This window comes from Hypanus sabinus, chromosome 5, assembly GCF_030144855.1.
Source record: "Hypanus sabinus isolate sHypSab1 chromosome 5, sHypSab1.hap1, whole genome shotgun sequence".
Lineage (NCBI taxonomy): Eukaryota > Metazoa > Chordata > Chondrichthyes > Myliobatiformes > Dasyatidae > Hypanus > Hypanus sabinus.
In genome coordinates, this window is record NC_082710.1 from 176,916,357 (window position 1) to 176,988,445 (window position 72,089).

A 72,089-nucleotide genomic window follows, 5' to 3' on the forward strand; every position below is an offset into this window, starting at 1 on the left:
CCTGGCCTGCTGTGTTCCACCAGCATTTTGTGTGTGTTGTTTGTTAAATGTGAGTTCATCCACTTTGGAAGAAATTATAGAAGAGCAGATTATTATTAAATAGTGAAAGACTGCAGCATGCTGTGGTGTAGAGGGATTTGGGGTGCTTGTGCATTAATCACAAAATGTTGGCTTGAGGGTGCAACAGGTTAACAAGAAGGCAAATGGAATGTTGGCCTTCATTGCTAGAGGGATTGAATTCAAGAGCAGTAAGGTCTTGCTGCAACTATACAGGATACTGGTGAGACTGCACCTGAAGTACTATGTGCAGTTCTGGTCTCCGTACTTGAGCAAGAATATACTGGCTCGAGGAGGTTCACCAGGTTGATTCCAGAGATGACGGGATTGAGCCACCTGGGACTAATCTCTCTGGAATTCAGAAGAATGAGAGGGGATCTTATAGAAACATACAAAATTTTGGAAGGGATAGATAAGATAGAAGTACAAAAGTTGTTTCCATTGGTAGATGAGTCTGGAACCGGGGGACATTGCCTCAAGATTCAGGGGAGAAGATTTAGGATGGAAAGAAGGAGAAACCATTTTTCCCAGAGAGTGGTGAATCTGTGCAATTCTCTGTCCAGGGAAGCAGTCGAGGCTTCTTCACTAAATATACAGTTGGATAGATTTTTATAGTTGTGGAATTAAGGGTAATGGGGAAAAGGCAGGTAGATGGAGCTGAGATACGGACAGAGCAGCCGTGATCGTATTGAATGTCGGAGCAGGCTCGATGGGCTGGATGGCCTACTTCTGCTCCTGTTTCTTCTGCTCTTATGTTCTTATCTCCGTCCACTCCACCGATGGTCATTCCAACAATGGCCGCTCCACTTGCCGCTGTCTTACTTTAGTTTCTTTCTGTCAATCAATCCCACTGATTGGGCACTGTGCTGCTCAAAGCTTCAATCTGTCACAAGCCGCTGTCTTTTCTACTCAATTGGTGAACCTGAGTGAACCACCCCTTCTCAGGCTTCGACCTCTGTGATGGAGACTGCTCAAAGTTCCAGGAGGCAGGTAGGGAGGTGACTGTCAGGAGAGGGAAAGGGAGTAGACAGACAGTGCAGAGTAACCCTGTGGCTATTCCCCTCAATAACTAGTATACCACTCTGAGTGGTGCTGGGGGAATGACCTACTGGGAGGCATGGGTTATGGGTGAAAGGTGAAAAGTTTAATGGGCTTATGAGGGGAAAATTCTTCACTTGGAGGTTTGTGAGAGTGTGGAACAAGCTGCCAACATGCAAGGTCAATTTCAGTGTTTAAGAGAAGTTTGGTTAGGGACTGTACATGGTTGGCAGGGGTGTGGAGGGCCATGGTCCCAGTGCAAATCAATGGGGGTAGGCAATTTAAAAAATCCAGCATGGACTAGATGGGCCAAAGGGCCTGTTTCTGTGTTGTACTTTTCTATGACTCTGTAACTAAGGTTTGAGAAGAAACTGATGAGTTGTGAACAAAGCCTGGTCCTTGCAAACCAGGTTCTCTCCACACTTCCCAGTGGCTTGGGAAAGTGGCTGATATAATCACAGATCCAACCCACCCTGGTAATTCTCTCTTTTCCCCTCTCCCATTGAGTAGGAGATACAAAGCCCCGAGAGAACGAAACACCAGACTCAAGGACAGTTTCTATGACATGGTTATCAAACTCCTGAATAGACCTCTCACACTCTAAAATATGAACACGTACCCCCCATTCTAACACAATGCAGCCCTCACACATTATTGTGTAATTGTGTAAATACTTGCACTGTAATTTCTCTGCAACAACAGCACCATATTCCACATTGTTTTCTTTTTACTACCTCAATATACTTGTGTATGAAGTGATCTATCAGGATGGCATGCAAAACAAAAGCTTCCCACTATACCTTGGTACAAATGGCAATAATACTCACCAAGAACACGCAGTTCAACTGCAGATTGCTTGAAGTCAGTTCTGTCTTCAAATGAACAGGAATATCACCCTTCATCATCCTGCCTTACATTCTGAGGGAAACATTTCCTTTGGTAATTTCATCTTCAAACAGTTCTGTCCTTCCTCTGTAATCCAGGTGTTGAGCGAAGGGTCATCTTGTCCATGTCTGTACACGTGGATGGGTGAGCTGAGACCGGACTTAGCCACTGCACTGCCATGTTGCTGGCAGAGGTTGGTGGGAACAGCTCACATTCCAGTACAACATCTTCACCTGCAATGGCTACAAAAGGCTCCTCGGGTGTAAGTAGGATAGAATCACCTGGAGAGAAATAATTGGAAAGACAAGGAAACCATATCGAACATTTATGAGGAACTTGTTACCCAATATACAGTTCAACTACAACACAACCAGGACAGTGAACTGAAATGAAAAAAAATCTCAGCAAGTATTACGATTTTGATTACATACCGTGAAATAGAAATGGGTAAGTTGGTAGCTGGTTATAACAGAAGTTTGTATATAAATTTACTACGGATTATAATAACAATATTAAAAAAAATATTGGTTCTGCCCCTGCTTCTACCCCATCCCCTTGAACCATCAAAATAGTTTTGGCATCCCACAGAGCACCGGGGTGGAAAATAACATCCCACAGCTACTCCACCGCAACCCACCCAACAGGCATGAAGAAAGGGATGGTTTGGGTCTGAGGGTGGGTAATGGTGTGGGTGGAACTCAGCACGGAAATCTCTATGTGAAATCCAGCCAGGTGGCAGCTGGACAGAAAAGCCCAAATTACAAACAAGACAATTGATGAGAAAAGTTTATTGCATTCCAAGTGCTTAAAGTCCAACTTTTGACGGTTGAAGTAACGTCTTTATATTGACATTGTCCAGTCATCATTTACTTTTTAATATAAACTGCAAAAAAGCTGAAGCTCTATCTCTACCCCCAATCAAACATCACTCCTGGCATCATGCCAAACAGAAATAAAACCCCGATGCCCAGTGTTTGCCATCTGATCCAGATCCTCTACCCCACTCTTCCACAGTCACATCTTCCTGTCCCTGATCATTCACCAATTCAACTATGGGAATTGAAGGGTGTGACTGCCTCCTGGAATATCATGTCAACCCTCCCTGCTGTATTGAAGTGTTTGGAGCTCATCACCCTGAGCCAAGTATTTCAACCAGATAACACTTGCAGACGGTTACAGTTTGATCAGTTTGGATCAAATTGTAGGCTGAAGGGGTGGGCTGGGAACTGTGGCTCCAAACTCATTTCTATAAATCAGGGTTTCTCAGCCAGGTTTCAACAGATCCCTAGTGTTCCATTAGAGGTCCTTAGGGGATCCGTGAGAGATCATGATACTAGTGCCCACCGTGGAGCAGCCCCATTAGCAACCTCAGTCCAGTATGGCAGTGGGCAGTAGGACTGTGTTTATTTGGAAGAGTCCATCTCAGTTTTTGACGTGAGATGGGGAGGCCGTTAATATCTGGAGAACGCACGAGGTGAGGAGCATGATGTATTTCTTCGGAGCATTGAATGGACCTGCCCAACGGGCTGTGATGTCAGCCTCTCCCTCCCGAATTACCTCTCCTGATTTTCCCTTACGTGCTGCCAACTCACTTTTGGGAGCGAACAAACTACTGGTGTGGTGGAAACTTGAAATAAATTTTCATTCTGAAGTTGGTGCAGTGTGGCGATTTTTGAGATGATGTGTGAGATGGAAGAGGATACTTGGCCTCGGCCTATGATCATTTCTGATAAGGTTAATGATGCGGAATTACAATCTTCTGAGTCATTTCACTGCGGTAGTGCAACAGTGGACAGACAAAAGTCCGTTTATACAATGAGAGCTGCTCATCAGTGGGTTTTACATGGACTGGTGATCCACGTTGTCCGATTCCATTGAGCCCAGTCTGTAACAAACAACTTACAAATGCAGCAATGGCTCCAGAAACATTGAAAAGACACTTAACTACAGATCACAGCCATTTGACACATAATTGTGCTGATTATTTTAAAAAACCATTTGGAATCTCAAGAAAAAAAGATTAAAGCTTTTGAAAATAAAGTCACAGTCACTTACAGCGTTCAGGAAGCACGTCACTTAGTAGCTTTAAGACCAGTTCACTGGAGAATGTTTAAAGAACTGTGAGAAACCCTGGACAAAGAGCACACCAATCTCCTGCTACATACAGAAATCTGGTGGCTGAGCAGAGGAAGAGAGCACAACAAGGTGTTTGAGTGAAAGGCGAATTGCAGGTGTACTTTCTAGAAAATAGTAGGCCAGATTTTGCTGAGTGCTCTGCAGATGAAGAATGTCTGCAGAAACTAACCTACTGAACAGACATTTTCCATCAAATGAACCAGTTGAACGTCTGCAATGTCCTGAAGGAAATGTTTTGACTTCAAGTGACAAGATTCTTGGATTTAAAAGGAAACTGAATCTTTGGAAAAATCACGTTGCAAAAGCAGATCTTGAAATGTTTCCATTGCTGTTTGGATTTGAGAGTGAGGAAAGATATCAGGAAGTCTTGAATCTTGTTGAAAACCACCTGGAAGAACTGCAGAACCAAATTGAACAGTCATTTCTCTCCATTTCAACACAAGAGTATGACTGGTTGAGGGATCCTTTCTCTGAATCTTCTGCTCAGCCTGTGAACCTGACTTTGAGAGAAGAGGATGAACTTTGTGAGCTGCACTCTGATCATGCACTGAAGATTAGATTTACTGACCTGACCCTGGACAAGTTCTGGATTTCTGTAGAACAGTATCCTGCCGTTCATCTGAAAGCAATGAACATTTTGCTTCGGCTTTTAACTTTTTACATGTGTGAGCAAGCCTTTTCTTGTTTAATAAGCAACAAAAGCAAGGATAGAAATACTCTTATTTCAGTTGAAGGTGTGCTTATCTCAAGTTCGACTAAAAATTGAGAACTTTATTATGTTTGCCTTATGGGTTTTTAAAATTTATGAAATGGAAGGAAAGATTAATTTCAAGAAAGGTAAGCTAAGCTTAATAATCTGTTATATTTTCAAGAAAGGTCAGCTGAACATTCATTCCCTGCTCAAAAGAGCATTGACAATTATTTTTGATTTATTATATCAACAAATTACTGATTACACTAACGTACACTAGCTGTAGATATAATTTTTATGCAGGGGTTCACTGAGAACTAAAAATTATTTCAATGTTGCCTCCATGACCAAAAGTTTGAGAAAGGCTGCTCTAAGTATTTGTGTGACATTTTCTTCTATGACTGATTGTTTGGAGATAAATAGCAGAATTAGACAGTTGCAAGTTCCTGATGAATTTAGCACAGATGGTGCCTCTCACCACAGAGGGTCCCCACACCCCAGTAGCCTAAGTGAGCTGTCTCAGCTCTTCTTAAAAGCTGGTCTCAGGGCCTCCCTGACCGATGGATGTTGGCAATGAAACATAGAAAACCTATAGCGCAATACAAGCCATTCAGCCCACAAAGCTGTGCCGAACATATAACTACTTTAGAAATTACCTAGGGTTACCCATAGCCCTCTATTTTTCTAAGCTCTTCGTACCTATCATATCCGCCTCCACCAGTAGCCTATTCCATGCACTTACCACTTTCTGAGTAACAAAAATTACCCCGACATCTCCTCTGTACCTACTTCCAAGCTCCTTAAAAAATACCGTCTCACGTTAGCCATTTCAGCCCTGGGAAAAAGCCTCTGGCTATCCACACAATCAATGCCTCTTATCATCTTGTACACCTTTATCCGGTCACCTCTCATTCTCTGCCGCTCCAAGGAGAAAAGGCCAACTTTGCTCAACCTATTCTCATAAGGCATGTTCCCCAATCCAGGCAACATCCTTGTAAATCTCCTCTGCACCCTTTCCATAGTTTCCACATCCTTCCTGAAGTGAGGTGACCAGAACTGAGCACAGTACTCCAAGTGGGGTCTGACCAGGGTCCTATATAGCTGCAACATTACCTCTTGGCTCTTAAACTCAATCCCACAGTTTATGAAGGCAATGCACTGTATGCCTTCTAAACCACAGAGTCAACCTGCGCAGCAGCTTTGAGTGTCCTATGGACTTGGACCCTGATCCCTCTGATCCTCCACACTGCCAAGAGTTTTACCATTAATACCATATTCTATACTATGTATTATACTATACTATAGTATAGTAATAGTTTAGTAATATACAATATAGTATGTGAATATACTATACTATATTATCTCGTGGGTATGATCATCTGCGGGGCTCAGAACAGCTCTGAAATAGGGCCTGCTGTCACCCATGGCTGTTGGAATAAGGGCAACCGTTACGAGACCCAGGAGATTTCATTCCTGACACCACAACTGCCTTGTCGGCCATTCAAAGCGTTCCAGCCTCCTCAGTAAATTCAATTCCTTTCCACCTATTCCTACCTCCCATCATGGTGTACAGCATTCTTGGATTCCTGTTGACCTACGTTCCACCTCATTTGTTTTAGCCTGCCATGATGCACACCAACATCCCCTTAGACCCCTTATGATGGCCCATTTTGAATGGGGAGAAGACACTTTTTATCATAAAGAAGAGGGGTAAACCTGAATGTACTTCCATAGATTGCCTTAAACAGACCCACCAAGAATTCCACTAGCATGGCCTGCATCACATGACTCCTCTGGAGGAGCCGAGGCACCTGCTGTTCCTCCTCCCATGGAACACAGAACCTGAGCTGGGAGGCTCGTCCAAACTCCGGACAGGTTCACAATGCCGGTTTTAGTGAACTATGTGGAGGGGGAAGGCTGTGTAGTGTAATGTAATTAATGGAAACGTATATAATTCACAACCACTGATATTGAGTTGTCATTTCACTTTAAGAGGCTGGTCTGATATAATTATGTAATTTTTTTTTAAACCACACTTTGTGTTCAGGGTTTGGAGTATAATAAATGAGTTGTTATGGCTTTTCTTAAACATAAAATGGCTCCTTCACTATTTTTATTTGTGGAAACCTACAGTGTTCTCTAATAGATTTGTATGGAAGGTCGACTTTCGGAGGCACGGAACCCAAACTGCAGATTTTGCAGTAAAGGGCCTTTGTACAAGATGTTCCTGAATTGCTGTTCACACCCTGTTTAACATTCCTTTTCAGGATCATATCATTTATACATCATAATTTGGCATACAGCTTAATGATGACCTGGACTCACAAATATTGCTGGATGCAAAACAAACTTTGCTTTCTCAATTTACAAGACTGGTACATCAATTATTCTTGAGGACGTGCTGATGTTTTGCTTCCTTGAACTTCTGGTGAATGCCAGACGTGAAGGAAATAACAGCTGAAGAGTCGAGAGGCTGAGAAGCTGGGAGAAGGGGAGGAGTGATGGCAGCAGTGAGGGGGAGTAAAAGGCGTGAAAGGGAGAGGGAGGGGGGGAGAGAGGAGGGGGAGGGAGGGAGGGAGGGAGGGAGAGGGAGGGAGAGAGAGAGAGAGAGAGAGAGAGAGAGAGAGAGAGAGAGAGAGAGAGAGAGAGAGAGAGAGAGAGAGAGAGAGAGAGAGAGAGAGAGAGAGAGAGAGAGAGAGAGAGGGGGGGGGAGAGAGAGAGAGAATGAGAATGAGAATGAATGAGAATATATGAATTGTCCTGTCAGTGGTGGGAAGTTGTGAGCATCCCCTCCTCCACTGTCCTCAGCACCAATGTTCACCAACCCCACTCTCAATAACCTGAGAAAAAATGTCCTTGGCCTCTCCACACAAGGTGGGAACAAGTTACTGGGCAAAGCAGCACTACGTTCAGCATGGAGCCCCCACCTCACTTTAGAAATGTAGGGAACATTTCTAACCAACAAACTTGGATTAAAAAAGTGAAATTATTCTCAAGATTTCCATAATTAGATTAGTAATGTTTATTACATACTCCAAAACAGTATAGTGTTCAATAAAATAAAGGTACTAGCTTTACAGTATCATATTAGTAAAAATATTGTTCCTGTGTGGGTTTATTGCAGTTCTTCTGGAAGATTCCCCAGTGAAACTGCTGAGAAACTTCAACAACACTGACCATCGCTGGGTAAGTCCAATGGAAATTGTAGCTGGGAAATGTTGGTTAGTCACAGTCAGAATGTCAGAACATAAGAAATAGGCACAGGAGTAGGCCATCTGGCCGCTCGAGCTTGCCCCAACATCCCATAATATTATGGCTGATTCTCCACCTACCTGCCTTTTCCCCATAACCCGTAATTCCCAACTATGCAAAAATCTATCCAACCCTGTACGAAATATACTTACTGATGTGGCATCCACTGCTTCCTGAGGCAGAGAATTCCACAGACTCACCACTCTCTGGGAAAAGCAGTTCCTCCTCATCTCCACCTAAATCTGCTCCCTCGAATCTTGAGGCTATGTCCCTGAGTTCTAGTCTCACCTACCAGTGGAAACAACTTTCCTGCCTTTATCTTATCTTGCCTTTTCATAATTTTGTATGTTTTGAGATCTGCTCTCATTCTTCTAAACTCCACTCATCTCTGGAATCAACCTGATGAGCCTCCTCTGCACCGACTCCAAAGCCAGTATATCCTTCCTCAAGTAAGGAGACCAGAACTGCACACAGTACTCCAGGTGCAGCCTCAGCAGTACCCTGTACATTTGCAGCATTACCTCCCAGCTCCTAGAATCCATCCCTCCAGCAATAAAGGCCAGCATTCCATTTGCCTTCTCGATAGCCTGCTGCACCTGTAAACCAACCTCCAGTGATTCTTACACAGGCAGTCCCAAGTCCCTCTGCAGAGCAGCATGCTGCAACTTTTTACCATTTAAATGATAATCAGCTCTTCCATTGTTCCTTCCAAAGTGGATGACCTCACATTTACCAACATTGTACTCCGTCTACCAGACCCTTGCCCACTCACTTAACCTATATATATCTTCTCCAGACCCTCAGAACCTTCTGCACAATTTGCTTTCCCACTCAATTTAGTATCATCAGCAAATGTAGATACTCTACACCCAGCGCTCTCTTCCTTGCAGCCAATTACCACTCATCACAGACTGAAAGCTAAGTCATAGAAGAGGCTAAAGAACACAACTTAGGTGTATAAGGTGATGAGAGGCATTCAATCATTCATGATAGTCAGAGGCTTTTTCCCAGGCTGAAATGGCTATCATGAGAGGATACAGGTTTAAGGTGCTTGGAAGTAGGTGCAGAGGAGATGTCAGGGGTACATTTTTTACACAAAGTGGTGAGTGTGTGGAATGGGCTGCCGACAATGATGGTGGAGGCAGATACGTTAGGGTCTCTGGATAGGTACATGGAGCTTAGAAAAATAGAGGGTAACCCTGGGTAATTTCTGAAGTAAGTACATGTTCAGCACAGCATTGTGGGCCGAAGGGCCTGTATTGTGCTGTAGTTTTTCTATGTTTCTAACTTCAGAGATTAGGGCAACATCAATGTGGTAAATTTAATTTAAATTAAATTGAATTAAAAAACTAAATTAAAGTAGCACCAGATCTGAAAGGCCGCTGCTGCCATGTGCCGTGCTGCCTACAAGCTGATGTATGCATCTCAGCTGTCCAGATGTTCCAGGGTTGAGTGAAGTGCCAATAAGATGGCATGTACTGTGGATCAGCGCTATGGAAGGGAAATTGGAGCGGATCTAAGCTGCTTCTCAGGCGGGAGCTAATATGCTTCATCACTGTGGATGTAAGCACAAGAGGACTCCCCATGTCTTCTTGGCCACCAGTATAATTGAAACCTGCTTGAATTAGGTGACAATAAACAATAGGTGCAGGAGTAGGCCATTCAGCCCTTTGAGCCAGCACCACCATTCAATGTGATCATGGCTGATCATCCACAATCAGTACCCCATTCCTGCCTTCTCCCCAAATCCCTTGACTCGCTATCTTTAAGAGCTCTATCTAACTCTTTCTTGAAAGCATCCAGAGAATTGGCCTCCACTGCCTTCTGATGCAGAGCATTCCACAGATCCACAACTCTCTGGGTGATAAAGTTTTTCCTCAACTCTGTTCTAAATGGCCTACCCCTTATTCTTAAACTGTGGCCTCTGGTTCTGGACTCCCCCAACATCAGGAACATGTTTCCTGCCTCTAGCGCATCCAATCCCTTAATAATCTTACATGTTTCAATCAGATCCCCTCTCATCCTTCTAAATTCCACTGTATACAAACCCAGTTTCTCCAATCTTTCGACATATGCCATCCTGGGAATCAACCTTGTGAACCTACGCTGCACTCCCTCAATAGCAAGAATGTCCTTCATCAAATTTGGAGACCAAAACTGAACACAATAGTCCAGCTGTAGTCTCACCAGGGCCCTGTACAACTGCAGAAGGACCTCTTTGCTCCTATACTCAACTCCCCTTGTTATGAAGGCCAACATGCCATTAGCTTTCTTCACTGCTTGCTGTACCTGCATGCTTACTTTCAATGACTGATGAACAAGGACACCCAGATCTCGTTGTACTTCCCCTTTTCCTAACTTGACACCATTTAGATAGTAATCTGCCTTCCTGTTCTTGCCACCAAAGTGGATAACCTCACATTTATCCACATCTGCCCACTCACCCAACCTGTCCAAGTCACCCTGCATTCTCAGAACATCCTCCTCATATTTCACACTGCTACCCAGTTTTGTGCCATCTGCAAATTTCCTAATATTACTTTTAGTCCCTTCATCTAAATCATTAATGTATATTGTAAATAGCTGTGGTCCCAGCACCGAGTCTTGCGGTACCCCACTAGTCACTGCCTGCCATTCTGAAAAGGACCCGTTAGTCCCTACTCTTTGTTTCCTGTCTGCCAACCAATTTTCTATCCACGTGAGTACCCTACCCCCAATACCATGTGCTCTAATTTTGCCCACTAATCTCCTATGTGGGACCTTATCAAAGGCTTTCTGAAAGTCCAGGTACACGACATCCACTGGGTCTCCCTTGTCCATTTTCATAGTTACATCCTCACAAAATTCCAGAAGATTAGTCAAGCATGATTTTCCCTTCGTAAATCCATGCTGACTCGGACCAATCCTGTTACTGCTATCCAAATATGCTGTTATTTCATCTTCTATAATTGACTCCAGCATCTTCCCCACCACTGATGACAGGCTAACTGCTCTATAATTCCCTGTTTTCTCTCTCCCTCCTTTCTTAAAAAGTGGAGAACATTAGCTACCCTCCAATCAGGAACTGATCTTGAATCTATAGAACATTGGAAAATGATTACCAATGCATCCACGATTTCTAGAGCCACCTCCTTAAGTACTCTGGGATGCAGACCATCAGGCCCTGGAAATTTATCAGCCTTCAGTCCCATCAGTCTACCCAACACCATTTTCTGCTTAATGTGAATTTCCTTCAGTTCCTCCATTACCCTAGGTCCTCTGGCCACTATTATATTTGGGAGATTGTCTGTGTCCTCCCTGGTGAAGACAGATCCAAAGTACCTGATCATCTCATCTGCCATTTCCTTGTTCCCCATAATAAATTCACCCCTTTCTGCCTTCAAGGGCCCAACTTTGGTCTTAACTATTTTTTTTCCTCTTCACATACCTAAAAAAGCTTTTACTATCCTCCTTTATATTCTTGGCTAGCTTACCTTCATACCTCATCTTTTCTCCTCATATTGCCTTTTTAGTTATCTTCTGTTACTCTTTAAAAGGTTCCCAATCCTTTGGCTTCCCGGTCATCTTTGTTATATTATACTTCTCTTTTATTTTTATACTGTCCTTGACTTCCCTTGTCAGCCACGGTTGCCCCCTACTCCCCTTAGAATCATTCTTCCTCTTTGGAATGAACTGACCCTGAACATTCTGAATTGTTCCCAGAAATACCTGCCATTGTCATTCCACTGTCGTTGCAGCTAGGGTATCATTCCAGTCAACTTTGGCCAGCTCCTCCCTCATGGCTCTATGGTCCCCTTTGTTCAACTGTAATACTGATTACAGGTGGGTACCACATACCGCTGAAGCGAGAGGTTAAAGATTGTAGTGAATACCGTAGTCAGTTGATCAGCACAGGTCATTATTACCTGGCCAAGTAACCCATCTTCCCAGTACATGACATCACCATCTTCTGTTCAGATCCAAGGTTAGTTCACAAATTGATCAGCATCTGCGATTGGTTTGAGTTGGCATCGGAGGCCAGGGTTAACTGAATGAAGAGTGAGGCCGTGCTCTTTGGCAACTGGACCAATACAAGAAGTACTGGCTGGAGTGGATTGGGAAGGTAGATGAGAAATTGGGACTGTGGGAGGGTGTTCCTTGTCGATAACTGGGAAGGACACCCATCAGGAGTGAGGTGCTCTCAGCGCTGCTGTACTTGATGCAACTGTGAAACATCCTCCAATCCTCCTGCTGGGAATCCCCAGAACTGCCTTGGGATGCAAAATGGAGTGAGTCAGATGGGTCACAGTGGGGAAGTCCTTGAACAACAGGGGCAAAAACACATCTGATGTTGCCCTCAACATGGTACCATATAGAGTTCTTCCCCTACTGGACAGGACAAGTCTGGGTTGGATGAGAAAGCTCTTCAATTATTGTAGCAGTTAACAGCCCACTCCTAATGGTTGTAAGGAATGCAATAAACAATGTGTAATGCATTGACTATGAATGTAAGAATTTAAAGACATTGCATGGTTTATTTTTCTAACTATTTTTATTATTAATAAAGTTTATTTTGATTTATAAAATAGGATCTTACTGTTGCTTGCACAGGAGGCAGTAAACTTTGTGAAACAGAATAATAAAATAAGTGATAGTTTCGATGAAGCAACACACACAAAATGCTGGAGGAATTCAGCAGGCCAGACAACATCTATGGAAAAGAGTAAACATTCGACGTTTTGGGCTAAGACGCTTCATCAGTCTTGATACAGTTCCCTACCTCATTCCAGAGATGTATGGGATGGGGTTAGTAGCATGTGTTGCTGCCGCCACAGCAGTTGGTCCGTGATTCAAACAACGCATCACTGAGTACAGTGAATATGGTTCAATGTACGTGCACCAAATGAAGCTGATCTTTAATATTTAAAATCTATCATTAATATCACCTCACTGTTTTCTATTGGTTACCTTAATTTTATGATGTGAAGAGAAGAGAAAGGGTAAAAGGGGAGACAATGGGAAATGGAGAAAAAGAAAAGTTGGAGGGGGAAAATATTGGAATTTAGAGTAATTGATGTTCATGTCGTCAGGGTGGAGGCTACCCAGATGGAATATGAGCTCACCTGGTCTCACCGATCACCTGCCAGTTTGTACTCCTCCCCCACCTCATCTTTTATTCTGTCTTCCTCCCTCCTTTCTATTCCTGATGATGATTTAGTCCAAAATGTCACCCATCTACTCCCACCCACAGATGGTGCCAGCATTTTTGTGTGTGTTGCTCAACGAACTCCCATATTTACATATTTATAAGACCATAAGGCTATAAGACATAGGAGCAGAACTAGGCCATTTGGCCCATTGAGTCTACTCCACCATTCAATCAAGGGTGATCCTTGTTTCCCCCTCCTCAGCCCTATTCCCCAGCCTTCTCCCTGTAATCTTTGATGCCATGTCCAGTCAGGAACCTATTAATCTCTGCCTTAAATACACCCATGACCTGGCCTCCACAGATGCATGTGATAACAAATTCCACAAATTCACAAATGTCTCCGCATCTGTATCTTAAATGTGTGTCCTTCTATCATGAGGCTGTGCCCTCTTGTCCTACACTCCTGAATGATGGAAAACATCCTTTCCATATCTACTCTGTCTAGGCCTTTCAACATTCGAAATGTTTCAATGAGATCCCCTTTCATCCTTCAAAATTCCAGCAAGTACAGACTGAGTTCTATCAAATATTCCTTCTATGATAACCCTTTCATTCCTGATATCATCCTTGTGAACATCCTCTGGACCCTCTCCAATTCCAGTACATATTTTCGTTGATGAGGAGCCCAAGGCTGGTCACAATACTCAAGGTGAGGCCTCACCAGTGCCTTATAAAGTCTCAGCAACATATCCCTGCTCTTGTATTCCAGACCTCTTGAAATAAATGATAAAATTGCAATGCCTTCCTCACTACTGACACAACCTGCAAGTTAACCTTTAGGTGATCAGCTCAAGGACTCCCAAGTCCCTCTGCCTCTCAGATTTTTGGATTTTCCTCCCAGTTAGAAAATAGTCTGCACATTTATTTCTACTACCAAAGTGCATGACCATGCATTTTCCAACATTGTATTTCATTTGCCACTTTCTTGCCCATTCTCCTAATCAGACTAAGTCCTCCTGCAGTCTATCGGTTCCCTCAACACAACCTGCTTCACCAGCAATCTTCGTATTATCTGTAAACTTGGCAGCAAAGCCATCCATTCAATCATCTAAATCATTGATATACAGCATAAAAAGAAGTGGCCCTAACACCGACCCCTGTGGAATTCTGCTAGCCTCTGGCAGCCAATCAGAACAGGATCCTTTTATTCCCACTCGCTGCCTCCCACCAATCAGCCAATGCTCTAACCATGTTAGTAACTTTTCGGTAATACCATGGGCTCTTAACTTGGTAAGCAGCCTCAGGTGTGGCAACATGCCAAAGACTTTCTGAAAGTCCAAAAATACAACATCCACTGCATTCCTTTATCCATCCTACTTGCAATCTCCTCCACGAATTCCAACAGGTTCGTCAGGCAAGATTTTTGTCCTATCTTGTCCTGTGTCACAAAGTAGTCCATAAACTCATCCTTAACATTGAGTCCAACATCTTCCCAACCGCTGAGGTCAGGTTTACTGCTGCCTTCCTCCTTTCTTAAAGAGTGGAGTGACATTTGTAATTTTCCAGCTGTCTGGCACCACGCAAGAGTCCAATGATTTATGAAAGGTCATTGCTAATGCCTCCACAATCTCTAACACTACCTCTTTCAGAACCCTAGGGTGCACTTCATCTGCTCCAGGTGACTCATGTACCCTCAGGTATTCCAGAATTTGACCATATTCTTCCTTGTAATAGTAACTGCACTGACTTCTCTTCCTTCACACACTACAACACCTGGCACACTGCTAGTGTCTTCCACAGTGATGATTGATGCAAAATCCTCAATTAGTTCATCTGACATTTCCTTGTCCCCCGTAATTATTTCTATGGCCTCATTTTCCAGCAGTCCTATACCCTCTCTCATTTCTCTTTTATTTTTTTACATACTTGACAAAGCTTTTACTATCAACTTTGATATTGTTTGCTGGCCTGCTTTCACATTTCATCTTTCCACTTCTAATGATTCTTTTAGTTACTCTGTAGGTTTTTAAAAGATTCCCAATCTATCTTCCGGCTAATTTTTGCTTTGTGGTATGCCCCTTCTTTTGATTTTACATTAGCTTTGACTTCCCATGTCAGCCACGGTTGTACAATTTTGCAATTTGTGTATCTCTTTGTTTTTGGAATACATCTGTCCTGCACCTTCCTCATTTTTCCCATAAACTCAAGCTATGCTATGCCGTCATCCCTGCCAGCAGCTCCTTCTAATTTACTTTGGCCAACACCTCACTCATACCACTGGAATTTCCCTTACTCCACAGAAATACTGCTACATCAGACTTTACTTTCTCCCTATCAAATTTCAAGTTGAACTTAATCATATTTTGATCACTGGCTCCTAACGGTTCTTTTACCTTAAGCTCCCTAACTGCCTCTGGTTCATTACATAGCACCCAATCCAGTATGTCTGATCCCTTCATAGGCTCAATGACAAACTGCTCTAAAAAGCCATCTTGTAAGCATTCAACAACCTCACTCTCTTGAGATCCATTACCAACCTAATTTTCCCAGTACACCTGCAGGTTTAAATCTCTCATGACTATCATAATATTGTCATTTTGACATGCCTTTTTTTAATTTCCCGTTGAAATCTGTATTCAACATCCCAGCTACTGTTGGAAGGCCTGCATAAAATTGTCGTCAGGGTCCTTTAACCCTTGCAGTTTCTCAACTCATCCCACAAGGATTCAACATCTTCCAATCCTTTGTCACATCTTTCTTCTGATTTGATGCCATTCTTTACCAGAAGAGCCACTCCATCCCCTCTGCCTACCTTCCTATCCCTCTGATACAGCGTGTAACCTTGGGCATTCAGCTTCCAACTGCAGCCGCCATTCAGTCATGGCCACAACTTCATACCTGACAACTTGTAATAGTGCAACAAGATCATTCACCCTATTTCTTACTCTCGCTTCATTAAGATCTGACACTTTGAGTACCGTATTTGCTACCCTTTTTGATTCTGCTCCCCTAATGCACTGATATTCACCCTGCTGACTGCAGTTTTGTCCTATCATCTGCCTGCCCTTCCTGACAGTCTGACTGCATGTTATCTTTGCTTTCTTACCATCTGTCCTAACCTGAGTCCCTTCATTCTGGTTCCCACCCCCTTGCTAAATCAGTTTAAACCCTCCCCAACAGCTCTAACAAACCCACCCACGAAAATATTGGCCGCACCCTCAGGTTCATGTGCAACCCACCCCTTTTGTACAGATCATACCTCCCCCAGAAGAGATCCCAATGATCCAAGAACCCGAGCCCTGCCCTGCCCCAGCTTCTCAGCCAAACATACTTGATCCATATTGCACAGACCTGCTGTGTTAAATGACATTATTTTTAGAATGATTACTGGGTTTTGTTTCCTGCTTGGAACAGATTTTCAGCCATCTCTTCTGATGTGTTGTGTGAAAGAAAGGGTAAAGCTTCTCAGAGAATTTCTCATTGAATGTGTAGAGGAAAGACTTGGTGTTTGCATCGTAAAATGAAACTACCCCTGTATCATAATCAAGATAAACTCCTATCTTCCTGGGAATCTCTTGATAAGAGATATTCGATTTATCATTATCGTTTGCATGGATTTCTTTCTCATTTTGCCCAATGGACCAGAATTTATTCTTTGGTTTTAATGTAAGGTCACCCTTTCTATTTGCACTCTCTCCAGCAATTCCCAGAGACCACTTGTGATTTCCCGCAACTTCTACCTCCCAATAATGTTTCCCTGACGTGAATTCATCTGATCCCAACACACATTCCCAGGCTGTAAACCTCTCCTCATTTTCAGGAACATCTGTCTGGGAGTTCGTCAGTCTCACACTCTTCTGATCCTTTGATATCTCCAGTTGTCGATGTGCTGTTTCTGTGTCCAGTTTTATAGAGGCTGCAAGAAATAGGAAAAGTTGATAACAGTTATAATGTAGGTTCTAAGCTGAGAGTAACCAGCAGCAACATTCAAGTAAGACATCAAATTCAAAGCAAATTTATTATCAAATTACATATTTGTCACAGTAGTATAGCAATTAGTTCACCACTATGACAGCTCAGGGCATTACGGAGTTCAGCATTCAATTCCAGCGCCGTCTGGGAGCAGTTTGTACGTTCTCCCCATTAACCAGTTAGTAGCTTAATTGGTCGTCTTAAAAGTTGTCCTGTAATTAGGCTAGAGCACTAGATGGATGGGTTGCACCTGAACTGAAATGGGAATATCCTGGCCAGGTTTGCTAATGCTACTCAGGATGGTTTATACCAGTTATGCAGGGGGCTGGGAACCAGAGCACCAGGTCAGTAAGCGAAGGATCAGACAGGAAACTCGATGTCAGGGAAGCAAGAACTTGATAGGTGAAGTCGGTGGGTAGGGGAGTGGCAGGAAATAAGGAGGTGGGAGGTGATAGGTGATAAAGGTAAATGGCTGGAGAAGAAGGAATCTGATAGAGAATAGAGCGGAACTTGTGAGAAAGGGAAGGAAGAGGGAACCCAGGAGGAGTGAAAGGCAGGTGAGGAGAATAAATGAATAATTTAAATCTATTTATGTGGCCAGTATAGGAAATTGACGATGAGGGAAGGGGAATGGGGAACAAGTTACCAGAAGTTGGAGAAATTGATAATCATGCCATCAGGTTGGAGCTAAATCGATGGAATATGAGGTGTTGCTCCTTCAACCTGAGAGCAATTGATCTCATCGTAGCAGAAGAGGAGGCCATGGACTGACATGTGGGAATAGGAATTAAAACAGTTGGCCACCTGGAAATCCCACTTTTGACAGATGGTGTGGACATGCTTGTTGCTTCACCTGAAAGGACTGTTTGCAGTTCCTCATTGTGATACTCAGACTGTGTCAGTCTCCAGCAGAGCAATCCCAATCAGTCCCAGTCCACTTCATACTATTACTTTGTAGTCTTGATACATTTTTGGATTAAAATATACTTTATTCATATTGAAAATGACTTACAAAAATAAAATTTACTGACTTTCTAGGGTTGTTTAGATAGACTTTTGCAAGTGAGGAAAGTGGAAGGATATGGTCATTATGTTGGCTCAGGAGATTCGTTCAGTTGGTCACTCGATCACTAATTTAATTGGCTCTGCACAACATTGTGGTGGAAGCTGGTTCCTGTGCTGTACTGTTCTATGTCCTACGCAATCCTCAGAGATACAAACTACCTACGTGCAAGAGAGTGGGTGGATACTTGCCTGGTCAGCTTGGACCAGGAGAATACCTTTGCCAGGGTACACACATGAATGGGATGGGTAAATTCTCCAAAACAGGCTTGAGGAGGGAATCAGGAATTGGACCCAACTGTTCTAAACTGATAGTCTGAGAAAGAGGAACCTGGAGTGATAGAAAGGCAGCGTTCTAGGATCTCACTTCTCAGGATGAGTGGCCTGACACTGACATAGATGGTCACCAACAGGAAATGATAGGAGAGGTGGGCTTAGACTGATGAGGCATTATGCATTCCTGCTCCTTGCAAGGGAAAAAATGGACACAGTCTGGCAGTTGGAGACAAAGCTCAGTAATAATTTGGAAAGAGGTGACATTTGAAATGTTGCTGAGCAGCTGAGATCCAAAGAGACTGTGCAGCAACATGATCAGTGAATGAGATCAATAGAAACAAGAATGCAATCTGGAAGGAATGGAGGGCAACAAGAGTCGGGCAGAGAGAGGATGACGGATGCTGAGGCACATTTGTGGGTGGGTCTCACTCTCACTGCAGGGGAAATCCCGGAGTTACTAAGAGCTGGTGTTGCAGCTTTTCATTTCTGGCTCCCGGCAATATTACATCCCTGCAGCTGCCATCAACTGGCCATTCATTCCAGCTGGAACATTTAGATGGTGCATATCCTGTTTCCTTTTATACCAACTGTGTCTGAAGCCCCTTCAGCAGCACTAAATCAGAAACTACAAAGTACCCATCATGGGGGTTGAGAGGGATCTTTTCAAATACATCTTCTGGTGCTTATGGATCAAAATGGATCATCAAGATGGTGCCAATATTCAGCGACTCTTTGTGTGCACCTCCAATTGGAATTGTCAAATTTTCCCATTGAAGACAGCTGAAATCCACTGCCAGAGGTACTTCAGTAATCACACCATTTTAAGACACGTAAACATTCTGTCAAGACTCATAATTGGTGGATCCCAGAATGCAGAGCCAGGTCAAGAGTGAATTTCCCCTTTCAGAAAATAGACTGCAGAAGCCGAGCAGGTCTACCCAGATAGGATTAAAATGCAGAGCTTTAGCGCTCCCCTGCTGCCTATCCTGCTGGTGAAAGTACAGTTTCTGGAAAATAAAACTGAAGACCTCAGAGCAAGGTTACTGTACCAGAGGGACATCAGGGAACGACTGCTGTGTACTCTACGTCACAGAAACATGGCTACCACTCTCCATTTTAGATGCAGCTTCACCATTCTCTGCAAAGACAGGACTGTTCTGCCATTTAAAACCAGCGGCGGTGGAATATGCTTTATGATTAACTCATTGTGGTGCACAAAGGTGGAAGTTCTATCCCAGTACTGCTCACCCAACCTGGAACATGTGGCTGTCAAATATCATCATTTTAATCTGCTGAGGGAATTTTCTACGACAATTCTGGTAGTTGTGTACATTCCACTTCAGGCCAATGTCAGGGAATGACTGGAGGAGCTAAGCTCTATATTCCTAGTGTCCAAGAACAGCAGGGTGAACTGGTAATGACAATTTCCAAGTGGCTCTCACACCTACTGTGATGAAGTGCTTTGAGAGATTGATCATAACTGGAATCAACTCCTGCTTAAGCAGGGACCTAGACCCACTGAGAGTTGCCAATTTCCATAATCAGTCTACAGTAGATGCAATCTCACTGGTTCTCCATTCAGCCTTAGGTCATCTGAACAACAGTAGTACTTACGTCAGGCTGCTGTTTATTGATTGCAACAAAAGCATATCCTTCATTCTAATCAACAAGCTCCAAACCCTGGACCTTCCTCTGCAACTACATCCTTGACGAAAAGCCTGTGCAGATTGGAAATAACATTGGCCTCCTCGTGGACAATCAACAGCATTGGTGCACCTTAAGGACGTGTGCTTAGCCCACTGCTCTACTCTCTCTGCATTCATTAATGTGTATCTAGGCACAGCACAAACAACATCTGTAAATTTGTTGATGACACAACTATTTCCTATGGTGATGAGGACAAGTACAGGAGTGAGACAGATCAGCTGGTTGAGTGGTGTTACAACAATAACCTTGCACTCATTGTCAGTAAGGCTAAGGAATTGATTTAGACTTCAGAAAGAGGAAGTTGAGAGAATACCCACCATTGAGGAATCAGTAGGGGGAAGGGTGAGTAGTTTCGAGTTCCTGTGTGTCTATTTTTCGGAAGGTCTAGCCTGGGCCTGACAGCTTGATGTAATTACAAATAAGGCAAATAAGGCCGTGCCTCAGTGGCTCCAATGACTACAGACCGGTGGCATTGAAGACCCTGGAGAGACTTGTTCTGGAGCAGCTCCAGCCTATGGTTAGGCCACACTTAGACCCCTCCAGTTCGCCTACCAGCCCCGACTAGGATTTGAGGATGCCATCGCCTACCTGCTGAACCGTGTCTATGCCCACCTGGACAAACCAGCGAGCACTGTGAGGGTCATGTTTTTTGACTTCTCCAGTGCGTTCAACACCATCCGCCCTGCTCTGCTGGGTGAGAAGCTGACAGTGATGCAGGGGGATGCTTCCCTGGTGTCATGGATTATTGATTACCTGACTGGCAGACCACAGTACGTGCGCTTGCAACACTGTGTCAGACAGAGTGGTCAGCAGCACTGGGGCTCCACAGGGGACTGTCCTGTCTCCCTTTCTCTTCACCATCTACACCTCGGACTTCATCTACTGCACAGAGTCTTGCCATCTTCAGAAGTTTTCTGAAGACTCTGCCATAGTTGGATGCATCAGCAAGGGAGATGAGGCTGAGTACAAGGCTACGGTGGGAAACTTTGTCACATGGTGTGAGCAGAATCATCTGCAGCTTAATATGAAAAAGGCTAAGGAGCTGGTGGTGGATCTGAGGAGGGCTAAGGCAATGGTGACCCCTGTTTCCATCCAAAGTGTCAGTGTGGACATGGTGGAGGATTACAAGTACCTGGGGATACGAATTGACAATAAACTGGACTGGTCAAAGAACACTGAGGCTGTCTGTAAGAAGGGTCAGAGCCGTTTCTATTTCCTGAGGAGATGGAGGTCCTTTAACATCTGCCGGACGATGCTGAGGATGTTCTACTAGTCTGTGGTGGCCAGTGCTATCATGTTTGCTGTTGTGTGCTGGGGCAGCAGGCTGAGGGTAGCAGACATCAACAGAATCAACAAACTCATTCGCAAGGCCAGTGGTGTTGTGGGGGTGGAACTGGACTCTCTAACGGTGGTGTCTGAAAAGAGGATTTTACTTTACAACTTTACAACTCCTCCCTCAGAGAGTCAGACACTCTGAGCCAATAGGCTGCTCCTGGACTAAATTCCACTTGGAATAATTTACTTATAATTATTTAATTACTTCTGGTTTTATTTTGCTATATTTCTTCACCATTCTTGGTTGGTGCAACTATAACGAAATCCAATTTCCCTCGGGATCAATAAAGTATGTCTGTCTGTCTGTCTGACAATGACTATCTTTCTTTTGTTTGATGAGACTTGGTATGTTCCCAAAGACACTGGCAAATTTCAATAGTGGTATTGTGGAAAATATTCAGACTGGTTGCATTACTGTCTGGTAGAGGGGCCACTGCAGAGGATGGGAAAAATGCTGCAGAAATTTGTAAACTCAGTCAGCTCCATCACGGGCACCAGCCTCCTCACCATCACGGAGATATAAAGGTGATGCAGTTGTGCTGCTGAACTGGCTCCGTGGCTGTGGATTCACTTTCGGAGACTCTACCTGTGATTTGTTTACGTTTTTACTGTTTGCAGAATTTGATCTTTTCTCACACATTGGGTGTTTGATGGTCTTTGTTCTGTGCGGTTTCTTTCAGTGGGTTTCATTGTGTTTCTTCGTTTTGTGGCTGCCTGCAAGTAGTTGACTCTCAAGGTTGTATATCATGTACATACTTTGATAATAATGTACTTTGAATTTTGAAAAGGTACCATCCATCATAGGAAGCACAACGTCCCGGGACATTTCCTCTTCTCATTGCTGCCGTCAGAGGAGGAGGAGCAGGAGCCTGAAGACACACACCCAACATTCAGGGACAGCTTCTTCCCCACTGCCATCAGATTTCTGAATGGACAGTGAACCTATGAGCACAACCTCAACTATTTTCCCTCTCTGTTTGCACTACTTATTTAATTTGTCAAAATATATACATATACTTATATATATATATATATATATATATATATATATATATGTATACATATATATATATTTATATGTTCTTTATTATGATGGATTGGAATGTACTGCTGCCACAAGACCACAGTTTCTCAACATACGCCGCAGATGTAGACAAACCTGACTCTGATTCTGATGCGACCTCAGATGGAGCCAAAATACCCATCGAAATCAATCAAAGATCTTACCTGGATTTTTACACATGATCTCCCAATCTGGAAACAAAAACAGCCAGTTAGTATGGAAAAACTTTCCCTGTACATTGAATTACCATGCAATTCTCCTCATAATGTTCAAGCTTCATTTGAATTGGAAGTTTATGATTAGCTTTATTTGTCACATGTACATCGAAACATGAAATCAAAGTGAAATGCACCTCTGCATCAGCGACCAACACAGTCTGATGTACTGGGCACAGCTCGCAAGCATCGTTATGCTCCGGTGCCAGTGTAGCATGCCCACAACTAATTCATCATTTTACATCAAAACATACAGTGAAATACATCATTTGAGTTAAGGGGCAACACTGATTCGATTTGATGTAAAGGACACATTTCATTGTGTTTTTGATGTACATGTGACAAGTAAAGCTAATCTTCATTTTTCTTTGAGAGAGCAACGATCAAATTTGAAATTGGATTTAGCTGGGTCGCCACCGAGGTAGGTCATGTTGTAACTAGGTTGAAGGGTGTAGAACAGACTGCATAATTACACTAACTGGGGGCACGTAAAGTTGAAGTCTCACCCGAAGCTGATTTCCAAAGTAAACAACCCCAGCACAGACACTGTTCTAAAAAATCAGAAGTTGTATGGGTGCACAGGGACTGAAATATAATCTGATTCCAGGAATGAAAGGGTCAACACATGAGGACTGTTTGATGGCTCTGAGGCTGTATTTGCAGGAGTTTGGAAGAATGGGTGTGTTGGAGGGGGTGGGGGAGAAAGAAGCTCAATGAAATCTCTAACATCTCGAAAGGCTCACATAAAGGGCAGAAGGAGAGGATGTTTCCTATAGTGGGGGTGGGGTCTGGGACAAGTGGGCACAGTCTCAGAATAGAAGGACATCCCCCCCAGAAGAGAGACGATGAGGAATTTCTTCAGCAGGATTGTGGTGAATCTGTGGATTTCATTGCCACAGACGACTGTGGAGGCTAGGTCTTTGGGTATTTTTAAATGAAGGATCATAGAATTCCTGATCAGTCAGGGTGAAATGTTGCACAGAGATAGTAGGGTTAAAATGGATAATAAATCATCCATGATGGAGTGGTGGATCAGACCAAAGGGCCAAATGGTCTCTTTATGTTCTTACATCATATTGTTGTTATTTTCAACATTTCAGTTTTATTCACAAACATCCTCCATTACTACATTCAAATTCATTTATTTATCACATGTACATTGACACATACAGTGAAATGCTCCACTTGTGTTAACAACCAGCACTTCCTGGGGATATGTTGGGGGCACCCCACCAGTGTCACTGCACATTCCAGGGCCAACATAATTTGACCAAAATGTTCAGAAGAACACATGCAACAAGAATATTAGCACCAACACCAACTCTAGCAACACCACCTCCACTAACAACAACAACAGTAACACTAAAGCCAGGCCATTGCTCCCTCGTTCCCATTCACCCACTCACTCACAGTCAGTCCTCCAGCCTCAGGACATGTCTGGCCTCCAGCTTCCAGAGGGCTCATTGACTCAGACATCTATCATACGATAACACTGAGATGGTCTTCCTTGGTGATATCCCTCCAATCTACTTCCCACCCTCTCTAACTATGCCCTGCCGCTGTTTGTTCTGACTCTCACCATTCTGCAGCTTAGAGGAGTTTAAACTGATGGTGCACAGGGAATCTACATTCCTCAACTTTTTCATAACATTTCTGTTAAATATTATGACTTACCTGACTCAACAAGAGGTTTCCAGTGGCCTAAAAAAATTAAGAAAAATATACTTTAATAATCTTATTGGTGCAAAGTTATTGGTCATTTTCTATGATAGCCCAAGGTCAGGATGGGTAACCTTACTTCCCTGGCAGAGGAGGTGAACATAAGTGAAAGACTCAGGCTCAACGTTCAGACTCCATTTCAATGCAATGCCGTGGGGTGCTGGGCTGATGGAGAAGTGATCTTTTCATAGAAATGTTAAATGGAGGCCCAGACTGCACTTTCTCAGTTGGAGCGAAACATAACAGGGTCATTCTCTTTGTTTGTTGGTCAGTTGATATCCTGCAGTCGATGTCTCCACAGAGTTCTCTGTGTCTACAGCGTAGAAGCAGGCCCTTCAGCTCATCTAGTCCACAAAACGTCAGTCAGCCTAATCCCATCAACCTGCACTCCATATCCCTCCCATCCGTGTACTTACCTAAACTGCTCTATAAACTGCAATATAAAACCATAAGTAATTATATAATAATAAGTTAATCATGTCAAGCGGGAATAAGTCCAGGACCAGCCTATTGGCTCAGGGTGTCTGACCTACAAAGTTGTGCTGAACATGTCCCAACCTTAGAAATTACTGGGCTCTTTTTTTTTTTAAACACCATGTACCTATCCAAAAGTCTCTTAAAAGACCTTATGATATCCGCCTCCACCACTGTTGCTGGCAGCCCATTCCACACACTCAATACTCTCTAAGTAAAAAACTTACCCCTGACATCTCCTCTATACCTACTCCCCTGCACTTTAAACCTGTGTCCTCTTGTGGCAATCATTTCAGCCCTGGGAAAAGGCCTCTGACTATCCACATGATCAATGCCTCTCATTATCTTATACACTTCTATCAGGTCACCTCTCATCCTCTGTCGCTCCAAGGAGAAAAGGCCGAGTTCACTCAACCTGTTTTCATAAGGCATGCTCCCCAATTCAGGCAACATCCTTGTAAATCTCCTCTGCATCTTTTCTATGGCTTCCCTATCCTTCCTGTAGTGAGGCGACTAGAACTGAGCACAGTATTCCAAGTGGGGTCTTACTAGGGTCCTATATAGCTGCAACATTACCGCTTGCCAATACATCACATGCCTTCTTAACCCCAGAGTCAACCTGTGCAGCTGCTTTGAGCATCCTATGAACTCAGACCCCAAGATCCCTCTGATCCTCCACACTACTAAGAGTCTTACCATTAATACTATATTCTGCCATTATATTTGACCTACCAAAATGAACCAGTTCACACTTATCTGGGTTGAACTCCATCTGCCACTTCTCAGTCAGTTTTGCATCCTATCATTGTCCCTCTGTAAACTCTGACAGCACTCCACACTATCCACAACACCCCCAACCTTTATGTCATCAGCAAACTTACTAACCCCTCCCTACACTTCCTCATCCAGGTCATTTATAAAAAATCATGAAGACTAAGGGTCCCAGAACAGATCCCTGAGGCATTCCACTGGTCACCAACCGCCATGCAGAATGGGACCTGTCTACAACCACTCTTTGCCTTCTGTGGGCAAGTCAATTTCGGATCCACAAAGCAATGTCCCCTTGGATCCCATGCCTCATTACTTTCTCAGTAAACCTTGCATGGGCTACCTTATGAAATGCCTTGCTGAAATCCATATACACTACATCTACAGTTTTTCCTTCATCAATGTGTTTAGTCACATCCTCAAAAAGCTTGTTGAGCTGACGCTATCAATGTCCCGCTGTATCTGTGCTGTAGTACTCTGTGATTCTTTTTATGACTCTGGAGGCATGGGAAATGAACATCAGGTTGTTCTTCCTTTATTCCCCATTTTGAAAAGTTGCAAGTCACTTATATTATGTAAATTCAAGCAAAAACAGTTTGTGTTTGCTGTGTGATTAAATTGAATGTCACATCTTTGTACAGTTGGAAAGAGCCTTTCCCCATGCAATATTTCACAAGGAAACAGATCTTGAAACCAAGGTTGGTACTTACAGATCCACACTGATGTTACAGAGTTGGATTAAATAATAATCAGGCAGCCTACAGAGAAGAAGTCATCAGCCTGACACAGTGGTATCAAGAAAACAACTTCTCCCTCAATGTTGCGGACTGCTTGAAGAATGGAGACAGGGTAAACCCTATAGACGTAAACGGATCTGGAGTTGAGAGCTTGAACAGCTTTAATTTCCTTGGCATACACCTCGGCACTGCCAGGTGTGCTGGTAGGGGCAGACATATTGGAAGCATTAAAGAAACTGTGAGATAGGCACATGGATGAAAGAAAAAAATGAGAGTTAAGTGGGAGAGAAGGGTTGTATTTATCTTGAAATAGGGAAATGGTTGGCACAACATTGTGGGCTGAATGGCCTGTACTGTTCTACCGCAGGTTCTATGTTCTAATCAAATTCAGATGATCAGAGAACTAAACGACTCACCGCTATATTTGAGGTGATGGAGAAATGCATTATTCTGGGATACAGATCTCCTTATCCTTTACAAACAGAGGCTGTGTGTTTAAGTAATCTTACGAATCTCCCTCCACTTTTTAGCTTTTCAGCAAACCTTTTAGCTAACCACCAAGCTTTTTAGCTGGATGTTGTAGGAGAATAGGGCTTTGTCATGTTTTGTTACTGTAAAGAGTTGACATTGCATGTGTGGGATTGGAGTGTAGAGCTGGTATTTTTCTTGTCATTTACCTTTCCTATGCTTGCTTATAATTTTATATAATCACCAATGTGTAATTGGAAGCCACATAATACAACAAAAATTAGTGGGAAGTTAGAGGATTTGGAAACTTTTAAAAACCAAAAGGCGGCAACTAAAAAAATCATAAAGAAGGAAACAATAGAATAAGAAGGTAAGCTAACAGATAATATTGAAGAAGATACTTCAGACAGATAAAGTGTAAAAGAGAAGCAAAAGTAGATATCGAACCGCTGGAAAGTGATGCTGGAGAGGTAGTAATGGGGCAAGGAAATTGTGGATGAACTGATGAAGTATTTTGCATCAGTCTTCTCTGTGGAAGACACCAGCAGTGTGCCAGAAGTTCCAGAAAGTCGGGGAACAGAAGTGTGTGAAGTTGCCATTACTGGGCAGAAGGTTCTTGGGAAACTGAAGGTAGATAAGTCGCTTAAACCGATGGTACACATCCCAGGGTTCTGAAAGGGGTGGCTGAAGATATTGTGAAGGCACATATAATGCTCTTTCAAGAATCAGTAGGTGAGGCCACATTTGGAGTATTGTGAGCACTTTTGAGCCTCATAACTAAGAGATGATGTGCTGCCATTGGAAAGGGTTCAAACAGGTTCACAAAAATGATTCCGGATCGGAAAGGCTTGTCATATGAGAAACATTTGATGGCTCTGGGCCTCTACTCACTGGAATTCAGAAAAATGAGGAAAGACCTTATTGAAACCTATCGAATTTTGAAAGGCCTGGACAGAGTGGATGTGGTGAGGATGTTTCCTATGATGGGGAGCCTAAAGACCAGAGGACACAGCCTCAGAATAGAGGGATATCCATTTAGAACAGAGATGAGGAGAAATTTCTTTAGCCAGAGAGTGGTGAATCTGTGGAATTCATTGCCACAAGTGGCTGAGGAGGCCAAGTCACTGAGAATATTTAAGACAGAGGTTGTTAGATTCCAGATTAGTCAGGGCATGAGAGAATACAGGGAGAAGACAGGAGATTTGGGCTGAGAGGGAAAATGGATCAGCCATGATGAAATGGTGGAGCAGACTTGATGGGCCAAATAGCCTAATTCTTCTCCTATATCTTATGGTCTAAATGCTTTGTCAATTTTCAGTACATCATTTAACAACCCTGTACTGCAGCTTCAGCCGCTGGTGCCTTACTGAAACCTGTCAATATTGCAAGGCTGAGGTAGACCAGATGTGTCCAATAGTGGAGGAGTCTATTTTTTGGAGGGCACAGCCTCAAAAAAATTAAGGACGTCCCTTTAGAACAGAGATGAGGAGGAATTCCTTTAGCCAGGATAGAGGGAGAAGGCAGGAGAATGGGGTTGAGAAGGATAATAAAATAGCCAAGATGGAATGGTGCAGCAGACTCGATGGCCTGAATGGCCTAATGTCTTACTATACCTTATGGTCTCTTTACAAGGCACATCTACAAGAGCTGGGAGTTTATTCATTGTTATAGCGCATTTATTTCGGTTATTATACACTCACCATACTGTTTGACGGATTCGTCATCTTCTAGACCTAGAAAATTCAACAAGGGAATTGTAGTTAATATAAACACCAGCATCTCTCATTAACATCTATTTTTGCATATAATTATGAATGAATAGAGTGAATTCTGCATTTCAAAACTGAACGAGTAATTGCACCAGCGAATGCAAACTCCAGTACTACAGAAGGAATGTCAGGTCCATAACTGTTGCTGTATCCAAAGCTATCAGTCATTATTTGATATCCCATGGAGTGAATCCTATTGGCTGACAACTGACTTTTGGGATGGCGGGAATCCGGGGAGGAACACAAATTAGATTAACGAGCTCTACTCCTGTTAGCCTTTAGTTCACAGGACCAGGCACCGTCTGGCAACACTGAGCATTAACTTGATCTACAGGCTTTGGGGACAGTGGGCAGAGTTTCCAGTGTGAAGGTGTCACCTTATATCCAGAAACACCACACCTGGTCAGTTTTGTAATGTGGCCAGGGACAGATCCATTTGCCATAAGGAGATGTCATTCTTGCCAATCAAGTAAGTTCGTCCCCTCACGATTGTTTGCACATTTCCACTTGCGGATCCAATTTTTTTAAACTTATTTTTATTTACTTAGAGATACAGCACAGAATAGGCTCTTCCTGCCCTTCGAGGAGTGCTGCCAGCAATCCTCAATTTAACCCGAGCCTAATCACAGGATAATTTACAACGACCAATCAATCTACTAATGGGTAATGCAGCACCGAAAGGAAACCCACACATTCCCCAGGGAGGACACAGCACACCGGACTGGACTCCGATGCCCCGAGCTGTAACAGCATTGCGCTAATCACTACCGTCCTAATATGGCATCCTGGTCCTTCGTGCCTTGACCACTTTGATCAGTGACCATGCTGCCAAGTGATTCCTGAAGGGAGAGGCCCTCTACCCAGGGTTTGTTTTGTACAATTACTATTTTCAGTGCTTCTTCCATACATATTGAACATTGAGCAGCGTAGTTCCATTGGCTGAGAAGGTCACTGATGGGTAGTTGGCAGGTGATGTCCATGTCCACATTGAACCCAATGCTACTGGATATTACAGGATCAGTAGTCAATGCTCGGACTCCAGTACTACCTGCTCCCATAAGTATTGGTCTCATTGTTGGGGCAGTTCTGCTAGCAGGACAGTAAGTACCTAAGGACAACAGCAGTCAACTCCAGAATATTGCCTACAAGGGCTGCCTTGGTCAGTATAACAGATTAGCTTTGTTTATCACCTGTACACTAAAACACACAGTGAGATACATTGTCTATATCAATGACCAATACAGTCTGTGAAAAGCTGGGGGCAGCCCGCAAGTGATGCCGTGCTAACACAGCACGACTAGAACTCACTCATCCTGACCCTAACAGCTCATGTTTGGAATGTGGGAAAAAAATCAGAATACTGTATTTCACAGGGAGAATGTACAGAGAGTGGCAGGAACTGTACCCCAACCCTCCAATGGCATGCACTAGAATACAAAGTCGAGGATGTAATGCTGAGGTTTTACACAGCATTGCTCACACCAACCCGGGAATACTGAGAGCAGCTTTGAGCTGCTTTTCTAAGAAAAGATGTGTTGGCATTGAAGAGGGTCAAGAGGATTTTCACGAGTGATTCCAGGAATGAAAGGGTTAATGTGTGGGGATAGTTTGATGGCTCTGGGCCTGTACTGACTGGTGTTTTGAAGAATGAGGCGGGCTCTTATTGAAAGCTATTGAGTATTGCTAGATAGACCGGATGTTTCCAATAGTGGTGGAGACTAGAATGAGAGGACAGCCTCAAAATAGAAGGATGTTCCTTACAACAGAGATGAGGAGGAATTTCTTTAACTGGGAGTAGTGTCTCTGTGGAATTCATTGCCACCAATGGCTGTGGAGACTGTCATTGGGTATATTTACAGGACAGGTTGATAGATTCTTGATTAGTCAGGGCATCAAAGGGTACAGAGAGAAGGCAGGAGAACGTGGTTGAGAGGGATAATAAATTAGACATGATGGCTTGGTAGAAGGGCTATGTGGCCTAAATTTGCTTTAAGTGGCCAATAGAAAATACAAACAACTGCCCTCAAATGCCCTCTGGGAGACCTTTGCAAGGACAACTGGACTGGAACTGACGATGTCAGAATTCAGCGCGTGGGTTGATATCAGGTGGAGTATCTGCTTATATCGTTCTTTTGCTTTAACACTGGATGTAGCACAGCCGAGCAGCTTGCTAGTCCACTTCAGAAACAGAATGGATTTCGATTCAGATTTATTTATCTCATTATGTCGAAACAGACAGTGAAACGTGTCCGCAACACACAAAATGCTGGGGGAGCTCAGCAGGCCAGACAGCATCAAAGGAAAAAAGGAAACAGTCGATGTTTCAGGCTGAGAGTCGTATCAGGACTGGAGAAAAAAGATGAGAAGTCAGAGAGAGGGGAGGAAGAAATACAAGGTAGTAGGTGACAGGTGAAACCGGGAGAAGAGGCGGGTGAGGCAAAGAGCTGGGAAGTTGATTGATGAAACAGATGAAGGGTTGGAGAAGGCAGAATCTGATAGGAGAGGGCAGAAGGCATGGAAGAAAGTGAAGTGCGAGGAGGTGATGGGCAGGTAAGGAGGGAGAGGGAAATGGGAATGGGAAATGATGAAGTGTGAGGAACACCAGAGGGAGGTGATGGGCAGGTAAGGAAGGAGAGGGAAATGGGAATGGGGAATGATGAAGTGCGAGGAACACCAGGGGGGTGATGGGCAGGTAAGGAGGGAGAGGGAAATGGGAATGGGGAATGATGAAGTGTGAGGAACACCAGAGGGAGATGATGGGCAGGTAAGGAAGGAGAGGGAAATGGGAATGGGGAATGATGAAGTGTGAGGAACACCAGAGGGAGGTGATGGGCAGGTAAGGAGGGAGAGGGAAATGGGAATGGGGAATGATGAAGTGTGAGGAACACCAGAGGGAGGTGATGGGCAGGTAAGGAAGGAGAGGGAAATGGGAATGGGGAATGATGAAGTGCGAGGAACACCAGGGGGGTGATGGGCAGGTAAGGAGGGAGAGGGAAATGGGAATGGGGAATGATGAAGTGTGAGGAACACCAGAGGGAGGTGATGGGAAGGTAAGGAGAGAGAGGGAAATGGGAATGGGGAATGATGAAGTGTGAGGAACACCAGAGGGAGGTGATGGGCAGGTAAGGAGGGAGAGGGAAATGGGAATGGGGAATGATGAAGTGTGAGGAACACCAGAGGGAGGTGATGGGAAGGTAAGGAGGGAGAGGGAAATGGGAATGGGGAATGATGAAGGAGGGTTGGAGGTGTGAATGCAAGTTTAAGAAATCAATGTTCATGCCATCAGGTTAGAGGCTACCCAGTCGGAATATAAGATGTTGCTCGTCCAACATGGGTGGCTTTGTTGTGCAGTAGAGGAGGCCATGGGCTGACATGTTGGAATGGGAATGGGAAGTGGAATTAAAACGGGTGGCCATTGGGAGCCCTGCTTTTTCTGGTGGATGGAGCGTAAGTGCTTGGCGAAGTTGTCTCTTAATCTACGTCCGGTCGAACCGATATACAGGAGGCCACACCGGGAGCACCGGATACAGTAGATAAACCCAACAGACTCACGGGTGAAGTGTGGCCTCACCTGGAAGGACTGTTTGGGGTCCTGAATGGTAGTGAGGGAGGAGGTGTAGGGGCAGGTGTAACAATTGTTCTGCTTGCAAGGAGGTGCCAGGAGGGAGAGCAGTGGGGAGGGAAAGATGTGCTTGGTGGTGGGATCCCACTGGAGATGGCAGAAGTCGTGGATAATTAGCTGCTGGACGTGGAGGCTGGTGGAGTGGTAGGTGAAGTCAAGAGGAACCCAATCCCTGGTGGGGTGGCAGAAGGATGGGGTGAGAGCAGATATGTATGAGATGGAATAGATATGGTTGAGAGGAGTGTTAACGGCGGAGGAGGGGAACCCCTTTCTTTGAAAAAGGAGGACATATCCTTAGTTCTGGAATGAACAGCCTCATTCTGAGAGCAGTTGCAGAGGAGATGGAGGAATTGAGAGAACGGGATGGCATTTTTACAAGTAACAGGGTGGGAATAGGTATAGTCCAGGTAGCAGTGGGAATCAGAGAATTTATAACAGACATCAGTAGATAAACTGTCTCCAGACATAGAGGCAGAGAGATTGAGAAAGGGGAGGGAGGTGTCGGAAAGGGATTAGGTAAACTTGAGGGCATCGTGGAAGAAACTTAATAAAGGGCTTTAATAGTGCCATGCTGCATTACCGTGGCATCCATCATGTTTACTTCAAAACATACAGCAAAATGCATCATTTGTGTTAACAACCAACACAACCCAAGGATGTGATGGGGGCAGCCCGCACGTGTTACCACACATTCCATCTCCAACATATCAGACAATGTTCAGCAGAACAACAGAACACAAAAAGCAACAAAGCAAACAGCAAAGAGAGCTGCACTCCTTCCTCCCACAGTCACATTCACCGTCCTTCAACCCCAGGACAAGCATCCAGCCCACATGGATTTGGGCCTGCAGACACCTAACCACTTCGAAGCCAATTGTTACATGGGCCTCTCTGAATCCTCTCCCACAGGAACCCCACCCCCACATCAACCAACCTCAACCCAAAATATCCGGATTTCATGGTTTGCAAAGATCCAAAAGAGTGTCAGACTTTTTCTGCACACATGCCACTTCCCTTACTTATTTCAAGCTACACAATGTGGCCACTTTATTCGGTCCACCTGCTCATTAATGCAAATAACTAATAAAGGCTTGTTATTGAGAAAGATCCGAGGAGAGTGGCCAGAGTTGTTCAAGCTGACTGTAATTCAGATAACCAAGCGAAACAACAGTGGTGTGCAGACGAGCACTTCTGAGCACATGACACATCGAACCTTGAAACAGATGGGCTGCAGCAGCAGAAGACCACACCGGGTTCCACTCCTGTACCAAATAAAGTAGCCACTGGGTGTGTTTAATTTCATTGGTAACATGCGTTAAATTGTGACTCGGTGTTGCCCAATGGCTGCGTGAGACCAAGACCATACCTTTCATGTATTTACGTCTTCTTAAGGTCCAGAAAATGCCAAGACCAAGAGCTATCAACAGAAGACAGAGGAGCAGACACAAAAACACCAGCCAGCCCGAGACAACTGGGAAGAAAACATCTGAAAAGCAAAAGCCAATGATTAGACAACATCGCCTTGAAAATAACCCACAGATATCATTCATTTTCTATTTAAGAAAAATAAGGCTGAAAGTGCACGGCTGCTTTGGGAAGTGCCCTATATTCCTAAAGCCACAAGGGAAGATATAAATAAAATTGCACGGGTGCAGAGAAAGTTTACAAAGATGCTACCAGAAAGTGAGGTCCTGAGTTATACTGAAATGTTAACGAGATTAGGACTTTGTGCCCTTGAACACAGGAAAATAAAGAGGAAATTTGATGAAGATATACACAGTTATGAGGGGTATAGATAGGACAAACAGAAGCTGGCTTTTTCCACTGAAGTTGGGTGAGACTAGAACTAAAGGTCCTGGATTAAGGGTGAAAGGTGAAATATTTTTGGGAAACTTAAGAAGGAGCTCATAGGATGGTGTGAGCTGCCAGCAGAAGCAGCGAATGTGGGTTTGATTTCAACATTTGAGAGAAGTTTTAAGAAATACACAGATGAACAGCATTTAGAGAGCTATGGTCTAGGTGTAGGTTGATGGAACTATGCAGAATATCAGTTTGTTATGGACTGGGTGGATTTAAAGGGCAAACATGGGCAAATGGAACCAGCATAGATTGACATCTTGGTTGGCATGCACCAGTTGGGCAGAAGGGCCTCTGCAGTAGAGCAGAGTGATCTAGGAATAATAGTGCATAGTTTCCTGAAGGTGGAATCTCATGTGGATAGGGTGGTGAAGAAAACTTTTGGTACAATGGCCTTTATAAATCAGAGCATTGAGTATAGGAGTTGGGATGTAATGTTAAAATTGTACAAGGCATTGTTGAAGGCAAATTTGGAGTATTGTGTACAGTTCTGGTCACCAAATTATAGGAAAGATTTCAACAAAATAGGGAGACTACCGAGGAGTTTTACTAGAATGTTACCCGGGTTTCAGCATCTAAGTTACATAGAAAGATTGAACAAATTAGGTCTTTATTCTTTGGAGCATAGAAGGTTGAGGGGGGACTTGATAGAGGTATTTAAAAGGCTTTTTCCATTGAGAGTAGGGGAGATTCAAACAAGAGGAAATGAGCTTACTGTTAAGGGGCAAAAGTTTAGGGGTAACACGAGGGGGAACTTATTTACACCGAGAGTGGTAGCTGTGTGGAACGAGCTTCCAGTAGAAGTGGAAGAGGCAATTTTGGCAATAAAAAAAAATTGGATAGGTATATGGACAGGAATGGAATGGAGGGTTATGGGCTGAGTGCGAGGCAGTGGGACTAGGTGAGAGTAAGCATTTGGCACGGACGAGAAGGGCCGAGATGGCCTGTTTCCAAGCTGTAATTTTTATATGGTTATAATATAGCTTATTTGCAAAGACAGACTGTATGTCCATAAAATGATGCTAGCCATAGGAGTGTCATACAGGCGGTGACACGGTATTAAAGCAGTGGGGCCTGGAGGGGTGGGTTCCTGGGTGCTCAATGTGAATGTTCAGGTGTTTGGTTGGGCAGTTGTGTGTGAGCAGAGTGTACAGTGATGGGCTCAGTGCACAGTGCTGGGGGCTACCCCTCTTGAGGATGATGGGGAGGGAGGGAGTTGCTGTTAAGCATCCTGACTATCCAAGGTCTGTTGGTTTGGAAGTCCAATGCCCAGCTGCACAGTGGTGTAGTTAGACCAAGGAGTAAGAGTTTATGACGATCAAACAAAGGAGTAGTTTCTAAAGAAACATAAATCGAGGGATATGTGGGAGGGAAGAGTTAGATTAGTCACAGAGTGAAATGGTCAGCACAGCAATGTGGGCTGAAGGGCCTTACTGTGCTGTTCTGCTCTATGTTGCATGTTCCGTGTTCGTTGCTCCAAATGGGGAACAGCTTGTTAAAAATATTCATACAATTGCTTCAAGGACTCATCACCCCGGGATTATTCCTGCTCGGTCTGGAATGGGCACAGGAAACATTATAAAAGACACAACTGGCCACTGTCCATGTGTGAACAATCCCTCTTCAATAATCTGGAGGGATCCAAATCAAGAAATCCCACCACACCACATTTCAGCTCTGAGCTGATATCCAGGACCAACCTACTGTGGAAGACAGAACGTGGAACATTATATCACGGTACAGGCCCTTCAGCCCTCTATCAAGTCACCTCTTATCCTCCTTCACTCCAAACAGGAAAGCCCTATTTCACTCAACCTATCCTCATTAGGCATGAGACAAAACCATCAAGATTGTTTGTAGAGTGAGATTATCTTGGCAGTGCAGTTACTTTGTTGTCTCTCGTCGTTCAATTTATTAGCTATACAAATCAATTGTGAATAACTACATTTGGTAGTTTACAAACCTGCTATCTCGATAGTTGCTTCTTGTCCTTTCTTCAGTACTTGATTCTCTAAGATACACCTGGACCTGTTGGTTGAATCTTTTGAGACAAAAATCTTGCTCTTGGCATTTATCAGGCCTTTGGAATCCTGGTTGTAATTTATTTCAGACTTTGAAGTCAAATTCTTTTTATCACCACTAATCCATTGTATTAGTGGTTTAGGATACCATCCATTAGATTCACAGACAAGTTGAATTTCATTTTTTCTATATCCTCCAATGTTGATCCAGTGCTCGTATCCCAAAGCTGCAAGAATCAACAAACAAATTTAGAAATAATATTTGTGATGAATTGCTCTTTGTGTAAAACTTGAGAAACGTTCAGCACGAGGTTGTCAGTTCAGATCCGCTCTGTGCACTCTCTGCTGTGCTTTCTCACTGCCCCAGTTTGCCAAGTTTGAACCCAAAACTATTCTTCTTTGTCTGTCTCTTCTCATTGCTGCCATCAGGAAGGAGGCACAGGAGCCTCAGGATCTACACCACCAAGTTCAGGAACATTAATTACCCCTCAAACAGTAGGCTCTTGAACCAGAAGGGCTAACTTCACTCACCCCAACACTGAACTGCTCCCACAACCAATGGATTCTCTTTCAAGGACTCTTCATCTCATTTATTGCTTACATATTTATTTATTATTGTTTTGTTTGTTTTTACTTATTTTATTATTTGTGTATTGTGTTGTCTTTTGCACGTTGATTGTCTCGGTTGTGTGCAGGTTTCTTTCTACTCATTGTGAATTTCCACAAGAAGATGAATCTCAGGATGGCATATATGTAGTTTGGTAATAAATTTACTTTGAACTTTAAAACGGTCTGTGGAGCTCAGTAATGATTTTCTGTGTCGTGCATGTACCTTCAACAACGTATTAGGGTGAACCTGACGCAGAACTACCAATAAAATCTCCCAGCTTTGCCAACTTTCAAGCCTATTGAATGTTTCCGAATGAATATTAAGTTGGCTGATATAAGAGGGCCTAACTTTAAGTAGCAGGAAAGTATAGGAGAGATATCCTCAGAGGCAGTTTTTTTTTTAAGATAGTGGATGTGTAGAATGCTCTGCTAGGATGGGGGTTGAGACAGATATGTTTGGGTCACCTAAGAGACTATCAGACAGACATGTAGATATTAGAAAAATGGAGGGCTACTTGAGAGGGAAGGGTTAGAGTAGTCGTAAAGAAGGTTAAAGGGTTATCACAATATAGTGGGTCAAAGAGCTTTAGTGTGTTGTAATGTTGTATGTTCTAAAACATGAGAAAAGTTTGTCCCAAGGTTGTCATTTTAGATCCACTCCCATTCTCTCTGGTTTGATTTCTCATTGCCCTGATTTACCAGGTTTGGACCCAAAAGGCTGTCCTTGCTCCCAGAAACAACCTATGCAGCTGAGCAATGATTCTTTTCAAGAAAGTATTAGGGTGTAACAGGAATAACATTATTGACAAATTCCTCTGAAATCTGACAACTAATGAAAAAGCCCTATCCTCAGCTTTGCTGAATTTCACATCAATAAATGCTTCTGAATAAATACTAAAGAATAAATATATTACAAATTAAACTTAAAATCCAATGCTGATCCAATATCTGAAAACAGATGAGGATAGACCGAGATTGATAAATTTTCATTTGCTTGTCCCATCCTCATCCTCATCTCCTTTGGGTCTTCATGCCAGCAAAGATACTGTATCTGTGCCACTGAGAATATCCAGAGTTCTCTGGGTGAGTGAGGAACTACAAAGATTCACTTATGTTTGAGAGAAGAAATTGCTCCTCATCTCAATCTTAAATGGTCAACCCCTTTTTTCTGACAATCTGCACCTTTCCAAGGATCCCCACCTGTAGAAACAACCACTGACTCCAAAAGAAACTTACTTTTTTCAGTTTGCTAACCTCTCAATGGTCTAAACTCCAAAGAGTGTTGCTTCATGCCACTCAAATATTTCTCTCAGGTTAACCCTCTCGTTATGGGTATCAACCCAGTGAATCTTCTTGCCAGCAACAATGAAGGCAAGTGCAAAATCTCTGAAGATCTACACATTGACGCAGTCATGGAGGACACACCAGCAGCTGTACTTCATCAGGAGCTCGATGAGATTTGGTGTGTCACCAAAGATTCCAGCACGTTTTCACAGATGTACTGTGGAGAGCATTCTGACTGGTTGCATCACTGCCTGGTTTGGAAGCTCCGGTGCACAGAACTGGAAAAGAAGGCTGCAGACTCAGCCAGCTCCATTATGGGCACTAGCCTCCCGACCATCGAGGACATCTTCAGGAAGGCAGCATCAACCGTGAGAAGACACTCACCATTCAGGGCATGGCCACTTCTGATTACTACCATCAGAGAGGAGGTACAGGAGCCTGAAGACATGTACGCCATATTTTAGGAATAGCTTCTTCCCCTCCATCTTCAGATTTCTGACTGGTCCATGAAACCATGAACATGACATTATTTTTACTCTCCTTTTGCACTGCTTATTTTTATATTTCTTAATGTAACTGCAAATATTTTTCATGTATTGCACTGTTCTGCAGCTACATAACAACAAATTTCAATAAGACCATAAAAGCAGAATTAGGCCATTCCCCCCACTGAGTCTGCTCTACCATTCTACCAAGGTGAAATTATACCTCTCAACCCTATTCTCCCGGCTTCTCCCCGTAACCTTTGACATCCTGAATAATCAAGAATCTATCAACATCTGATAATGCCCACTATCCCACAAGGTTTTTGCTTCTTTCAGCATCTAATATTATTCCCCCACCTTGTTCAGTTACTTAGGTCTCGCAGAATAATTGAACTTTCATGCTGGTATATCACTGGAGCATGGTCTCTCTCACAGTAAACTCTTGGATATGCCTTGGACTGTTGCAAGGCATTCAAGAAACACTTCCTGATTGTGATGTAGTCTATTTGACTGCAGATCTTCTGGGCTTCTCCAAGTCCACAATCTTCTAACGTGCTGCTTGAGCCACGTGTTTATTATCTGATCATTCACACAACACCAGTCCATGAGTCTCCCACCTTCATCATTCCTGCTTCCCAAACCATATGCGCTGACAATATCTCCTTGTGTCCAGCTTTACCATTCATATCCCCTATCACCATCACGGTATCTTGTGATTTGCAGTGGTTCATTATTTCTGGCCTACGTTATATAACACAGCACATAATGTTGGTGATTATCAATATCCACCTTAAATATACCCAGTGACTTGGGCTGCACAGTCGTCGTGGCAATGAATCTCACAAATTTACTACCCTCTGGCAAAAGAAATTTTTCCTCATCTCTGTTCCAAGTGGACACCCCTCAATTCTGAGGCTGTGCCCTCTGGTCACAGACTTCTCCACCACAGAAAATATCCTTTCCACACCCACTCTCTCTAGGCCTTTCAATATTCAATACACTTCAATGAGATCCTCCCCCTCATTCTTCTGAACTCCATTCTCTGTAGCAAGGTGCAGAAGCTGGAGGTGCCACACCACTAGGTTCAAGAGCAGCTTCTTTCCTTTAGCTGTTCAGTACAGGCCTGTATACCACATGCATTCAAATCTCACACCTTCAGTCCTGAAATTCTTGACATATGTCAGTGATTATAAACCTGATTCTGATTGGTCCTTCAGTAGACAAATAAAATTGTTGGCATCACTTCATGTGTGGTCTCTCCGTGATTGCAGGGAAGGTCCTTGTTCGTGTGTTCCCTACAGTTGGTTTCTTCAGACTTTCTGAATCTTCTGACTACATCAATATAATGAATACTGATGTATAAATATTATAACAGAGAATGAAGAGTAAATTTCAACATACATTAGTTTACCCATACAATGATTATTTTATTTTAACCAGACCGTGGCACAATGTGCAACCCCACAACCAAGCTTGTGTTGTTTTGGGATCAGCCTTAGTCTGCTACAGTAATCGGAATGCATGGGAGCACGTGCGGCTGCAGAGAGAACTGCACTCAGCTCAGTCCATCACCGGCACGTCTCTCCCCTCACTCAATAGTGTCTGCACCAGAAATTCACACCATCCTCCTGGTACAAAACACAAGAAGCCATCTTCTCACAGCTTCCAAACCCTGAAGTCCACACCACGAGGTTCAAGAACAACTACTTCCTTCCAACTGTTCAGCTCTTGAAAGAAGATCAGATTTACAAAAAAAGATTAGCTTTCTTTGCCAAATTTGCATTGAAACATGCAGTGAAATGTGTTCTCTCGATTCAAATAGTGTGACGATTATGATTTGCAGCCCACATAGTGAGTGTACTGTTGTGGCACATAGTATGCCCACAATTCACTAACACTAACCTGCGCTCCTTTGGAACGTGGGTGGAAACCCACACGGTCACAGAGAGAACGTATAAACTCATTTCAGACAGCAACGGACATTGAACCTTTGAACCAGGATCTGATCATCGCGTTACACTAACCACTATGCTACCACACTGCTCTCACCAACCTACAGGTACAACCCAAATCCCACAGTTTTACAATACGGTGAACACTTTGATCACCTTACAGTAAAATGGAGATTTATTTTGACCTAACTGTATTCTTCTTGTAAAAGTTTTGGATAATTTTTGTCCAATTGGTGTGTTACTGACAAATGCTGCTTACGTGATGCTGTGTGTCTGTGATGTTGTGATGCAAGTAAGTTTTTCATTGCTTCTGTACAGATGAGTTTTCACTTTTTAGACATGCCCACTAACCTGCAACTTGCAAGACAATAGAAGTTTCTTCAAAATCAATTCCATTATCAACTGAGCAGATGTATGTCCCTTCGTCGGCTACTCGGATGTTCTTTATTCGAAGGGACACATTTCCTTTATCTATTTGGTCTTTGAACAGCTCAGTCCTTCCTCTGTAAGCAGGATCTTGATTAGCAATTGCATCTCTTTCATTTCGGAACTCGTGAACCGCAGAGTGGAGGTCTGTTTTAAGCCACTGAAGTGCCATGTTGCTACTCGATTCGGTTGGCACAACTTTACAGTCCATCCTCACATCTTCACCCACGATGGCTATGACAGGACGCTCTGGGCCAATAACTTGGAATTTACCTGTTACATATAAAAGAAAGACCAATTTCAGCAAATATCTTATACTGGATAACATATTATTAATTAATTATAATTATCTTTAATTTGGGGGAAAACTAAAATATACCTTTGCTCAAAATGATTCTGGGCTCAAGCTGGTAAATATTTATACTTTAAATGCGTCAAATTTAACCTGAAAGATTCTACAAGCTTGTCTGGTAAATATTTCTCTACCTATCTGAGAGACAAAGGAGGAAAGCAACTATAAACATGAAGTTCTGCAGATATTCGAAATCATGAGCAACATGCATACCATTTTGGAGGAACTCAGCAGGTCAGGCAGCATCTATGGAGGGGCATAAGCAGTTAACATCTTGTACTGAGACATTTCATCAGGAATGGAAAGGAAGGGCGAAAAAGCCAGAATGAGTAGGTGGGGTGAGGGGAAAGGGTTCTGGTAAGCAGGTGATGGGTGAGATTAGGTGGCCGGGTGAGAGGGGATGAAGCAAGATGCTGGGAGAAAATACATGTAAGAGGTAAAGGCTGAAGAAGGATGAATCTGAGAGGAGAGGACAGTGGACCATGGGAGAAAGGACAGGAGAAAGAGCAAGGTATCGAGGGTTATGAGCATGTAAGAAGAAGGGGAATGAAGGGAGTCAGAATGGGGAATGGGAAAGGGAGAAAGTGGAGTGGGGAGAACTTACCAGTCATTGGAGAAATCAATGTTCATACCATCGGGCTGGAGGCTACCCAGGTGGAATATGAGGTGTTGCTAATCCAACCTGTGAGTGGCCGCACTGTGACAGTAGAGGAAGCCACGGACAGGCACGTCGGAATGGGAACAGTAAGACAAATTGCAGTACCCATGTAAAAACTAACAAGATAAAATCTGCAGATGCTGGAAGTCCAAGCAACACATACAAAATGCTGGAGGAACTCAGCAGGCCAGGTACCATCGACTGAAAAGTGTACAGTTGCCGTTTTGGACCGAGACCCTGGCCTGCTGAGTTCCTCCAGCATTTTGTGTGTGTTACACACATAATAATGTAGGAAGTGGTAGTAGTAGGCCATTTGGCCCCTCATATCTGCTCTATCATTCTATAAGGTCCTGGCTGAACCTATGGCATAAATATTCTACCAGAATATTTCCAGAGAGAGGAAAATAATTCTTTTTGCCTTTGCCAAGAATCAACTTTCCTTTAAACTGACCCGTGGGTTTAGACACCCCAGACAGAAAAAATCTGCATTTATAGAAACACAGAAAAACTCCAGCACAATACAGGCCTTTCAGCCCACAAAGCTGTGCTGAACATGTCCTTACCTTAGAAATTACCTAGGGTTACCCACAGCCCTCTGTTTATCATGTGAGTCCTATAATACTATGAGTTTCTTTAGATACATAAAGTATAAAAGAGAGGGGAGAGCAGATACTGGAATACAGGAAATCAATGCTGGGGAGGGAGTAATTGGGGACAATGAAATGGTGGAGAAACTGAATAAATATTTTGAGTCAGTCTTCTCTGTGGAAGACACTAGCAGGTTCATGTAAGTTCCAGGTGGTGGGATGATGAAGTGTAGTAAGTTACCAGAACTACAGAAGATACTCAGGAAACTTTAAGGTCTGGAGGTAGACAAGTCATCTGCTCAGATGGTTCTGAAAGTTGTGGCTGAAGAGATTGTGGGGGCATTAGTAATAACCTTGCAAGAACTAAATGTTTCATTGGAGTAAGGGGAAATAAAGCATTAATTGGAGTAAGGGGTAATATGAGGCTATCAGGCAGGGACTTGGAAGAATAAATTGGAAATAGATGTTCTCGGGGAAATGTACGGAAGAAATGTGGCAAATGTTCAGGGGATATTTGCGAGGAGTTCTGCATAGGAACGTTCCAATGAGACAGGGAAAGGATGGTAACCATGGTGTACAAAGGCTGTTGTAAATCTAGTCAAGAAGAAAAGAAGAGATCAAAAAACTAGGTAATGATAGAGATCTAGAAGATTATAAGGCTAGCAGGAAGGAGCTTAAAAATGATGAAATTAGGCGAGCCAGAAGGGGCCATGGAAAGGCCTTGGTGGGCAGGATTAAGGAAAACCCCAAGACATTCTACAAGTATGTGAAGAGCAAGAGGATAAGACATGAGAGAATAGGACCAATAAAGTATGACAGTGGAAAAGTGTGTAAGGAACTGGAAGAGATAACAGAGGTACTTAATAAATATTTTGCTTCAGTTTTCACTATGGAAAAGGATCTTTGCAATTGTAGGGACGACTTACAGCGGACTGAAATGCTTGAACATGTAGATATTAAGGAAGAGGATGTGCTGGAACTTTTGGAAAGCATCGGGTTGGATAAGTCTCCAGGACCAGATGAGATACACCCCAGGCAGCTCTGAGAGGCAAGGGAGGAGATTGTGAAACTCGAGCTATTATCTTTGCATCATCAATGAGGATGGGAGAGGTTCTGGAGGATTAGAGAGTTACAAATGTTTTTTTCCCTTTTTCAAGAAAGGGATTAGGGATAGCTCAGGAAATTATAGACCAGTGAGTCTTACTTCAGTGGTCAGTGAGTTGAAGGAGAAGATCCTGAGAGGCAGGATTTATGAACATTTGGAGGTATAATATGATTAGGAATAGTCAGCATGGTTTTGTCAAAAGCAGGTCATGCCTTATGAGCCTGACTGAATTTTTTGAGGATGTCACTAAACACATTGATGAAGGTAGGGCAGTAGATGTAGTGTATATGGATTTCAGCAAGGCATTTGATAAGATACCCCATGCAAGGCTTATTGAGAAAGTAGGGATACATGGGATCCAAGGGGACATTGCTTTGTGGATCCAGAAGCTTGCCCACAGAAGGCAAAGAGTGGTTGTAGACAGGTCATATTCTGCATGGAGGTCAGTGACCAGTTGTGTGCTTCAGGGGTCTGTTCTGGGACCCCCTACTCTTCATGATTTTTATAAATGTCCTGGATGAGGAAGTGGAAGGATGGGTTAGTAAATTTGCTGATGACACAAAGGTTGGGGTTGTTGTAAATAGTGTGGAGGGCTGTCAGAGATTGCAGCAGGACATTGATAGGATGCAAAAATGGGCTGAGAAGTGGCAGATGGAGTTCAACCCAGATAAGTGTGAGGCGGTTCATTTTGGTAGGTCAAATATGAAGGCAGAATATAGTATTAACTGTAAGACTCTTGGCAGTGTGGAGAATCAGAGGGATCTTGGGGTCCGAGTCCAAAGGACACTCAAAGCAGCTGCACAGGTTGTCTGTGGTTAAGAAGGCATACAGTGCATTGGCCTTTATCAATCGTGGGATTGAGTTTAAGAGCTAAAAGGTAATGTTGCAGCTATATAGGACCCTGGTCAGACCCCACTTGGAGGACTGTGCTCAGTTCTGGTCACCTCACTACAGGAAGGACATGGAAAATATACAAAGGGTGCAGAGGGGATTTACAAGGATTTTCTGGATTGGGGAGCATGCCTTGGGAGAATAGTTTGAGTGAACTCGGTCTTTCTCCTTGGGGCGATGGAGGATGAGTGGTGACTTTATAGTGGTGTATAAATTTATGAGAGGCATTGATCATGTAGATAGTCAGAGGCTTCTTCCCAAGGCTGAGATGGTTAACATGAGAGGGCACAGTTTTAAGGTGCTTGGAAGTAGATGCAGAGGAGATGTCAGGGGTAAGTTTTTTTTTTACATAGAGGGTGGTGAGTGGAATAGGCTGCCTTCGACAGTGGTGGGGGTGGATACGATAGCATCTTTTAAGAGGCTCCTGAATAGATACATGGGGTTTAGAAAAATAGAGGGTTATATGTAACCCTCGGTAATTTCTAAAGTAATTACATGTTCGGCACGGCATTAAGGGCTGAAGGGCCTGTGTTGTGCTGTAGGTTTTCTATGTTTACTTATTTGTTTGTTTATTTATTTATTTAGATCGAAAGCTAATGTGAGTCAGACTAGAATGTAATTCCATGAAATTTGGGGATGTAGAGAGAATATTCTGTTGCGAGGAGAGGTGGCGATGACTGACAGGTGTCTGCAGGACAAAGTACAGGACTGGACATTATCCATCAGTGTGGAAAAAAATTAATTTTTGGTGGTCCTGATTTCACCACCCTTCCTGTGAAAAAGCGTTCTGACTTCTCCCCGCATGCCCCCCCCCATATCTGTCTTGACTCCACTGGAAGTCCAGGTCTCCCCTATAATGGACACTGCCGGCAAGTTAAACTATTTTATCAAAATGTACTTTATTCACAATAAAATATTCACAAGGATACTCTAAACCATTCCATATCTTATTTATGTGCATGACGACTCCTCAGTCCCTCTGCACCTCTGATGTTTGAACCTTCTCCCATTGAGAAACTATTGCTCCTTTTAATAAAATGCATCACCATACATTTCCCAACATCTGCCACATTTTTTGCCCATTCTTCCAATTTGTTGAAGTCTTGCTGCAACCGCATTGTTTCCTCAGCACTACCTACTCACACCTATCTACCTACCTACTACCAGCACACCTCTCTCCATATCATAATCTGCAAACTTTGCCACAAATCCATCAACTGCATTATGCAAACCATTGACAAGCAATGTGAAAAGCGGTGGTTCCCAATACTGACCCCTGAAAAACACTATAGGTCTTAAAAGACCCTATTGGCAGATACAATAGGGTCTTTTTAGAGGCTCCTGGATAGGTACATGGAGCTTAGAAAAACAGAGGGAGATTGGTATTCCTAGGTAATTTCTAGAGTAAGTATATGTTTGGCAATGCATATATGTTTCTATGTTTTAACACCAGTAGTCACTGGCAGCCAACAAGAAAAGTCCCCTTTTACTCCACTCACTGCCTCCTGCCTGTCAGCCATTCCTCTGTCTATGCCAGTATCTTTCCTGTAACGCCACAGGATTTTATCTTAAGCAGCCTCATGTGTGGCAGCTTATCAAAAGCTTTGTGAAAGTCCAAGTAAGTGACATCCGCTGTCTCTCCTTTGTCCAGCCTGCTTGTTACTTCCTCAAAGAACTCAAATAGATTTGTTAGGCAAGACTTTCCTTCACAGAAGCCTTCGACATAATTATCATTAATCTTTAAATACCCCAAAGCCTCATCTTTAAAATTGGCCTTCAACACTTTTCCAACCACTGAGTATAGGCCAACTGGCCTGTAATTTCCTTTCTTTTGCCTTCCTCCCTTCTGAAAGAGTGGAGTGACATTTGCAATCTTCCAGTCATCTGGGACCATGCCAGAATCAGGTGATTCTTGAAAGATCATGACCAATGCATCTGTTATCTCTTCCAAGCCTCCCCCTGGACTCTGGGATGTAGTCCATCTGGTCCAGGTGTCTCATCAACCTTAGGACCATTGAGTTTGCCCAGCACTTTTACCTTTATAATAGCAATGGCACTCACTCTTGCTCCCTGACATTCATGGACCACTGGCACACTCCTAGTGTCTTCCACAGTGAAGACAGATGCAAAGTACCCATTAAGTTCATCTGTCATTTCTTTGTCCTCCTTTACTACCTCCACAGCATCATTTTCCAGTGGTTCAATATCAACTCTCACCTCCCTTTTACTCTTTATATAACTGAAAAAAAATCAACTTTTAGTACCCTGCTTTATATTACTAGTTAGTCTGCCCTCATATTTCATCTTTTCCCCTTCTTACCACTTTTTTAATTGCCTTTTGTTGGATTTTAAAAGCTTCCCAATCATCCAACTTTTGCTACCTTGTACACCCTTTCCTTGGCATTTCTGCAGTCCTTAACTTCCCTTGTCAGCCACGGCTGCCTATCCCTGCCATTTGAGAATTTCTTCCTCTGTGGGACATATCTATCCCATGCCTTGTCAACCATTCCCAGAAACTTCAGGTACCTCTGCTCTGCTGTCATCCCCGCCAGTATCCTCGACCAATCCACCTGGGCCATCTCCTCTGTCATGCCTCAGTAATTCCCTGTATTTTATTGTGATACTATTACATGTGAGATGTGCTTCTCCCTGTCAAATTGCAGTATGAATTCAATTATATTATAATCACTGCCTCCTGAGTTTCCTTTACATGCAGCTGACTAATAACATCTGGGTTATTACACTGCACCCAGTCGAAGATAGCCTTACCCCAGTAGACTCGAGCATAAACTGCTCCAAAAAGTCGTCTCATTGGCATTCAACAAATTCCCTTTCTTGTGATCCAACACCAACCTGATTTTCCCAATCCCCTTGCATATTGAAGTCCCCCATTACAATTGTGACATTACTCTTATTCCACGCCCTTTCCAACTCCCTTTGCAATCTCAACCCCTTGGCTACTATTTGGAGACCTATATATGATTTCCATAAAGTTTTTTTACCTTTGCAGTTCCTTAACCCCACCCACTAATATTCAACATTCTCTGGCCCGACATCACCCCTTTCTAATGATGTACCAACAGAGATACACCACTGCCTTTGCCTTCCTGCCTGCTGCTTCCATACAAAGTATATGCTTTGATGTTAAGCTCCCAACTATGGTCCTCTTCCAGCCACGACTCAGTGATGCCCACAACATCATATCGACCATTGTGCCATGTGTTCGTCCACCTTATTCCAAAAGCTATGTGCATTTAAATACAGCACTTTAATGTCCTCTATTCTTCGCCCTTTTGAATTTTGCCTCTGTGGTACAACTTAACTCTTTGCTCTGCATTTGTCCCCTCTCATTGGCTTGTCCTTCCTAATATCCATCTTCTACTAGTAAATCTTCTGGCTCATCCTCTGCTCTAACATACTAGTTCCCATTCCCCTGCTGTATTAGATTAAATCACTCCCAACAGCTGTAATAAGTCAGCTTGCAAGAATATTGGTTCCCCTCGGATTCAAGTGCAACTCGTCCCTCTTGCACAAGTCCCACACATTTATCTGCCACCTCATTCTACTCCGATCCTCACTGTCTCATGGCACAGTCAGCAATCACGAGATTACTACCTTTGAGGTCCTGCTTCTCAGTGGAAAGCAGCCAGTGAGTGAGTGGGTCAGTGAAGGACTGGAGCTCTGAGGCTTTGACTTGAGAGATTCTGGAAGTTTTGACATTGGGACTGTGCAATCAAGATTTGAATAGCTCAGCAGAGTCACATCTGCCAGATGTGCTTGCGGCTGGGCGATCCGGAAGACCGTGTGAGGAATCTGGAGCAGCAGCTGGATGACCTTCGACTCATAAGGGAGAATGAGACAGTCATAGATGACAGCTCCAGGGATGTAGTCACACCTAGGCTGCTGGAAGCAGGTCATTGGGTGACAGTCAGAGGGGAAAAGCGAAGGTGAGTAGACAGGTAGTGCAGAGCATCCCTGTAGCAATTCCCCTGAATAATAAGTTTGCCGTCCTGGATACAGTTGGCGGGGATGACCTACCAGGTGTGAGCCACGGTGGCAGGGCCTCTGGCACTGAGTCTGACCCTGTGGTGCAGAAGGGTGGGATGGAGAAGAGGAGAGCTGTTGTCATTGAGGAGTCTATAGTCAGGGGAGCAGACAGGAGATTTTGTGGACGTGAGAAGGACACCTGCAAGGCTTGTTGCCTTCCGGGTGCCAGGGTCTGAGATGTCTCTGACCGGGTGCACGACATCCTGGTACGAGAGGGAAAGCAACCAGAAGTCGTGATACATGTTGGGACCAATGACATAGGCAGGAAGAGGGACAAGGTCCTGAAGTGTGATTTTCGGGAACTAGGCAGAAGGCTGAAGAACAGGACCTCAAGGGTGGCGTTCTCAGGATTGCTGCCAGTACTATATGATAGTGATGGTAAGAATTGGAGGAGATGGCAGTTGAATGCGTGGCTGAGGAGTTGGTTCAGGAGGCAGGGTTTTAGACTTTTGGATCATTGGGATCTCTTCTGGGGAAGGCAGGACCTGTACAGATTGTATGGGTTGCTCCTTAACTCGAGGGGGAGCAATATCCTTGCTGGTAGGTTTGCTAGCATGGTTCGGGAGGGTTTAAACTAATTTGCAAGTGGGATGGGACCCAGAGTGATACAGCAGTGGAAGAAGTGCATGGAGTAAAGCCAGCTCTAACTTATAAAGAAACATTGAGGAAAGAGAAGCAGAATAAAGGGTGTAAAGTTAGTAAGGCAGAAGGGCTAAAGTGCATGTACTTTAATGCAAGCGACATCAGGAACAAAGGTGATGAACTGAGAACTTGGATACATACATGGAATTATGATGTAGTGGCCATTACAGAGACTTGACTGGCACCAGGGCAGGAATGGATTCCCAATATTCTTGGATTTCAGTGTTTTGAAAGGGATAGAGAGGGGGGAAAAGGGGAGGAGGGGTGGCATTACTGGTCAGGGATACTATTACAGCTACAGAAAGGGTGGGTAATGTAGCAGGATCCTCTCTTGAGTCATTATGGGTGGAAGTCAGAAACAGAAAGAGAGCAGTTACTCTATTGGGAGTATTCTATAAGACCCCTGGTAGCAGCAGAGATACCGAGGAGCAGATTTTGGAAAGGTGCAAAAATAACAGGGTTGTTATCATAGCTGACATTAACTTCCATAATACTGATGGGCACCGGATTAGTTCCAAGGGTTCAGATGGGGCAGAATTTGTTAAGTGTGTCCAGGATGGATTCCTGTCACAGTATGTTGACAGGCCGACTAGGGGGAATGCCATACTAGATTTAGTATTACGTAACGAACCGGGTCAGGTCACAGATCTCTCAGTGGGTGAGCATCTGGGGACAGTGACCACCACTCCCTGGCCTTTAGCATTATCATGGAAAAGGATAGAATCAGAGAGGACAGGAAAATTTTTAATTGGGGAAGGGCAAATGATGAAGCTATAAGACTAGAACTTGCGGGTGTGAATTGAGATGATGTTTCTGCAGGGAAATGTACTATGGACATGTGGTCGATGTTTAAGGATTTCTTGCAGGATGTTAGGGATAAATTTGTCCCACTGAGGAAGATAAAGAATGGTAGGGTGAAGGAACCATGGGTGACAAGTGAGGTGGAAAATCTAGTCAGGTGGAAGAAGGCAGCATACATGAGGTTTAGGAAGCAAGGATCAGATAGGTCTATTGAGGAATATAGGGTAGCAAGAAAGGAACTTAAGAAGGGGCTGGGGAGAGCAAGAAAGGGGCATGAAAAGGCCTTGGTGAGTAGGGTAAAGGAGAACCCCCAAGGCATTCTCCAATTGTGTAAAGAACAAAAGGATGACAGGAGTGAAGGTAGGACTGATTAGAGATAAAGGTGGGAAGATGTGCCTGGAGGCTGTGGAAGTGAGCGAGCTCCTCAATTGGTATTCACCAATGAGAGGGAACTTGATGACAGTGAGGACAATATGAGTGAGGTTGATGTTCTGGAGCATGTTGACATTAAGGGAGAGGAGGTGCTGGAGTTGTTAAAATACATTAGGACAGATAAGTCCCCGGGGCCTGACGGAGTATTTCCCAGGCTGCTCCACAAGGTAAAGAAAGAGATTGCTGAGCCTATGGCTAGAACCTTTATGTCCTCGTTGTCCACAGGAATGGTACCGGAAGATTGGAGGAAGGCAAATGTTGTCCCATTTTTCAAAAAAGGTAGTTGTGATGTCCGGGTAATTATAGACCAGTGAGCATGGCATCTTGGTGGGAAAGCTGTTGGAAAAGATTCTTAGAGATAGGATCTACAGGCATTTAGAGAATCCTGGTCTGATCAGGGACAGTCGGCATGGCTTTGTGAAGGGCCGATCGTGCCTAACAAGCCTGATAGTTCTTTGAGGAGGTGACCAGGCATATAGATGAGGTTAGTGTAGTGGATGTGATCTACATGGATTTTAGTAAGGCATTTGACAAGGTTCCAAATGGTAGACTTATTCAGAAAGTCAGAAGGCATGGGATCCAGGGGAGTTTGGCCAGGTGGATTCAGAACTGGCTTACCTGCTGAAAGCAGAGGGTCATGGTGGAGGGAGTACACCCAGATTGGGGGGTTGTGACTAGTGGTGTCGCACAAGGATCGGTTCTGGGACCTCTGCTTTTGTGATTTTTATTAACGACCTGGATGTGGGGGTAGAAGGGTCGAGTTTGCTGACAACACAAAGGTTGGTGATGTTGTGGATAGTGTAGACGATTGTCGAAGATGCACAGAGACATTGATAGGATGCAGAAGTGGGCTGAGAAGTGGCAGATGGAGTTCAACCCGGAGAAGTGTGAGGTGGTACACTTTGGAAGGACAAACTCCAAGGCAGAGTACAAAGTAATTGGCAGGATACTTGGTAGTGTGGACGAGCAGAGGGATCTGGGGGTACATGCCCACAGATCCCTGAAAGGTGCCTTACAGGTAGATAGGGTAGTTAAGAAATTTTATGGGGTGTTAGCTTTCATAAGTCAAGGGGTAAAGTTTAATAGTCATGAGGTAATAATGCAGCTCTATAAAACTCTAGTTAGGCCACACTTGGAGTACTGTGTCCAGTTCTGGTCGCCTCACTACAGGAAGCATGTGGAAGCATTTGAAAGGGGACAGGGGAGATTTACCAGGATGCTAACACGAGGAAATCTGCAGATGCTGGAAATTCAAACAACACACACAAAATGCTGGTGGAACACAGCAGGCCAAGCAGCATCTATAAGGAGAAGCACTGTCGACGTTTCAGGCCGAAACCCTTCATCAGGACTAACTGAAAGGAAAGATAGTAAGCCTCCGGGTCCAACGTATAATTCTCCGAAACTTCTGCCACCTCCAACAGGATGCTACTACCAAGCACATCTTTCCCTCGCTCCCTTTTTCTGCTTTCCGCAGGGATCGCTCCCTTGTCGACTCCTTTGTCCACTCGTCCCCCCCAACCCTTCCCACCGATCTCCCTCCTGGCACTTATCCTTGTAAGCGGAACAAGTGCTACACCTGCCCTTACACTTCCTCCCTCACCACCATTCAGGGCCCCAGACAGTCCTTCCAGGTGAGGCGACACTTCACCTGTGAGTCGGCTGGTGTGGTATACTGCGTCCGGTGCTCCCAGCGTGGCCTTTTATATATTGGTGAGACCCGACGCAGACTGGGAGACCCTTTCGCTGAACACCTATGCTCAGTCTGCCAGAGAAAGCAGGATCTCCCAGTGGCCACACATTTTAATTCCATGTTCCCATTCTGATATGTCTATCCATGGCCTCCTCTACTGTCAAAATGAATCCAAGCTCAGGTTGGAGGAACAACACCTTATATACTGGCTAGGTAGCCTCCAACCTGATGGCATGAACATTGACTTCTCTAACTTCCGTTAATGCCCCTCCTCTCCCCTTCTTACTCCATCCCTGACATATTTAGTTGTTTGCCTGTTCTCCATCTCCCTGTGGTGCTTCCCCCCACTTTCTTTCTCCCAAGGCCTCCCGTCCCATGATCCTTTCCCTTCTCCAGCTCTGTATCACTTTCGCCAATCACCTTTCCAGCTCTTAGCTTCAACCCACCCCCTCCGGTCTACTCCTATCATTTCTCATTTCCCCCTCTCCCCACTACTTTCAAATCTCTTACTATCTTTCCTTTCAGTTAGCCCTGATGAAGGGTCTCAGCCCGAAATGTTGACAGTGCTTCTCCCTATAGATGCTGCCTGGCCTGCTGTGTTCCACCAGCATTTTGTGTGTGTTGTTTACCAGGATGCTGCCTGGTTTAGAGGGTATGCATTATGATCAGAGATTAAGGGAGCTAGGGTTTTACACTCTGGAGAGAAGGAGGATGAGAGGAGACATGATAGAGGTATACAAGTTATTAAGCAGAATAGATAGAGTGTACAGCCAATGCCTCTTCCCCAGGGTACCACTGCTCAGTACAAGAGGACATGGCTTTAAGGTAAGGGGTGGGAAGTTCAAGGGGGATATTAGAGGAAGGTTTTTTACTCAGAGAGTGGTTGGTGTGTGGAATGCACTGCCTGAGTCAGTGGTGGGGGCAGATACACTAGTGAAATTTAAGAGACTACTAGACAGATATATGTTGGAATTTAAGGTGGAGGACTATATGGAAGGCAGGGTTTAAGGGTTGGCACAACATTGTGGGCCGAAGGGCCTATACAGTGCTGTACTATATGTTCCTTCCGAACTTCCTGTATTCTTTTTTCAGGATCTCCTTCCTTTTTCTACTTATGTCATTAGTACCAACATGTACCACAAATTCTGGCAGCTCCACCTCCCTTTTCAGGATATTGTGGATGCATCAGAAACGTGGCAGACTCTGGCACCTGGCAGGCAACCTACCATCCGAGTGTCCTTTTTGCATCCACAGAATCACCGATCTGTCTCCCTGACTATCGAGCCCGCTATTATTGCTGCCATTCTCTTTGGTTCCCTATCCTTCTGAGCCAGGACTCAAGGCAATGAGTTAGAGATAGAGTGAATAGGTTTGGACTTATTTTCATGGAACAGATGAGAATGATTGGAGATTTGACAGGGGTATACAAAATTGTGACGTACATGGAGGGTAAATGCAAGCTGGCTTTTTCCACTGAGGTGTAGTGAGGCTAGAATTAGATGTCATCTGCTAAGGGTGAACGGTGAAATATTTAAGTGGAAACTACTTCTTCACTCAGAGGGTGGCGCGAGTGTGGAATGAGCTACCAGAGAAGTGGTGGATGTAGGTTGGATTGTAATATTTTTACAATTTGGACACATAAATGGATGGGAGGGGTATAGAGGGTTTTGCTCCATGTGCAGTCAATGGGACTAGGCAGCATAACTGTGGCAGAGATCAGATGGGTCGAAGGGTCTGTTTCTCTGCTGCAGTGTTCTGTAACACTATGACTCAATTATTCGTTAGACTTTGAAACACTGTCCACTAATAATGTAAAATAAATCAGGTGCTTACCATGTGCAGAATTGAGAACCACAGGAAGTAAACACACAGCGAGATATATTTGTTCCATGTTTGTGAGATGGGTGGAAAACAAAGATCCCCTAGTAAAAAAAATTGCATGGTTTTTGAATATGAATCATTATATTTTGCATACATTAACATACAGATATTACCATTATTTTATCTTGTGCAATGTTTAATTGAATGACAACATCCTTTAGAAACCTTGTTCAATAATATTCACAAACATTCCAAATTTTGACTGTGTTAATGTTCTGCATTTGTTTTTCTAACTTTACAAATCCATCGCCATTCACTTTCTATCACAGCATGTTTGCTGAAAACAAAAGGCATTATTTTTATCAAGGGGAAGAGATGGGCGACAGTAATATCATAGAGGGAGGGCAAAAGGCTAGGAAACAGCAAAGGTCCAAAAATTAGCAGCCTCATCACAACAGTGTAGGAGGCCACGGATGGTCATACCAGAACTGAAATGGGAAGTGGAATGGAAATGGGTGGCTGTTGGGAGATCCCGCTCCGCGAAACAGTCTCCCTGTCTGTGTTGGGTGTCACTGATATACAGAAGGCCACACTGAGTGTACTGGACAAAGTATATGACCCTGATGGACTCACAGGTGAAGTGTGGCCTCACCTGGAAGGACTGTTTGGGGCCCTCAAGGGTAGTGAGGGAGCAGGTGTAGCACTTGTTCTGCTTGCAAGGATCAGTACCAGGAGGGATAGCAGTGGGGAGGGACAAATGGGTAAGGGAATCTCGTAATAGATAAGGGATCCCTGTGGAGAGCAGAAATTGTGGGAGAGGGGGTCGGGAAAGATGTGTTTTGTGGTGCGATCTCGTTGGAGATGGTGGAAGTTATGGAGAATTATATGCTGGTTGCAGTGGCTGGTGGGGTGGTAGGTGTGGACAAAAGGAACCCTCTCCCTGATACGGTGGCGGCAGGATGGAGGGAGAGCAGACGTGTGTGAAAGAAAAGAGATGCGGTTGATGGCAGCATTGATGGCGAGAAAGAAAATCCCAGTTCTTTTAAGATGGAGGACATCTCCTTTGTTACGAAATATAGAAACATGGAAAACCAACAGCACAATACAGTCCCTTCGGCCCACAAAGCTGTGCCAAACATGTCCTTACATTAGAATTACCCAGGGTTACCCATAGTCCTCTATTTTTCTGAGCTGCATGTAGCTATCCAGGAGTCTCTTAAAAGACCCTATCGTATCCGCCTCCACCACCAGCAGCCCATTCCACGCAGTCACCTCTCTCTGCATAAAAACCCTTACCCCTGACATCTCCTCCGAACCCGCTCCTAAGAACCTTAAAACTGTGCCCTCTTGTGCTAGCAATTTCAGCACTGGGAAAAAGCCTCTGACTATCTACATGATCAATGCCTCTCATCATCTTGAACACCTCTATCAGGACACCTCTCATCCTCCATCGCTCTGAGGAGAAAAGGCCAAGTTCACTCAACCTATTCTCATAAAGCAGCTCCCCAATCCAGGCAACATCCTTGTAAATCTCCTCTGCACCCTTTCTATGGTTTTCACATCCTTCCTGTAGTGATGTGACCAGAACTGAGCACCGTGGGGTCTGACCAGGGTCCTATATAGCTGCAACATTCTTAAACTCAATCCCTTAATTGATGAAGGCCAATGCACTGTATGCCTTCTTAACCACAGAGTCAAGCTGAGTAGCAGCTTTGAGTGTCCTATGGACTCAGACACCAAGATCCCTCTGATCCCCCACACTGCCAGGAGTCTCACTGTTAATACTGTATTCTGTCATCACATTTGACCTACCAAAATGAACCACCTCACTCTTATCTGGGTTGAACTCCATCTGCCACTTCTCAGCCCAGTTTTGCATCCTATCATTGTCCCATTGTAACCTCTGACAGCCCTCCATACTATCCACAACAACCCAACCTTTGTGTCATCAGCAAATTTACTAGCCCATCCCTCTACTTCCTCATCCAGATCATTTATAAAAATCACTAAGAGTAGGGGTCCCAGAACAGATCCCTGAGGCACTCCACTGGTCACTGACCTCCATGCAGAATATGACCCATCTAGAACCACTCTTTGCCTTCTGTGGGCAAGCCAGTTCTGGATCCACAAAGCAACGGCCTCTTGGATCTCATACCTCTTTATTTTCTCAATTAGCCTTGGATGGGGTACTTTATCAAATCCCTTGCTGAAATCCATATACACTACTTTTCCTGATCAACCCTCATCAATGTGTTCAGTCACATCCTCAAAAAATTCACCCAGGCTCATAAGGCACGACCTGCCTTTCACAAAGCTATACTGACTATTACTAATCATGTTATGCCTCTCCAAATGTTCAAAAATCCTGCCTCTCAGGATCTTCTCCATCAATTTACCAACTACTGAAGTAAAACTCACTAGTGTATAATTTCCTAGGCTATCTCTACTCCCTTTCTTGAATAAGGGAACAACGTCCACAACTCTCCAATCCTCCAGAACCTCTCCCCTCCCCATTGATGATGCAAAGATCATTGCCAGAGGCTCAGCAATCTCCTCGCTTGCCTCCCACAGTAGCCTGGGGTACATCTCGTCTGGTCCTAGTGACTTATCCAACTTGATGCTTTGCAAATGCTCCAGTACATCCTCTTCCTGAATATCAACATGCTCAAGCTTTTCAGTCCACTGTAAGTCATCCCTACAGTCTCCAATATCGCTTTCCGTAGTGAATACTAAAGCAAAGTATTCATTAAGTACCTCCACTACTTCCTCCAGTTCCATAGGCACTTTTCCACTGTCACATTTGATTGGTCCTATTCTCTCACGTTTTATTCTCCAGCTCTTCACAAACTTGTAGAATGCCTTGGGGTTTTCCTTAATCCTGTTTGCCAAGGCCTTCTCATGGCCCCTTCTGGCTCTCCTAATTTCATTCTTAAGCTCCTTCCTGCTAGCCTTATAATCTTCTAGATCTCCATCATTACCTAGTTTTTTGAACCTTTTGTAAGCTCTTCTTTTCTTCTTGACTAGATTTACCACAGCCTTTGAACACCATGGTTCCTGTACCCTACCATCCTTTCCCTGTCTCATTGGAAAGTACATGTGCAGAACTCCATGCAAATAACCCCTGAACATTTGCCACATTTCTTCGTACATTTCCCTGAGAACATCTGTTTCCAAGTTATACTTCCAAGTTCATGCCTGGTAGCCTCATATTTCCCTTTATTCCAATTAAATGCTTTCCTAACTTGTCTATTCCTGTCCCTTTCTGAATCTATGGTAAAGGAGATAGAATTGTAATCACTATCTCCAAAATGCTCTCTCACTGAGAGATCTGACACCTGAGCAAGTTCAGTTGTTCTGGAATGAAAAGCCTCATCCTGAGAGCAGATACTGCGGGGAGACAGAGGAATTGAGGGAAGGGGACAGCATTTTTACAATAGGGTGGGAGGAGGTACGGTCCAGGTAGCGATGAGAGTCCGTGTGTTTGTAATAGATTAGTAGGTAATCTGTCCCCAGGGACAGACAGAGATATCAAGGAAGAGCAGGGGTATCGGAAATGGTCCAATCATCTCGTAGTTTCTTATTTCGTCCCGTCTCCCTCCCTAACCCACACATCCACCTTTCCTCCCACCTGCTAGCTTGTACTCCTCACTCTCCCCACACCCCACTTATATATTCGGGCTTCTGGTCTCTTCTATTCCCGCCCCGATGAAGGGTATCGGCCCCGAATCGACGACTTTGTACTCTTCTTCCTGACTTCCTCAATTTCCTGCGGCATTTTGTGTGTGCGCTTTAAAATCTTTGCACTGTTTCTTTCTTTTATATTTGATTTAAATAAACTTTCTTTTTATGTTCATTAAAAAAACAACTTTGTTCCCACTCTCTCGCCAGCCCGTCTGATTTTTTTTACTGCGGTGCTCCCGAACCGAAACGTTGGAGTCTGCGCAGTATCACCACCCTCCCCACTCACTACAACTCCTCAACTCTTACCACTTTACGGGTTAAAAGCCCTTCCACCCGCTCTTCCCAGTCACCGAGTGGATCAGCGCCATCGCGGCTTCTCAGCGAAAATCCTCCCGGCCCAGACTGAAACACTGCCCGGCGAATGCACGATACTTCCGCCTCCCTGACCCTGGGCGGCTCCCAGCCCTGGGAACGAAGCGAAGTCTCGGCCAGAGCCGCCTTCGGAGGGAGGAAAGGGGGAGACCGGTCTCCCTTTCACGGAGCCCCGCTAGGAAACTTGAAGGTGACCCTCTTTGTCCAGGCGCCTCCCCAGCCCCACTCACCCGATCAAACCCGGGAGCGGCCGCTTCTCCACTTGCCAGGGCGTGTCGGGGAAAGTGAAAGCATACTAGTGATAGGGACGGAGCAGGGTCCACAGACACGCAAACTTTGTTTCTTACAGTTAAACATGTTAATTTATCAACATTTCAAGAACATCCTCCTTTTCAGATTAGTTAGAATCGAAGTTCCAATCCCCTTGTCTAAAGGGAACATTGGGGGGTCTTCATCACACAGAGAGCGGTGGGACTGTGGAATGAGCTGCCAGCTGAAGTGGTGAACCCAGGCTCGCTTTTAACATTTAAGAAAAAATTGGACAGGTATATGGATGAGAGGGGTATGGAGGGATATGGTCCAGGTGCCTGTCAGTGGGACTAGGCAGAAAAATGGTTCGGTACAGCCAAGAAGGGCCAAAAGGCCTGTTTCTGTGCTGTAATGTTCTGTGAAACAAAACCAGAGATTCTGCAGATTCTGGAAATCCAGAGAAACACACAAAGTGCTGGATGCCAGGCAGATTCTAAGGAAATGATAAACAGTCGATGTTTCGTGCCACATCAGGACTGGGAATAGTGCGCAGGTAAATGGTAGAATCTGTTTAGCTCACAGAACAGCTCACCACAGGTACAGGTTCACAGCCACATTGTTTATCTCCCTTTGATTTCCTGTATTCTGATGGCCTTCTCCCAGCACATGACCTGCTTATCTCCTCCCCCGGTTTCACACTTCTTTCCCTTTCTTCCAAGGTCCACTGTCCTCTCCTGTCAGAGTCCTTCATCCTCAGCCTCCTCTGCCCGTCAAATCCCAGCTTCTCACATCACCCCACCCCACCCCATCCGGGGGTAAGAAGATCACACACCGGCTCGTCACCGAGGGTTCAGCAGTGGAAAGGGTGAGCAGTTTCAAATTCCATTCATCGTCATTCAGCCTCACACAAGAATACAGCCGATCGAAATGGCGTTCTCTGTAAAACGGTACATACAGTCACACACAGCACAATGCACATGTCAATACACTAGCAGGAAAACACAGTCACAACAAATAATTCACCCCAGGTCTGTGAGTGGCATGGCCTGTTGGTGCATGGGATGCTGGCCTCGAGCCATGTGTCTCCAAAAACAAGCACTCAACAGTTCCTCATCCCACACCGGTTCAGCAGACAAACGCAAATCAGCTCACCTCGCACCGGGCGGAGAGCAGAGCCAATGGGAGGGGTCATCTCCCAACCCAGCATGGACACCTGCTGTTTCCTACACTGCCTTTGGCGTCCCATCCTGGGAGGTTGTCACACCATGTGGGCCTCATCCACACGTGTTGAACCAGACTGGCGGTATTTCCTATAATGTTAGTCTAGGCCCAAAAGGGCACAGCCTCAGAATAGAGGGGCATCAATTCAAAACATAGATGAGAAGGAATTCCTTTAGCCAGAGGGTAGTGAATCTGAGAAATTCATTGCCGTAGATGGCTGTGGAAGGCAAGTCACTGAGTTTATTTAAAGCGGAGGTTGGTAGGTTCTTGAATAGTCAGGGTGTCAAAGATTACTGGGGGAAGGCAGGAGAATGAGGTTGAGAGGGGTAATAAATAAGCAAGGATTGAATGACTGGGCAGACTTGGTGGGCCAAATGATCTAATTTTGTTCCTGTATCTTATGGTCTTATAGCATCATGGGGCCAGTATTTATTGCACATCCCAATGCCCCAAAGAAATGTTGACACCTTTTGTGAAAGCTGAGGGATAAGGGGGATGTGGGAAGGTCCCTGCCACCTGTAGAAGCTGTGTTTTGAAAAGATATTGTCAAGGCAAGAAAGGAAGTGAGAATGAGAATCACAATCAACTGTATTATCATTGTTAGGCTGCGAAATGTTTTAGTGACAGCAGTACAGTGCAAGGTTTAGAAAAACCTGTAAGTTACAATACGAGAGGCACTCTGTTGGTCGAGGTCGACCATGGAATTTGCTTCCTATCTTTCACATGCCGGTGTGCAAGACGGGGCTGTATGATACGGTACACGAGCTGTTGCCTGTGTATCCTATCTTTCACATGCCGGTGTGCAAGACGGGGCTGTACGATACGGTACACGAGCTGTTGCCTGTGTATCCTATCTTTCACATGCCGGTGTGCAAGACGGGGCTGTAGGATACGGTACACAAGCTGTTGCCTGTGTATCCTATCTTTCACATGCCGGTGTGCAAGACTGGGCTGTGCGATACGGTACACAAGCTGTTGCCTGTGTATCCTATCTTTCACATGCCGGTGTGCAAGACGGGGCTGTGTGATACGGTACACGAGCTGTTGCCTGTGTATCCTATCTTTCACATGTCGGTGTGCAAGACGGGGCTGTGTGATACGGTACACGAGCTGTTGCCTGTGTATCCTATCTTTCACATGCCGGTGTGCAAGACGGGGCTGTACGATACGGTACATGAGCTGTTGCCTGTGTATCCTATCTTTCACATGCCGGTGGGCAAGACGGGGCTGTGTGATACGGTACACGAGCTGTTGCCTGTGTATCCTATCTTTCACATGCCAGTGTGCAAGACGGGGCTGTACGATACGGTACACGAGCTGTTGCCTGTGTATCCTATCTTTCACATTCCGGTGTGCAAGATGGGGCTGTACGATACGGTACACGAGCTGTTGCCTGTGTATCCTATCTTTCACATGCCGGTGTGCAAGACGGGGCTGTACGATACGGTACACGAGCTGTTGCCTGTGTATCCTATCTTTCACATGCCGGTGTGCAAGACGGGGCTGTGTGATACTGTACACGAGCTGTTGCCTGTGTATCCTATATTTCACATGCTGGTGTGCAAGATGGGGCTGTACAATACAGTACACGAGCTGTTGCCTGTGTATCCTATCTTTCACATGCCGGTGTGCAAGACGGGGCTGTGTGATACGGTATACGAGCTGTTGCCTGTGTATCCTATCTTTCACATGCCGGTGTGCAAGACAGGGCTGTATGATACGGCACACGAGCTGTTGCCTGTGTATCCTACCTTTCACATGCCGGTGTGCAAGACGGGGCTGTGTGATACGGTACACAAGCTGCTGCCTGTGTATCCTATCTTTCACATTCCGGTGTGCAAGACGGGGCTGTGTGATACGGTACACAAGCTGTTGCCTGTGTATCCTAACTTTCACATGCCGGTGTGCAAGACAGGGCTGTATGAGACAGTACACAAGCTGTTCCCTGTGTATCCTATCTTTCACATGCTGGTGTGCAAGACGGGGCTGTACGATACGGTACACGAGCTGTTGCCTGTGTATCTTATCTTTCACATGCCGGTGTGCAAGACGGGGCTGTACGATACGGTACACGAGCTGTTGCCTGTGTATCCTATCTTTCACATGCCGGTGTGCAAGACGGGGCTGTACGATACGGTACACGAGCTGTTGCCTGTGTATCCTATCTTTCGCATGCCGGTGTGCAAGACGGGGCTGTACGATACAGTACACGAGCTGTTGCCTGTGTATCCTATCTTTCACATGCCGGTGTGCAAGGCAGGGCTGTACAATACGGTACACGAGCTGTTGCCTGTGTATCCTATCTTTCACATGCCGGTGTGCGAGGCGGGGCTGTACGATACGGTACACGAGCTGTTGCCTGTGTATCCTATCTTTCACATGCCGGTGTGCAAGACGGGGCTGTGTGATACGGTACACGAGCTGTTGCCTGTGTATCCTATCTTTCACATGCCGGTGTGCAAGACAGGGCTGTACGATACGGTACACGAGCTGTTGCCTGTGTATCCTATCTTTCACATGCCGGTGTGCAAGACGGGGCTGTGTGATACAGTACACGAGCTGTTGCCTGTGCATCCTATCTTTCACATGCCGGTGTGCAAGACAGGGCTGTGTGATACGGTACACGGGCTGTTGCCTGTGTATCCTACCTTTCACATGCCGGTGTGCAAGACGGGGCTGTGTGATACGGTACACGAGCTGTTGCCTGTGTATCCTATCTTTCACATGCCGGTGTGCAAGACGGGGCTGTGTGATACGGTACACGGGCTGTTGCCTGTGTATCCTACCTTTCACATGCCGGTGTGCAAGACGGGGCTGTGTGATACGGTACACGAGCTGTTGCCTGTGTATCCTACCTTTCACATGCCGGTGTGCAAGACGGGGCTGTATGATATGGTACACAAGCTGTTGTCTGTGCAGCAGGCTCCCGCCACGCTGCTCATGATGAATTCAAAGGAAAAGCAGAGACTGATTGCCATAGGTGGCATTGCGAGAGACCCCTGTCGATTGATCAAACCTGTGACCCAGCCACAGACAAAACTCCACAAAGGATGTACCCTCTTAACACCATTTAAAATTCCTTCAAATCATAACATAATCATCAGCACACACACAAGATGCTGGTGGAGCGCAGCAGGCCAGGCAGAATCCATAGGGAGAAGTACACTCGACATTTCGGGCCGGGACCCTTCATCAGGACCAACTGAAAGAAGAGTTAGTAAGAGATTTGGGAGGGGGAGGGTCAGGGGGAGATCCAAAATGATAGGAGAAGACCGGAGGGGGTGGGATGAAGCTAAGGGCTGGAAAGGTGATGGGCAAAAGGGATACAGAGCTGGAGAAGTGAAAGGATTATGGGACGGGAGGCCTCGGGAGAAAGAAAGGGGGAAGGGAGCACCAGACGGAGATGGAGAGCAGGCAGAGTGATGGGCAGAAAGAGAGAAAAAAAGGAGGGGAAAAAACTAAATATATAAGGGATGGGGTAAGAAGGGGAGGAAGGGCATTAACAGAAGTTAGAGAAGTCAATGTTCATGCCATCAGGTTGGAGGCTACCCAGCTGGTATATAAGGTGTTGTTCCTCCAACCTGAGTGTGGCTTCATCTTGACAGTAGAGAAGGCCATGGATAGACATATCAGAATGGGATTGCAACGTGGAATTAAAAAGTGTGGCCAGTGGGAGATCCTGCTTTCTCTGGCGGACAGAGCATAGGTATTCAGCGAAATGGTCTCCCGGTCTGCGTCAGGTGTCACCAATATATAGAAGGCCACACCGGGAACACCGGATGCAGTATCTCACACCAGCTGACTCACAGGTGCAGAGTTGCCTCTGCTGGAAGGACTGTCTGGGGCCCTGAGTCCCTCTCACAAGCACTCCTTGCCTGCTCTCCATCTCCCTCTGGTGCTCCCCTCCCCCTTTCTTTTTCCCTAGGCCTCCCGTCCCATAATCCTTTCCCTTCTCCAGCTCTGTATCCCTTTTGCCAATCAATTTCGAGCTCTTAGCTTCATCCCTCCCCCTCCGGTCTTCTGCTATCATTTCGGATCTCCCCCTCCCCCTCCCACTTTCAAATCTCTTACTATCTCTTCTTTCAGTTAGTCCTGACGAAGGGTCTCGGCCCGAAACGTCGACTGTACTTCTTCCTATAGATGCTGCCTGGCCTGCTGTGTTCCACCAGCATTTTATGTGTGTGCTTGAATTTCCAGCATCTGCAGATTTCCTCGTGTTTGCGTTTTTAAATAATTATCAGCCCAGTATTTTTCCATACCTTGGTGGGACCTGCTGCACCCTCTTATCTCTTACAACCTTCAGCCCAGACACATAATTTTGGAAGAAGACGACAACAGGTATGTAAAGAGGAAAACTTTCTTTGTCAGTATCTTAATGATGTGCGTTCAACATTGAGGCAAGACACTGGTCAATATGAGGGAAATTCTAACCAGATGCCATTTTGTCTTCAAACCTCCATTTTATTTTGGCTTGTACCAGGGAGGAATCACAATTAACTCTTTCCTTACACAGGGAAATGCGCCTTCTCCAGCAGCCTCCCGGTGTTGAGGATGACTGGATTCCACTCCAGAAATGAGGTGACGGATGAGGCCAATGTGGGATCTGCAGTGTGGGATTAGTACATGTGTGTGGTTTATGGTTGATGAGACTCGGTGGCCAAAGGTCCTGTATCTGAGCTTTATTTGTAATAAAAGTATTAAACCTGATGTGAAAATGTTTTACATTCTGAGTGCCATCTGGTGAAAACATTCAGTCATATTTATACAGTTGTATAAGATGATGAGAGGCATTAATCGTGTGGATAGTGGCCCAGGGCTGAAATGGCTAGCGTGAGAGGGCGCAGTTTTAAGGTGCTCGGAAGCAGATACAGAGGAGATGTCAGGTAAGTTTTTTACGCAGAGAGTGGTGAGTGCGTGGAACGGGCTGCCAGTGATGGTGGTGGAGGCGGATACGACAGGGTCTTTTAAGAGGCTCCTGGATAGGTACATGTAGCTTAGAAAAATACAGAGTTATGGGTAACCCTAGGTAATTTCTAAGGTAAGGACAAGTTTGGCACAGCATTGTGGGCCGAAAGGCCTGTACTGTGCTGTAGTTTTTTCTGTGTTCCTGACTCACTGCACCATTGTCACTCAGGTTGCCTCAGAGGTGATTCAACTTTTCAATGCTTGTGGAGCTTCGCCACTTGAATTAACCCCTCCATGTCTGGGGGGTAGCAGAAGGAGCCTCAATTAAGGTCTTTTTCCACAGAGTTTTTGCTTTGGCTACACTGAGATTTAGTTCATCCCTCAGCACGTCCTTCTGTCGCCTGGACTGTGCCAGCTGGCGGCATTCCCTTATGGACATCTCGCTGTGCTGAGAGACCAACAGGTTTCGGGCAGACCAAAGATCGTCCCTCTCTAAGTTGATGATCTTGCAGCAGCAGTTTCCGTGCTGAATGACTCACTGACACTGAGATCACCGGAAACAGGAACATCAGCACTGAGGGCGGCAGGTCAAATGTCTCGTTTTGAGAGGGAGGCTGAAATGTTACACCCCTTAGGACCCCTGATCTCACTTGAGGGTCCTGTCTTCTGTAATACCCCACTGTTGTGGAGGAGAGGTGTTGTGCAGGGGCTGGGGTCAAAGGAACATATAAAACAAGCTGCAGGAACTCAGCAGGTCAGGGAGTAACTGTGGAAATGATCAGTCAACGTTTCGGGCCGAGACTCTTTGTCAGGACTGAAGAGGGAGGGACAGTGGCCTATAAAGGAGGTGGGAGAGGGTGGGAAGGAGAAGGCTGGTAGGTGCCAGGTGAAAACCCAGTAAGGGGAAAGATCAAGGGGTGTGGGAGGGGATAGACAGGAGAGGTGAAGAAGAAATCTAAGCGGAAAGCACTGTGGGTAGTAGAAGAAGGCAGATTCATGAGAGAGGTGATAGGCAGCTAGAAGAGGAGAGAGAGTGAAGGTGGGATGAGGGAAGGGAGAGGGAGGGAATTACCAGAAGTTGGAGAATTCGATGTTCATACCAGGGGCTGGAGACTACCCAGATGGTATACGAGATGTTGTTCCTCCAGCCAAAGTTTGGCCCCATCATGGCAGTAGAGGAGGCCATGTATGGACATATCCGAATGGGAATGTGAAGCAGAGTTGAAGTGGGTGGCAACCGGGAGATCCTGTCTGTTGTGGCGGACAGAGCGGAGGTGCTCGACGAAGCGGTCCCCCAATCTGCGTCGGGTCTCGCTGATGTAGAGGAGACCACACCGCGAGCACTGGATGCAATAGATGAACCCAACAGACTTACAAGTGAAGTGTTGCCTCACCTGGAAGGACTGTTTGGGGCCCTGAATAGTGATAAGAAAGGAGGTGTCGGATCAGGTGTAGCACTTACACTTGCAGGGATAAGTACCCGGTGGGAGATCTGTGGGGAGGGATGTGTGGACCAGGCAGTGTGGAGGGAATGAACCCTGCAGAAATCAGAGAGGGGTAGGGAGGGAAAGATGTGCTGGGTGGTGGGGTCCTGTTGAAGGTGGTGGAAGTTGCGGAGGATAATGTGTTGGATCTGGAGACTGGTGGGGTGGTAGGTGAGGACAAGGGGAACGCAGTCCCTGTTGTGGTGACGGGAGGATGGGGTGAGGGCCGAAGTGCCGGAAATGGAGGAGATGCGATTGAGGGTATCATTGATGATGGCAGAAGGGAAACCATGATCCTAAAAGAAAGAGGACATTTGAGATGTCCTGGAATGGAAAGCCTCATCCTGGGAACAGATGCGGTGAGAACAGAGGAACTGGGAATAGAGAATAGCATTTTTACATTTGTCAGGGTGTGAAGAAGTATAGTCGAGGTAGTTATGAGAATGTTACGAATCCCGTAACTGGATCACTTACCAGCAAAGATAGAGAGGTCCGTTGAAGTCTGATGGTACTATTTTTAAAAGTATATATTGATAAAGGGGCACAAAAATAAGATTAATGCAAACATACAGATAATATACGTCGTCAATACTAAATCTAAAGCGCAGGTATGATCATAACCAATAACATAGCTCTATCGTTGTCTAGGGGATAACGTATTGTCCGATGGAAATATAAAAGTCATTAGCTCGTTCAGGCTGCAGCGTTTTGGGTTTAAGAGAGAGAGGCGTTTAAACTTGCCCAAGTCTTTTATGATGCCGATCCGTTGAGTCAGCGGAGTGGGTTTCCCCGTTGTTAGCTAAAAGCCGTTTTCTGTGGCGTCAGCCACCAGTCCCAGTACATAGGACTGAACGCACGTGGCTTGGTTCCCGATGACCGTCTGCTGTTACGTGGTCGCTTAACGTTTCTTCTGGTGCGTCTGAGGGTTTGTTCCTACAGCCCCTCTTTTATTCTGACTCGCAGGGTCGTAGAAGTCAATCAGGTTGGGGGTGATGCAATCTCTCCCTCAACCAGCTCACTTTGCCTGAGGGCATTCACGTAGCAGAGCATCTCAATCCACAAATCTGTCTCCAAGAGACAATGGCCATGTCCGGTCGCTTTACATCACTATGGGGGGAGGAAACGTGACATCCTGCACGTCTCCCCCTCATGTCCTGGGCCCCTTTTGACTCAACCCAACAGTGATCTGGCGATTCTCACAAAGGAGGGGGCTACCCCGCACCCTTCGGCCCCTCAGAGCCGTGGTACATTCATAACACCCCCTTTCTTCAAAGCGTTTTCACCAGCGGTGAAAATGACGTAGAACAGAGTCTTACAGGATTTTAGAATCTAACACAATACAAAAGCTTTTCTTTTTCACGACAGAGTAATACAGTTATACATTCAATTCAGCATCTAAACAGTTAACGATTAGTGTCACTTCCTTTAATATCTTAACATCTTGTCCCGTTCCACTGAATCAAATACCTCAGACCTTTCCTGAGCTCTGTTACTAGGTTCAGTACCACTTGCATCCCTCATCTTTATTTCCGGCCTCTAGGACCTTTCTCCTCGCTAAGGGCAGATCTACCTCCGCTTCCTTACCCTCTTTCACTCTACTACTCTTCGTTTTACCACCCTCTAAACCCTCGTGGTACAAGGTCGGTAAAAACGTCTCGGCCAAATCGAAACTGGCCGGATTTAAACTGCTCTCGTTCTCAGCTTCCTTTCTCGACAGACTGCGAGTGACCGCGCATGCGGGGTAGATCTTGGAATCTGGGATTGGGGCCTCAACCCTCACAGGCTTGTTTGTCAGCTTCACGGCCGCCAAGTCGTTACCTAGAAGGACATCCACGCCTTCCCCCGGCAACTCCGGCAGTACCCCCAATTCCACTGGCCCAGACACCAGCTCACAATTCAGAATGACCCTATGCAATGGCACCACTTCGGTCCATTTTCCTATGCCTCTCAGGGCTACCTCTCCCGTCGGAGGACCAAAATCTAGCACCTTACTGCTAATCAATGACAGCTCAGCCCCCGTGTCTCTCCAGATCCGTACTGGAACTGGTGTGCCTCCCTCTTTCACAGACACGGTTCCTTTTGAACTAAACGTCTCACGCCCCTCCTGTACTCCCTCTACCGGGGGCCCTCTCGTCGATTTGCTGATCGACGCAATACAGCCTATAGGTATAGCTGCTTTCCCTTTTCCTGGCTCCTTCCTCGGAGCGGGGCACTTAGATACAATATGACCCACCTTTCCACAACTAAAACAGGTCAAGCCAGGAAATCTCCTGGCTTCTGGTCTCTCCTCCTTAATTTTACCGCTAGCTCCCGGCTGAGTTTCTCCCTTAGCCGGCGGGCTTTCCCTACAGTTCCCACGGTCTCTCTGGTAACTTTTAGTCGAGGAAAACTTTGTCTTGTGGGTTAGGGCATATTCATCTGCGAACCTAGCGAATTCGGAGATGGACTTATTCGGCTTCTCATTCAAATACGTCCGGATATCCTCCGAAACACAACCTTTAAATTCCTCAATCAGAATTAACTCCCTGAGACGCCCATAATCCTCTTCCACTCTCTCTGCGGTGCACCACTGGTCCAAGAGCACACCCTTCTCATAGGCAAACTCGGTATACGTCTGATTCCACCCTTTCTTTAAATTTCTAAACTTTTGTCTGTACACCTCAGGTACTAGCTCATAACTCCAGAGAATGGCCGCCTTTTCTTTGTCATAACTCTCCTCCTCCATGGCCAACGCTGTATATGCCCGCTGTGCCTTCCGCTTTAACACACTTTGTAACAGCGCCACCCACTGACCTCTGGGCCACTTCTGATTCACTGCCACCTTTTCAAAAAGCAAGAAGTAACTATCGACGTCCGTTTCCTCGAACGGAAGTACCAACCTCAATTCTCGACTAACATTGAAACGCTCCTCTCGGTCTGACCCCGGAACTTGTGGCTCCTGCCGTAACTTCTCCATCTCTAAGTCATGTTTCCTCTGTTTCGCTTTTTCATCTGCCTCCAGCTGTTTTAACCTCATTTCATGCTCTCTCTCGGCCCTTTCCTTCTCTTTCGCACTCTCTCTCTCTCTCTCTCTCTCTCTCTCTCTCTCTCTCTCTCTCGGCCCTTTCCCTCTCTTTCTCTCTCTCTCTCTCGGCTCTTTCCCTCTCTTGCTCTCTCTCGGCCCTTTCCTTCTCTCTCTCTCTCTCTCAGCTGCCTCCAGCTGCTTTAACTTAATTGCATGTTCCAACTTTAATTTCTCCAACTCTAACTGAGCCGTCCCACTAGCGGGTGCCTCTTCAGGGATATTTTCCAACACCTCATCTGTAAACACATTCTTCCCAATATAATACTGAGTTATTGAGTTTTCTGAGAGTGAACGTCCTGGTGTTCTGAGAGTGAACGTCCTGGTTTTCTGAGAGTGAACGTCCTGGTGTTCTGAGAGTGAACGTCCTGGTGTGCTGAGAGTGAATGTCCTGGTGTTCTGAGAGTGAACGTCCTGGTGTGCTGAGAGTGAACCTCCTGCCTTTGCATTGACAACCTCACCCCTGCGAGGTTTAACTCCTTCGCCCATTTTATCAAGTCCGATTTGGAGGCCACCTCCAGCGCCTCCAGAGTCGGGATTTTTATAAATTCACCCATGTCCATTTTTGCTGGTTTCCTGTCTGGCTACCCGCGTAACCAGATCCAAGTTTGTTTTGTTTTTTTTTGACTTACACTCCTATTCACTGGCCGTCCAATTTGGTGTCAAATCCTGAGACGAGAACCCCAACTGTTACGAAATCCCGTAACTGGATCACTTACCAGCAAAGATAGAGAGGTCCGTTGAAGTCTGATGGTACTATTTTTAAAAGTATTTATTGATAAAGGGGCACAAAAATAAGATTAATGCAAACATACAGATAATATACGTCGTCAATACTAAATCTAAAGCGCAGGTATGATCATAACCAATAACATAGCTCTATCGTTGTCTAGGGGATAACGTATTGTCCGATGGAAATATAAAAGTCATTAGCTCGTTCAGGCTGCAGCATTTTGGGTTTAAGAGAGCGTTCAGGCTGCAGTGTTTTGGGTTTAAGAGAGAGAGGCGTTTAAACTTGCCCAAGTCTTTTATGATGCCGATCCGTTGAGTCAGCGGAGTGGGTTTCCCCGTTGTTAGCTAAAAGCCGTTTTCTGTGGCGTCAGCCACCAGTCCCAGTACATAGGACTGAACGCACGAGGCTTGGTTCCCGATGACCGTCTGCTGTTACGTGGTCGCTTAACGTTTCTTCTGGTGCGTCTGAGGGTTTGTTCCTACAGCCCCTCTTTTATTCTGACTCGCAGGGTCGTAGATGTCAAGTCAATCAGGTTGTGAGTGATGCAATCTCTCCCTCAACCAGCCCACTTTGCCCGAGGGCATTCACGTAGCAGAGCATCTCAATCCACAAATCTGTCTCCAAGAGACAATGGCCATGTCCCATCGCTTTACATCATTATGAGGGGAAGAAGCGTGACATCCTGCACGTCTCCCCTTCATGTCCTGGGCCCCTTTTGACTCAACCCAACAGTGATCTGGCGATTCTCATAAAGGAGGGGGCTACCCCGCACCCTTCGGCCCCTCAGAGCCGTGGTACATTCATAACAAGAGTCAGTAAGTTTATAGTGGATGGTCTGTCTCCAGTGATGGAGACTGAGAGATCGAGAATTGTCCGAGATGAACCAAGTGAATTTGCGGGGTGGGTGGAAGCTAGAGGCAAAGTCAATGAAATTGACAAGCTCAGCATGGGTGCAGGAAGCAGCACCAATGTAGTCGTCAATGTAGCAAAGGAAAAGTTGGGGAGCAGTACCAGTATAGATTTGGAGCATAGACTGTTCCACATAACCAACGAAGAGGCAGGCATAGCTGGGGCCCATGCGAGTGCCCAGATCTACACCCTTGGTCTGAAGAAAGTGGGAAGAGCCAAAAGAGAAGTTATTAAGTGTGAGTACCAGTTCCGCAAACCGGAGGAGTGTGTTGGTGTTGGGGAACTGGTGAGGTCTATTGTCAAGAAAGTAGCGGAGGGCTGTGAGGCCTTCTTGATGGGGAATGGAAGTGTCTAAGGATTGGACATCCATTGTGAAAGCGGTCAGGACCGGGGAGCTGGAAGTTATTGAAGAGGTGGAGGACACCCAGATGTAGGTGGGGAAGGACTGAACTATGAGTGACAAAATGGAGTCCAGGTAGGCAGATACAAGTTTAGTGGGGCAGGAGCAGTCCGAAACGATGGGTCTACCGAGACAGGCTTGTGGATCTTAGGGAGGAGGTAAAACCGAGCAGTGTGGGGTGCAGTAATTATGAGTTTTTTGGCTGAGGATGGAATGTCTCCGGAGTTGATAAGGACGGTGATGGACTTGCTACATAAGACTTGCTGTTGGGGAGGCTCTGTATTGGCAGGGAGAAACTTACACATTCAGCTCTCCTTTTCACACAACTGCCAGCCCGTGGTGGAAGCTGAAAGTGAGAGCTAAAAGCACTACCACCACACTACCACACTAAGCTCATCACAATGACCACTTTGACACCAAAGGCATAACATCACTATGAATTATAAAATAAATAGTGCAAGTGAAGGAATAATGGGGGAATCAGTGGGAATCTGTGTGTCATCCCCGACACAAAGAAGATGGTTGTGGTGTTTGGAGCCGATCATCTCAGCCTCAGGACATCTCTGCAGGAACTCCTCAGGACAGAGTCCTCGGCCCAAACACCCTCAGCTGCTTCCTCAACGACCTTCTGTCCATCGTAAGGTCAGAGGTCGGGATGGTCACTGATGACGACACAATGTTCAGCACCATCTGCCACCCCTCGGGTAATGAAGCAGCCCACAACACAAATGCAGCAAGACCCGGACAATATCCAGGCCTGGGCTGATAGGTGGCAAGTGACAATCACACCACACAGTGTCAGGCAGTCATGTCTGAGGGAGGGATCTCTGAGAATCATGAGAATTGGGAAAGTTTGTAATATGTTTAAACTAGGTGCTTATATTTTGGGAAATTATGGTAAAGTTAGACCAAGGGAGAAGGTCACTGAGAGGTGACGATATGACAGTCAGGTCAGTGATTAGACTGTGGATGTGTTCAGTCAGCAAGGTGAAGCTCACTGGATCAAAGGTAACATAGAAAACATAGAAAATAGGTGC

General features: G+C 45.0%; 1 protein-coding gene across 2 annotated transcripts; it reads right to left on the minus strand.

The window, feature by feature from the left end:
- Positions 1–12,571: 12,571 nt before the first annotated feature.
- Positions 12,572–58,667, minus strand: LOC132394653 (butyrophilin subfamily 3 member A3-like). Of its 2 annotated transcripts, none has more exons than XM_059971012.1 (9): positions 58,321–58,667; positions 54,050–54,138; positions 40,934–41,281; positions 36,195–36,479; positions 33,741–33,860; positions 28,684–28,716; positions 24,492–24,518; positions 22,767–22,793; positions 12,572–17,103 (listed from the first exon to the last, which is right to left on the minus strand). In XM_059971012.1, exons 2-9 carry the CDS (start codon positions 54,105–54,107, stop codon positions 16,547–16,549), a joined length of 1,455 nt encoding a protein of 484 aa, XP_059826995.1. In that variant the 5' UTR covers positions 54,108–54,138; positions 58,321–58,667; the 3' UTR covers positions 12,572–16,546. The 2 variants fall into 2 exon arrangements, with proteins under 2 accessions (XP_059826995.1, XP_059826994.1); XM_059971011.1 differs by lacking the exon at positions 58,321–58,667 and adding an exon at positions 58,025–58,157.
- Positions 58,668–72,089: the final 13,422 nt, after the last annotated feature.

What these genes read in the sequence shown, in the direction of transcription:
- LOC132394653 (XM_059971012.1), bottom strand. Translation starts at nt 54,107, where the DNA reads ATGGAACAAATATATCTCGCTGTGTGTTTACTTCCTGTGGTTCTCAAT. An exon ending in AAGACGTAAATACATGAAAG is followed by an intron (nt 28,717 to 33,740) that starts GTATGGTCTTGG and finishes TGAATTTTCTAG; the next exon opens with GTCTAGAAGATGACGAATCC. An exon ending in GAAACCTCTTGTTGAGTCAG is followed by an intron (nt 22,794 to 24,491) that starts GTAAGTCATAAT and finishes TTTTGTTTCCAG; the next exon opens with ATTGGGAGATCATGTGTAAA.